Below are 60,948 nucleotides of genomic sequence, written 5' to 3' on the forward strand. Positions count from 1 at the left end.
TTATAACGTGTAGATTCTCCTGTCCATCTCCCACAGCCTGCAGGACATATGTAAAACTTCTGGAAAAGAAGTATGCAAGCAAAGAAAATTTATGAGGTAGCTCAGAGCCATAATGAAAAGCGCGTTGAAAAGTGCTCCTAAGTTTGTGCCAAGGCAGGACGCAAAGATGCCAAGAGGAGGAATTAAAATGCAATGAGTGAAGTTAGTGGACAAGAGAAGTGCAGGGAGATGCAAAGCACTGTGCTGAGATACAAGTGGTGACTTGGAGAATGATACTGTACAGGTATGACCAGTGCAAAGCAGCAAAACCCATCAGTGAAGTGCAGAGCAGCACCGCGTGCTCAGGGAAAGCAGCACTGCTGCCATCAACAGTGAGACAGTGATGAACATGTGGAGATACAGAGACTTCCTCCATCTGATGTGAGAGAAGAGAAACTTGCAGGAAGCCAAGCCAAGTGAAAATCAAATGACAGCATGGTGATTGTGGTAAGGACAAAATAAATGGCATACTGGGTGTTTTGGAAATCCAGCATGCTGGGATTGCAGGTCATGCACAAAATACAGGATTGCTTAATGAAAATCAAAGTAGAAACCTACCCTCATTAAACTGTGGCCAAAGTGTTTTACAAAATATAGCAAACAAAATGGATCCAAATAATTCATAGAACAATGAAAACAGGATCATGGATTCACTAGTTTTTTTAGTCACCTCCCACAGGATGTGATAACTGTACTTGATTACCAAAAAATAAATGCAGAGAGAAAGAAGCAGGAAAAATGAGATGCAGCCACTGCCTTCAGAGGGCAAAGAGGTGAAGGCAGCAGCAGAGAATGGAGTTTTATGCAAGTTCTCCAGGGAACAGCAGGGCTTTCCCATGAAAAGCCTTCTTGACCTGAGGCCAAAGGCTTCAACACAAAGAAGAGACTTCTGCTCCTGATACTACCTTTTTTTCTCTCTTTTCTCCCCTGAAGAAAAAGAGGACTGATGAGTGATCTAAGATTAAAGGTTCAGTGTTGCAATTTTGGGGCATTATGTCAGTTGTGAGAGATCAGACTGCGAATTAGGGGGGAAAAGTAAATTGAGAGGCATTACTAGAAACCCCATTATTAGAAAATCCAGCAATAATCTTTGATAAACCCACGAATATTTGCCAAGCAAAGGCAATTCCCCAGTGCATAGGAAAGCTTAAGAGACAGCAGGCAGTGCTCTGAGCATGATAAAAAATTAAAACCATTACAAGAGAGAGACCTGGGGTAGTATGTCCTGCAGAGCTAAAACGCTACTCCCTGGGGATCTGCAATGCAAGCCAAGCAGCAGTCTAGTTCTGGGGGAGAAAAAGAGGTAAAAGCTGCAACAGATTGTGTCATTTTGCTGCAGGTGTACAGCGTGGGCCAGGAGAGGAGGGCTGGCATGGAGGGCTCCTTGGCAGGGGGAGCTGATGCTGCTGCAGCAGGAGATCATCAGCCTGAAAGGAAAATTGGGCTCGTGTGGAGCTGGATGCTTTGCAAGCCAGTGTGAAGTTTGCAATACTGAAAGGGATTCACAGTCAGGAGAAGGTAAACAGATGAAATTCAGGTTTAGAGCTGCACATTTATCCCTGCAGAGGGAAGATGGGAACAAGCACACATAATAAATGGGGCGAGTTACCGTTTGTAGCTTACGCTTTCTAGGATGTCAAAAGATTATGTCACCCTCCTGAATCCAGGGGAGAAAAATTGATTGCTGTGTTTGGGATGTCTGAGGAGCAAGGAGATTGCTCAGCAAGTATTCAGAGAACTCAGTTTTTAGCTATAATTTCCCCAGAGGCTGAAAAATCTGGTGAGAAGACTCCCTGCTCTGGGAATTGCCGTGCTCAGAGCTGAGTGAGCATGTCCTGAGCAGAGTGGAGCAAGTATGGCACTTCAGTCTGTGGTCCAAGCCAAAAGAATTTCTCATAATATGTATCTTTCTCTAAAAATGCTTCACTACCATTGGATTATCACTATAGGCATCCATATATATATATATATATATATATATATATATATATATATATACACTACCACTGGCTCTTGCCTATATATGCATTGGCTAAAATGCCATGCAAGTATATGCATATGAACCAGTGATAGTTTTAGCCCAACATCTTTGATTTTTTTTTTCCCCCAAAATAAACATGGTACAATGAAGTGTCAGCACAACATGTTAAAGGTGCTCACCAAAATACCTGTCTGGGAGACAGGTGGGATAGAGAAACTGGCATGCTGGGCTATGTTGGGAATTGCTTCTCTGGTTTAACTTGTGCTGCGGCCAACTGCAGAGCTCTGCTGTCCAAGGACATCTGCTGGGCATGAGGTGTTAGTCCTGATAAGGAGCTTGAGAAACTGAAGATGAGTTTGAGAAAAGTGCAGAAACCAGAGGCAATCTGGTGAAAGCTGAGTTTTTCAGGGACCTTTTGTCTCATAGAAAAATGTGACCCTTGTGTTCCATGATAGACAATGTTTGATGAGCCAACATGCAGTGGTGGATAAAATGGCTTGAGTTGCCCTCAGGAGGGATGAAGGCATCCTTAGCAACATGGGTGGGTGCCTTCTGATCCTGGCTTTAGGGCTGTGGCTGGCTTTGGGATCAGGGTACATTTGGTAGGTTTGCCCAGTTGCAGCCCTGAAAGGACAGGCACACACAGGACTGTGACACTGCTATCAGTGAAGGCACTATTGCTGTTGCAAAGCAAGCTAAGCATCAATATGCTTAAGCAGAGAAGAATGCTTGAGCATGGCCTGCTGAGAAAAGGATCAGCCTTAGCTAAACTGACCTTTTAATGGTCAGTTTACAGGTACATACTTTTTATTATCAGCTCAGGCACTGGAATTACTGGCCAGCACTCCTTGGAGATAGCATATCCTATGGATGATGCTGTCTGATACCAGCATCCCAGCCTTCCGCTCCAGGCATAGGGATGGTCACAAAGGGAGTATAGACACAGATGTGTCTATGGCCAAATCCAACCTCTGCCCACCTGTTCCTATGGCTCTACCTGCTTGCTGTCAGCAATATAAACCCTGGACACACCTTGAGCCTTGTCCCAGTTTGCTTCTGCAGCTCTGGGAAGGTGGCTTCTGCAAAGTCTTTGAAATGGGAAAAATCTACCAGAAGCACTAAGCGATGAGGGGTGGAGGGAATATGCCCTGAGAAGGAGAGGACAGCAGCTGCCTTTCACTGCTCTGCTGTGCTGGCTGGAGTGTGTGTAGGACCTGCACCAGGTGAAGAGCAGTTTGTTTGGACTGTCTAGAGGTACCTAGAGGTACCTACCTGTACCCTTAGTTCTCCATTAGTAAATCTTCCCTGAAACATTAAATACGAGTTACTTGCATTTAAATCTCTTCTGTTACTTTTATTTATCCTGGTTTGAGTTGCCAAGCAGCTTATTACATTTTGTCCTAAACCCAGAGCAGCTGTGCAAGTTTCTGAGCGAGGGGATCCCCAGCCCATGCTTCCAGCAGCCCCCTGAGGGATCACAGGCACCAGCTGTAGGTGAGTTTGGATTTTGTGAAATGTCTTTGGCAAACCCACCATCATGTCCTGGTCACCAGTGGACTGGTGTCTGCTGAGCCCGGGCATGTGGCTTGTGGCTGGGATGATCTCCAGTGAGCTGCAGGGTGGTCAAGCCCAGAGCTACATCACTTTGGTGTTGGGGGAATTTTGCCTCTAGCTTCAGTCAGCATTTACAAGTCCTGTTAAACCTGAATAACCACAATCCAGGACTCTTGCTTCAGAAACTCTAGTGAAGTAAATTTGTCTCTGCAGAATACTGCTTATGCATCAGGATTTTTTTTTCCTTTAAGAAATAGATGAAATTATGGATTATAGTTGCCAGTGTTGGTGTCTACTCTTAATTTTTTTGTACTTTCATATGCTTTCCACTGCAGTTACTGAAAACCTTGTGTGAAGGGGGTATTTACACCTATTCATTCCCAGGACTCTGGCAGGAAGGTTTCAGTGCACAAAGTTCCCCACCCCCTCACATGCCGTCAGCCAGCAACTGCCAGGTCACATCTGCATTAAAAGTCACATTTGTTTTAAGTTAAACTTTGAAATCTTTAGTTAAGCTAAAGTTAAACTTTGAAATCTGTTTAATTACACTGGTGTAAACCCGTTTGTGGATGCTCCTCTATGCTTTAATTGAAATCTCCGTTGCATTGGTTTTTCTTTTGGAAAGCTGAATCTGTTTAAGAGCATCCACATGGATTTGCAATTGGTTTCAATAAATAGAATTAAAACCACATTTTGCTTAAATTGCTGCAAGTTTTAATGCAAACAGGGCCTTGGTGAAATTCTAAATCCCCCTAATTCTTCTGGAGCATTTCTCTCCCCTGTGACACTGAATGTTTTCATGTGCACTGCAAACCAGTGTGCAGGTTCTCCAGTATCCAACCTTTCCTGAAACAAGCAACCTACTTTGAGTTTAGCAGCCTCTCCCCTGCCCCTGACTGGCTCTTGCGCTTCCAATCAGGCACAGAGGAAACATTTAAACAGGCAGCCCCTCTGCTTTGCCTCCCTGGCTCTGCTCAGAGCAGGAATCAGCCATGCAACTCAGCCCAGGTAAGGCCACACTTCACATCCCCGTTGCGGCCATCGTACATTTAAAAGGTTTTTCCCCTCGAAGTGCTCCGATTTACTCTTTACCCCCTCACCGCACAAAGAGGGGGAGAGAGTAAACCCCTCCCGTGCCCCGGGAAGGCAAAGTCGTGGTGAGAGCAATTGCACACAGCTGTGGCTTTGCCCTGGTACAGCTGACACCAGCAGCTTTCCCGGCCGAGAGCTGAGGGCTGGAATGGGAGAGGCTGGGGGTGGGATAGGAAAGCTGTCAGGGGCTGTTGGATCAGCCCAGGTCCGTGTCCCACTTCTGCACAAGACTGGTGAGGATATTTTGGGCGTGTGGCAGCCCCCCACTCATCTTCTGGTGCAATTGGATGCTGTTTTCTCCAGGCAGTGGGTAATGCAGCATCAGGGTTGCCACCGATGAACTGATCCATTGCAGAAAATCCAGGCGGGCATGCACCTCCTAAAAACCTCCTCTCTACCTTTTTCAGAGACTGTTAGATTACCCTGATGCTTGAGTGTAATCTTCTGGCTGTTCTCTGTGCCCATGAATTACTCAACATGGCATGCTGGATCCTTAGCTGCAGGACAGTTTTTCCAGTTGTTTGTTTTGAAAGCTCTTAAGAGCAATATACTATCAGCTGAGGTTTCTAATTAACTCTGAATAGCTAGTCTGCTGCCACTCAAGTATAATTCTCATTAGCATCTCAGCTAACAAGCTTCAGTGTTTGCCCTCCTAATTAGCTTCTAGTTAGAAGTCTTTCCCTATCCTAAGATGTGCTGTTGTTAATTGCAGTTCCAATTGCTTTTACAGCAAACTCCCGAGAGACTGCTAAAGCTCTGGTTTATATAGCCTGATAGAGACCAATATCTGGGATACTTACAACTGCAGGTTCTTTTATTCTCCTGTAAGTGTGTGTCTTTATGACATCTTTATGCAGACAGGAGGGGGGATGGAGCTGCAGCTTTTGAAATGAATGAGGAAATACTTTTTTAAGCAGGTGGTAGAACTCGAAATGAGTGCTTAAAGCAAAGTACAACTTTCACAGCTAATGCTGCATAAACGGCTCTCCATTTTTTTTTCTGTGCAGCTGTCCATACAATGGCTAGTTTTCCATGCCCACAGGTTTCTAAGGGTTTATGAGTGCCCCACAAAATGCCCTATTGCTGCTGACTTTAAAATCACGGATAGAGAGTGTGTCAGGTTGGCTATTCCTTCTGGGCTGCGAGCTCAGGATGGTATTTCTGTGGAATGCTCTTAACAGGGTTTAATGTATGCCTGCGAGCTGGATTAACCCCTTAGTCCCCTCAGCTTGGGAGTACTTCCAGCACATGGATGTCAGTGGGCTCACACAGCTGAGCCCACGCAGACCAGGCGAATTGGACTGAGGGGAGCAGGGTCTGGGGGCGGAAGGGCTCCCACTAGAGCAGCACGGAGCATCCAGAGGAGAAAGGTGAGTCTTACCAGTGTCACAAAGTACCTGAAGTTGTCAAGTGCTTGTCCCATGGAAGTAAAACCATTCTGTGCACTTTCAAATCACACATTTAGTTCTCAAAGAGAGGAAAAATACTGCTCAGCTTATGGAGCTTTACTAGTGGACTTTTCACTGCAGACATGCCCAGGGCCCTCCTGTTATCACTTCCTAAACTGAAACCCACCTTTTGCTGAGGGTTCTGAAATGGGTTTAATGTGTCAGATCCTGGGCATCCTACTGCTCTGGGTAGAGTAAGAAAAAGGCTACACTGAAACCAAGTACTGAATTTTATTGTAGGATGCCTGGATCTTTCTGCCTTGGTAACTTCTTGCTTCTCGTTTTCTAAATTGAGGGGTAAAGTCTTGATCATGCCAAGATAAACAAAGTTAGAAGATAAAGATGAGTCTTTTTTATTTTTCTTGGGGCAATGACTATAATCCTGTGATGCTTTATCATGCTGCAGGTAAAGGCTCTGGTTCTAGAGGACCTTTGCACCCAAGCAGAGTCCCCCTAAAGCAACATGTTGGTGTAAGGATGTGCCCCATTAATCCAATTGCAGTATCAGGCTTTTAGAAAGAGAGAAATTCTGGTAATGAATACACTTCTGGGTCATAACCCATTAAAAATTGAATTTAAATATGGCCTACTCACACTAATAGCAATAGATTTAATTAGTCAGAGATCTTTCAAATCTGCTTTAGAAAGATGTGTAAGAGCCAAAGTGGACCTAAGGTAACCAGGCAAGTTCAAAAGGTGGGAATATGTTTACAAAATGTTGCATATATGTCTGGTACTGTTCATGTCAGGTCTAATATTCTGGTCACAAATTACTAATTATCATTTTTTTAGCTGTAAAATATTTATAATTTAGAATACAGTCCATGATGAGAAGCTGATTTTCTTGATTTGATTGCTTATATCTAATTAATGTGTTGGAAAATGGGAGTAATGATGGTGAGCAAATCTCAGTGTTTGAATCTATTTTAGTTACATATCAAAACGGCATATTTAAATGAACTGCTTAACCTCTTCTATCTACAAAACTGGATTCCAAATCACAAATATGTCATTTACTCTGCTGTACTTTAGTTCCAGATGGCAGCATGAAGTGAAGCACGTGATATGATAAAACTTTTTTAGAAGCTTTAAAGTAAAACTTGAGTTTGAGTTTAGGGAAAGAAAAAAAAAATATTTCCAATGAGGGATCTGGAGAGAAAGTGTTAAATACAGCTTAAGACAGGGGACTGATCAAAGGTAGCAGAAAGAAAAATTCAGAACAAAGGGTTCTATTGGTAAAGCAGAGATGCTACCAACATGTTAGTGTGAGCCATCAGACAGCAAGGCAGGTGTTAACTATTTTATCTATTTGTGATAATAAAGTAATTCCTTCTTCGCATAATGTTCACTTTGTGAAGACTTAAGTGCTCTTAGTGTCTGAGGGGGAAACCACGAAAGACCACCAGAGCCTGGGCTGTGACAACTACTGCCTTTGCAAATTGCTGAACAGATAAAGCCACGTATGGAGAGTGTCTCATGATCTCTGTCCTCATGGTCTGCCCTAAGTATTTTTCTCATCAAACCAGTTTGTACAGTGCTGGCTTATTGCCAAATTTATCACATAAAGTATTTTTTTTGATGTGATTATAAGCTAAATTGGTGTCATGATCTTTTTTCTTAAGGCAAGCAATAAATTAAATTGTGGGATAGAAAAATGGTGCTAAAGTACCATTTATGCTGACAGCGTAGAAAGAATAATCTTGAAACAACTCCGAAACATACTGATTGAGTAGGTTCCTCTACCTCAATCAGGTAGAATCTTGACTCCATTTGGTTCAGTAAATGTTCATGAGTTTTTCTGAGTCTGAAAATGGAAAGGATCTTATAACCCTAATTCTTCCTTCTAACAAGGCTGTGATCCAGGCCATTTCTTACAGCAGAACAGCCTTTCTGCATAGATTGTTAGAGAGGGCATCCTCTTAATTATTTATACTACACATACCAGGTGTGCTGATTATGAAATTTCCCTTGAGGCTTCAGAAGGAAATGAAATCCTAATAAATGCATGAGATAGCGGAACAATGCTAGAATCTCCTGGATGAAAATCAGTCATCCGTGTCAGTGATCCTCCTTTACAGTGGTTTTTAGAAAACATTACAGAAGCTAATCTTCTTAGACTTGTCATCCAAACTATCCTGGAGGTGTGAAGAAACTGCCCTTCCAGGGAACTTCAGTGCTTTTGTAGGAAACAAAGAAAAATAAGGCTAGAGGAATACATTTCTTATCTCGAGGAGGCGTGGAGGTGGCAGTGTTGGTATTGATGTTTACTGTGTTTGCAATTAGTATTACAAACAAAAAAAATTAGAAACATGGTCATGAAACCCTCTGGAAAATTCTCTTTATCAAAATGCTGACTGGGGAAATCTGAGAACTCTGTTTTAGAAATATGGGAAATATGAACTGCTCTTGTCTTGGCAAATGGAGCAATTTCGTTCAGAGGAGAGACTGGTATTTGTTTGAAATGCTCGTGATCCAGAGAGTGTGCAGTGAAGTGCAAGGGAAGAAAGGGCCTTTCCCTGCAGAAGTCAATGGAGAAATACCAAAGGTGCTGAACATAGGACCGGAAAAGGAGAAAGATCTTGATGTGAGAGACAACAGGGAAAGCAACACAGAGATGTGAAACAACATAATATTGTTCTATGATTCTATGATTTAATGTAACAGTGAAAAGATGACACTTTTTAAACCAGAGCAATGTGCAATGACCATGACAAACTCAATTCTCTTGTCACTGCACAAACAAAAAAATCTCTTAAGAGGTAGAATAGATAAATATATGAATGATTCTATGAATTTTGTTGTTCAAAGTAACAGCTAAAAGAGTAAGATACTTGCAGAGAACATGCAGCTGGTGAGAAGACTATCATGAGCTCAAGGAAGCGTGTATCTCTTTTATCAAAAGGATTGAGGAGGAAGGACTCTGAAAAGCTGGTGGTGTTCAGAAGAAGAGCAGAATGATGTTAGAAGTAAAAAGACATCTTTCAGAAAGTGGAGTTGATGTCTGAACAGAATAAATAGAAAAGAGCATACAGGCAAGTTAAATAAGGCAAGGTAAACAAGGCAGGTAGAATCAATTCTGAGGGGCAACTTGCTAAACTCGCAGAAACAATGACAAAACCACTTCAAACACAGGAAGGGTAGGAAACCTGTCCATCAGCAGCTTGATAGGCAATTGCAGTGTAATAAGAACACTCAAAGTACACAGGGTTTTTACAGCAAGGCTAAATAAATCTTTGCTTTGCTGTTCATCATAAAGGATCTCAGGGAGCCCTCTCTTCTGGAGGATTTTGGTATCTGAAAGCATCTGAAATTGTGTTTTAAACTGAAGTGCCAGCAGAACAGGTTTAGAACAATTGGGTAAAATGCGTAATACTATTGATAAAAATAGGTGGTAGCCATGGTAGCCACCCAAGAGTCCCAAATGTAGAGTTCTTGAATTAATGGTTTCCTTTGATATGGATTAAATAATTGATGTGACAATTGAAGGTGGCAAATGTAATGAATGTTTAAAGGGCTGTGTACACTGGTAAATTGAGCCTTCCTTGGTCAAATTTATGGAAACTAAAATGAAGACTTGTAAATATGATATGTTGGGTAAATGTCAAAATTAATTTTGTAGAAGGAAGCTGTCATAAATCTGTGTACTTTGAAGCCTAGTAGCCCTTGGGCAGAGATGATTCAGTTGATAAGGTATAGCTGGACTTCCAGGGTCCCTTACCAATAGTCAACAAACTCCCTAAATAGTTCAGAAATAAAAGGGAGTGTCTTCCTGTAGTTTTGAACTGGTTATGGTTCTAATTAGTTAAAGGTAATAAAACAAAGGCTAGAGATTGAGGCATCCTTTTTCCAATTGCAGGAAGTCACCAGGCTGCAAGAATCTCTGTTGGTATCTCTACTGTTAAATTACCTACTAATGCTTTAGGGGAAAAAAAGAGAGTGGACAAACTTATCATAAGAAATTTTCAAGGTAGTTAAAACTAGAACTGACTGTGAATATTCTCCATTTTCTCACCTTATCTAGACATCTGCAAAGTAATGCATAAAGAGAAAAGAACTGTACCTATGCATGCACAGAGATGTAACCATTCGGGAAAATACCTTGGTGCCATTGTGAGTAACTCCTGGAAAATATCAGCTCAATCCTTAGTAGTGATCAAGAAGATAAATAGGATGAAAAAGACTTTAAAGAAAGCTTAAAATAAAAAAGAAGGTTTGAGGTTTGTGTGTAAATCCACAATGTGCCCAAGTGTGATAACTGTATCTTGAATACTGTAGGAATAGAAATAGTACACAGAAAAGCTGCAAGAATGCTCATAGGTACAGAAGGGTTTCTGTGCCAAGAGATTTAAACATAGGCTTGGGAAGGACCCCTGGGGTTGCCATGTCCAGACCTCCACTACTGTTGGCACCACAGCACACAGCTTTTTTCTCAAATGCTGCCAGTGAATTCTCTGGTCTCTGCTTTGAATGCATTAAGCTTTTTCAGCTCTGCCTACATGTCAGTAGACAGCTGTCCTACTCTTGTTACACCACCTATTGTGTCTTCCCCCCCTTGTTCAGCAGTGTCATTCATCCTGAAAACTGAGCTAGATTCTAAAACTATTTTTTTTATTCATTTTTTGGGTCACATCTGAATTACCTGTCATATCCACCTGAAAAGCTGCCCAATTTTCCCTTCCCTGTCTCTTTTATGTTTGTGAAAATCCTTTTTCATATTTGTTTTGACATCAGGGAAGGGAAATTTTTGAGGGTTTTGGCATCTGTGGGACATATGGGAAGAGGTAAGCACGTAAAGTGATGTCTCTGCTGTTTCCCATAGTCCTCATTAGAGGGAGGAAGGTACACAGCAATTTTTTGCTTGTACTGTTCAGAGAGATGAGATAATCATTGGGAGAGAGGAGTTCATGATAAGGTTCTGTTGCAGAATAACTAGGCTGAAAAAAATCCCTCATATAGCTATTAATTAAAGGGGCTCTTTGCTTTTCTTATATTAGTTTTCTTTACAGAATAACTTTATTTGAGAAACCATTCCGTACCAAAGAGCCCCCTTTTTTCCATAGTAAGAGTCAAGTCTGTGCAACAATGACTCAGTCATAACAAGACTACTACCTCATTGTAGCTAGATATAATTTTAATTGAGGATGTCTATTTTAAATGGGCCAAAATCTTTTATGTAATCTAAGAAGGGAAAAAAATAATTCTTCATTTACATTGCTTGATGCGCTTTATTTGCTTGCTTTTAAAGTTCTTCAAATGCATCACACAGCAGTGGTGGATGCCTTCAGTGATCCACTTAACCATTTTACATCTGTACTACTATAATACACACATCCCAGACACGGTTCTCTCACTGGAACTGGGAGGGCTCTGGCCAGTCTCTGACTGTGAGACTAGGAAAATGTCAGAAGAGAAGAGGTGAGGCACTGCCCTGGTCCATGGAAAAGACATTTGCAATTCTGGTGCTGCTTCTTGTTTGAAGCATGCAGGTTTATTAGCACCAGGCCCAGAAAAGGCATCCATTTGGATCAAATCCAATGACATTTGGAATTTGATGCATTTGTTTCAGAGGCTGGACCACTCTCCTGATGAACCTCTTTTTGTCTAGGGACATAGCTTAAATCTGACTAGAAGCTCTTTTTTAGCATTAATTGGGAGTTTCTGCTTCTTAGGGCTATTGAGCTCTGCACCAACATCCAGTCTCTAGCTTTATGTGGAGCATCTTTGGTGACTGATCTAGACAAAAGTGTGAACTGGAGGGGATATTTTTTTCATATTTTGGCTGTATTTTGCAACCACAGAAGTGACTGTTTCATTGCTGAAGCTCTTACTGCTGAAGTGAATGTCTGTCTCACCAAGAATCTTTGCCCAAGAGATGGGGCTCAAGGGTTTGAAGATGTTGTAGGCTGGCATGAAGGCACAGACTAGTGAGTGTTGTAGGAGAGCTATACAGTACCATGAAGGTATGTAGGATTTTCTTATGTGATCTTTGCTTCCTTCATTTTTTTGGGAAAATCACAGTGGTGGGTCTGGGAAAACAAATTATGCCAAATTGAGGGGGGTTAAAGGTAGTAAAATAGATGATTCAGTGCCAGGGGTGAAAAGTCTTGCCTGAGATCTGAAAGAGGAGGAAGGATACAGGACAATAAGAGCTTGCTTGCCACTGAATAAGGGGGGGTGTGTGTGGTAGTACCAGCTATGGGTTTGGATGGCAGCCTATGCTGGAAGAGTGACACAGTTGGTCTCCTCCTGTGGGTGCAAAGTCATTGCTCATATGAGATTCAGAGGAAGGTGATGGTGTGTGCAGTAGGTTTTTCTGCAGTCTGGATTCTCTTTCTTTGTGGTACAGAACATACACTGACAGTACAGCAACTAGTGTGGATATCAGCCATGCTCTGATCTGCACCTTAGTGTTCTGTGGGGGGAAAAAAATAAGCCTGAGCTCAGATGTGCCCTAAGGGGTGTGGATCCATCCTGCAAAATGAAAGCGACCGGTCATTCTCAAACAGGCAGAGGGTACAGCTCATTCAAGCTGAGCATATTTAGAGAGGCCACAAAAGCATAAACCTGACCCTGATTTAGGGCTGGTAAGACTGTGCTCTGTATTGGCATGTGGTATATTTTAATTTTGGATATTTAATTGAATAATGGGATAGTGCAAGCAGGATTGGCCAGCATTGCTCTCCATATACCAAAAGCAATATTAGATTTGTAATACTCCCATACCATTGCAAAACCTGAAAAGAACAGCTGTAGCAAGTCAGCAGAGACACAACTGTGTTGTTTCTTCTGTAGCCATCAGATGCTTGGCTGGAAGGATGACAAGCCATGTTTGTGTCCTTATGTTCAGACTTACCAAACTGCAGGATCCTCTCTTGTTTTTCCTTAGAATAATTAAAAAAAAAAAAAAGAAGAAGAAAAAGAACTCCAAGGAATTTAATCTCTGTGCAACTGTGTACTTGTTCCTAAATAAGTCTCCCAAACACTTTGTGATGCTCTAGATACAGGACATCAAATTCCAGCAGCAGGTGTGTTCAGAGCTGCGGGGGTCCAGTGAGGAGGTTGTGTTCCTTGGCAGAGATTTTTTAATTATCACCTTGTTAAGGTGAGTGGGAAATTCCGTCTAAAAAAATCATCAGCGTGGAATGATGCAGAATTTTACCTCTCGCTTTCTTATTCTGTGGGAGGAGGTTTCTAGGGGCACTTGCTGTTCACTTTTAATGCTGTTGAATAAACTAATGACTGTGTCACTAGGATGAGTGAAATTTAAATCAAAATCTTGTGTCAGACTTTATTTCTGAAAGGGCCTGAAACAAATTCTAGAGCTCTGGCCCACATCTTACTAGATGTCTAAAATGAATTGCAAATATTTCCATTTACTCAGGCTATTCATCTGTCCCTATTTAGGGGGATACATCCTCTGTTTTGTCAAAAAGTGCAACTTTTCTACCTCTTACCTCCTATTTTTATGGTTAAGTATGTTTCAGTGAGATTAAAATGTACTTATTTTCTCAAAAGACCTATTTGCCACTTCCAAAGAGTGCTACCTGCCCCTCTACTTCTTTCAAATGCATATTTAAAGAATTGGAAGAAACAACAAATTTGAAGAAAATGAGGCTCACAGTATTTAAAAACACATGCATAGACTTGCTCTTTAATTACAGCCTTTTTCCTAACAATTAAATGTAGAGCTAGCTGTTACTTTATTGAGTTGGGTTGTGATAAAAACACACTGGCTAACAGCTACTCTAAAAATTCCTTTAAGAAATGCTTTTAGTTAAATTTTTGCAGGTTAAGTCTTTTAGGTCGGGGATGAAGAAGGTGCAGGAAGCTAACTAGGCACACAACTGTTAGTCAAACTATAGAAACATTCTATACTCTTTTGGACTTCAGAGAGTTTTATGATCTGGAAAAGGAGTCAAGAAGCCCAGACTGTTTTTAACCTCAGCTTAAACAAACACTTAAAAATGCAAGGTAAAAGCACTTTGGTGGTGATAAAAGAGATTTTAGTTTGACATTTTAACCCTAAAGTAAGGTTAGGACTTCAAATGCTGGGACCAGATGTACCTCTGGTGATTTCAAGAGGACTTGTTTGCAGGATCTGGTTCCCTCCCCAGTACTTGTCCTGGTATCTGCTCAGACTCCTGGAGACCCTTTTCCCACCCACATCCCCAGCCAGCTCTCACGCCACATCCCACAAGCAGCTCCCACACTCTGCAAGCTCCAAACCTGGCCCGGTGAGTCAAACCTGCCCCTGTTGCTGAGGTCTCAGCTCACAGCCCTGCACTTGCTGCTTAAGATACAAATGATTGGTGTGGTGGTTTTCATATAATAACTCAATGGTTTTAATACTCATCTCAGAAGTGGTCGAACTTGGGTTTGGGTCCTCCTTCTCCCAAGGGATATTCAAATCCACCTGTCCCTTCCCAGGCTGTAGGCAACCTCTCAGCCCATTCTATTGAAGTTGTGCCATGATGCGGAGAAGGATTCGCAGAGCCGGAGAGGAGAAGCAAGTGGGAGCCTGATTGTGGCCTACCTAAAGAGAGGTGGGGAGCAGGTATCTGGCAGCATTCCCAAGGCTGATTACTATGTAATTTGCATTAAAACATCTTTGGATAAAAATCAAAACCAGCCCTGGAGGCAGAGTCCAAACCCAGTGCTTCTATCCACAGGGAGAGGTTGCAACCACCTTGTCCTGGCAGCAGGTGCTATTTTGGTGCCACCCCAAACCACACCTTCTTCCTCCAGCCACGTCTTTAAATGAAAGTTGGAGCAGCTGCTCCCTCATACTGACACCAGAGCCACGTTGAGGAGCATTAGCCGTGTTCACGACCTCCCAGTCCCAAGTGGGCTTCCTGGGCATAAGTGCTAAGAGGTTCAGCTTAGCCAAAATATTTGGATCTCAGCATGGAGGAAGAAAAACTTGAGGTATCCAATTACCTTCTTTTGGTGAAAAAATGGGTTCCTGCAGACTGTCAGGTTGGAGGAGGGGAGAAGTCATGGCTGATTTAGCTCTGTGTTTAGAGTTGGAAGTTGTTTCCTGTTGTGATTCTCTTCAGGTATCCATGTGGCTTTGAGGACCTTGCCCAAAGTGAATTGAGAGTGTGTTTCATTGTGAGATGTGACTGAAGGACGTGCAAGGTTGACTTCAGCTCTGGAGTGTCCAATTCTCTTCTGAAAATTACTGCAGTTTCACAGTCATTTAGAAGCTTTAGAAATTTTTCCCCTTGCTTTTCTCTGGCTTCTTCTTCTGTAAAATAGAGATAACAATACCTTCAGGACCCACCATATTTTAAAAAAGGGTTTGCAATCCTCTGAAGGACAGCGGGCTGAGCACTGAGTATTAACTTCCTAATGAAGAAGTTGGGCAGATGACAGAAAAGTCAGGAAAAATTATGCCTACTGGTGCCCTGGGTGAGGCTGGAATGTCTTTTAAAGAGACACCTTTTGCTGGCCATGGTAAGATGTGCAGATGAGGATGCGTGTCATATTCTTTATGCTTAAAATGAGCAGCTTTCAGCACACGGGAATGAGGTTATTGAAGGCCTGTGGGCTGATTCAAGTTATTTATGATGGGGCTATACAGCATGGGGAATACATTTGTCAGTGCTGTTTGAAAGGCTAGACTTTAAAAACTAAATCAAACCTAGCTCTCTAGACCTTTGCAAGATAACCCTGGCTAACCACAGCTGACTTTCCTCCTTGACTGGTACGAAATGTCTCCTCACTCCCCTCCCCACACAGTGCCTTGTTCTGCCAAACTCTCTCTCCCCAGATGCGAAGTTCTGCTCTGGGTCCGTGATCTGCTGTGAGGAGTCCTGCTTTGACTTTAAGGCTCATGGAGGATCTTCTGTTCCTAGGACAGCAGGTACTGAACTTTTTCTTCCATGCTATAAACCCCTTGAAGATACAAAGGTGCGGGTTTGTGCACTGAGACTGTGCTTTCCTTCTGCTCCGCCTCTGAAAAGTCAGGGAAGGGAATGGAGCCAAGTGGTTCAGGCTGCAATTTCTGAGTGTGGAGAAGGTGCTGTGTTGTCTTCTCTTTGGCCAGAGGAGGCCAAGTCGGTCACTGTTTCAGTCCCTTGTAGGCAGTGATTTTACAGGTTTGTTCCTTGTGGACAGAGGAGTCTGTGCTGTAACATCTCTCTCTGTGGTGATCACTGACACGGGTTTTCATAGGGTTGAACGGGTTGGTTCTTTGTCCTTGAACTCATTTGGTTCCTTCTGATGCACTGGCTCTGAGGGTGCTGTGCCACCGGACCATGTCAGAGATATTAGCCAGTAAGCTGGAGGAGTATATTTTAAAATGTGTTAACTTTTAACATTTTTTTTCCATGATTTTGAGAGTGCAACAATTTTTCGTGTCTCACTGGGGACATGCTTTCTTGCAGCTCAGTATTGGACTTACCGTCTCCTCAAGCTTTTATATGCAAAATTCTCTAATGAGAATTTTGTCCTTCCTTAAAGATGGACAAAATGATTTTTCTTTTTGGTGATCCTTATACAAAATTACAGGACACAGAAGAACAACTTGTGGCATCCAAGCGTGGTTTTGATTTTTAGCAGTCTGGGATTTGTCCTGAGATGGTGCACAGTCTGTAAGGACAGGAAATGCTTTCTGAATTTTTGGAGAGAAAATACAATGCTTTTCCACTTTATGAGGGTTAATGTGCATGTTGAACCCTTTGTCTGGGCTCTGCAGTGAGGCCGTGACCCAATCTTCCTTCAGCAGACCCTTCCTCTCCTCTTCAAAAACTTATATTGAAATAGTTACTGTTAGAAAGCAACCAGGTAAAATAATGTGTGTGTGTATTTATATAAAAGTATAAGAAGTGTGTATGTGTGTATATATATGTGTCTGTGTGTATAAATAAAATAGCAACACAGATGTTGGCTCTCTGTCAAATGTAAATGAAAGCCTTATTCACAAGATTTGCTTACTGTTTTACTGTGGTTTCATACTGAATTGAGCAATTGGGAATGAAAGAGAGTTGATTTTTTTACCATTTCTGAGTGCACTGCAATCATATTACGTTAATAGTCTAAACCAAAGCTAATCTTGCTTTCCCATATACTAGCATGTTGAAAGTAGTGAGAAGCATCTAAATTATCTTAAAAGTGAGAGTGATTCCAGAAACTTTGACTGATAACTCACACCACTTGTAATATTTTAAATGGTTAGATGGGAACTTGCATATGATGCCTGCCTGAAGGAGTTCTTATTTGTAAGATAAAAACAAGGGAGACAGAGTAGCATATAGCACAATAATGAAATGTATACAATACTCCCGAAATATTCCCAATAGCTGTGGTGACCAGTATTTGGAGTTCTCTTTTGCCATTACAGCAGAAGAGCCTTGAAAATGCAAATTTCTGTCAAAGCAAACACTAGTGAGAATATGTCTGATCCTGCCTTTGGGATCTTGATTTTTATTACTGAGTATAGTGTCAGGTTCTGCCATTCCAGGGGGTGTTTTCTGTTGCTTCAAAACAAAAAAGCTTCTTGGACCTATCTTTCAGCTTTCATCTCTGGTTAAATGGCTCCTTTAACCCTGCAAGGCACTGCAGAAAAACTACATTAATTTTTTCATCTGGGGGTCTGCCATGACCCCTCTTTACAGCTTTTACCCAGAGGCTGGAGGAAGCCTGGATGTCAGTTGTGGTTATCTGATAGCTGTGTACAATACCCAGAGAGGTGCTGTGCGGATCAGAGGTCAGGGATGGAGCTACAGATTGGCTGATGAAAGAATTTGGCTATTGTGGAAGCAGGTTAAAGCAGGGATCAACACAAGTTAGAGTGCCTGGCTGTGGTATTCTCCAGATTTCAGGAGATAGAGAAGATCAGAGAGTTCCTTGGGAATATTTCATGTAACATCAAGCAGCTCTTGTCAGACTTGCTCCTTTGTTTTCAGAAAAGGCAGGATGATATTTTGGAAAACACTATTACCATTTTGCTGGGCTGGTTTGTACAGCCAGAAGAAATGCATAAGGGTTTGTCTTGTCCCATTTATTGAGGATATCCAAAGTTCTCATTTCTCAGATGTGTGTTGGGTTGTCCAGTCACTCCAGCTTGTGTGTTCAGTGGTCCTGCCACATCAGCACTTCACTGAAGTTTTCTTTAATGTATTCACAAAAAGTGATAAAACACTGCATAAGAGGCCTCATGGAATGATTAGTTTAATCTTCAATTAGTTCCCGCTGAGACTTGATGAGAAATCATTTGACAAGGTGGGCATGAGCTTTAGTATAATCTGCCTGTCCAGTTACCATGAAGCACAGTGTGCAGAGAGGAAAGAGGCTGCAAATGGAGAAAACCATGATGCCAGCATTGAATATTTTAGACTGCTGCCTGTGATGCATTTTTGGTCTGCTTGAGCGGCTTCAGCCACTGGGATATTGCTGCCAGGCATTAAAGACAGCATGGGGGATATTTTCATCTATATAGCTGGTGAGATGTTGACAAGAAGCAGTCAGACTTGTTTTGCCCTTGGTTGGGAAGGTTTGTGGATCAGGCTGGTGAGCTCCTTAAAATCCACAGCAAAATAGGAGCTAAAACCAGTCAAAGTAGTTTTTACCATAAGGTGATTGAGGTGGGGGAGAAGAGGACTGAATTTTTAAGTCCTTTGGAGTTGACTGATTGCCTCTAATAAACAGTTGCACAAGAGCACCTCCCCTGGGAAACACAACATTGCCTTCTGTTTGCACAAACAGTGGAAAACATTGGCCACTTTTATTAAAAGGAGTGAGACACTGTGCTGTGAAATGGCTTGGTTTTCTGTAAATTGTTTATTCTTGTTTCTTTGCAGTCGGATGGTAGTTCCTTGTTTCGTTGTTTAGGTCTCTGATTCTACAGTCATTAAAGCTGGTTTTTATAACTAAAGAATCTCAGCCTTCTGAGCAATTGAAGACCTGCTTAGAATGTGGGGATTCCGAACTGCTCCTTCTGGCTATGGAGAAATCTGTCAACTGAATGTTAAGGGATGAACAGAATAAGAATTCCCACTGCCAGTCACATCTGCCACAGACTCCCTTCAGACAGCTTGTCTGTACAGGCATCTTCATGCTGGATATCTCCTTCATCTGTGTGGTTTTAGGTTCCATACACTTCAGGTCTGCACTCCCTCCTCAAACATCTGGGTTAGGTTTCTTATTTAAGCTGCATATGCCTCACACCCTGTGGAGTTTGGCTGGAAGTAGGTAGGTTCTGCAGTACTGAAAATCCAGTCTGTTAGCTCCTCAGTTTTGTTACTATTCAGAATAATCTTTGCTGACCTACTGGAGGCAGCTTTTCTGCCAAAAAAGAGTCATTTGAGTGTTTGCTAATCTGCCACAGGCGAACTGAGGCCAGTTAATCCATAATTTAAAGTAATCTTGTTGATTGCATTTGCATGATCGACTCAGCTGAGAAATGGATGGTGGCAGGTACCCTGTCACTCCTTTTGGTAGTATTAGCTTTGCTTACATCCAAATCTGAATCGGGGGAAGTTCAGGTTGTGCATTAGAAAGAGATTCTTCTCTGAGAGGGTGGTCAGTCACTGGAGCAGGCTCCCAGGGAAGTGGTCGCGGCATTAAGCCTGTCAGAGTCCAAAGAGTGTCTGGACAACGCTCTTAGTTACATGGTTTCAGTAATCCTGTGAGCAGCAGGGAGTTGAACTTGAAGATCCTGATGAGTCCTTTCCCACTTGAGATGTTCTATGATTCTATGAGTAACCACACTGCAGTGGCATTTATAAGGAAGCAAATGATGCTGCTTTTCCCTGCGCAGACCTACACTTATTTGAGGCATGTCCTCTGGTTTACAACACTGAATGCCACATTGAATGGAAAGCACCAGGGAGGATTTAAAAATCTCTGGTGGTTTTGGACACCTGGTCTTAGACCTGGAGACGTTTGCATCTGAAAGTGGTTTGTGGGCGTCAATTAGTTCAGAAGAACTTATGAAAGGGGGCAGATTGGCTTCCTCAGGCTTGTCAGAATGCTGCTCCTGAGTGTGGCAGCTAGAAAAGGTTTCTTTGGTCTGTGGGCTGATAGGTTTGCTGGCAGCTTTGCACTGTAGTGAAGAGAGGAAACACATACACACTCCTTGGTTTAGTGATAGCTGACACAACAGGAGATAATACCTGGATCAGAGCAGCACACTAAGGCTGAAATATAAACTGAACCCTGGTGCCCGCAGAGTGCTTGGAGCAGAATTGTGTCTGATAAACAGCAGAGAGACAATGGGAGGGGGAAAACAGCTGGAATAAGCCAGGAGTCAATGACAAACATAACATCAATTGCAGTACAGGCTTATGCTGAAGGCAGTGAAAGATGTTGAATCCCAAGGAAGAAGACTGGTTAGAGAGACACACTTGGATGTGGTAGATGACTCCTCCTGGATGTCCATGGGATGTCCATGGAACAAGATTGTGCATCCTTAAAACAAGAGGGATCACAAGACCCCGAATACCGCAAACCACTGTGTCAAAAGGGGCAATGTTACATGCATATTGCAATAAACATTTCTGTGTTGAGATAGGTCCTCCTGCCTATCACAAGTTGTGAGAGCTAATGGTTAAGTTCCCAATACTGTGTTTGTCTTGGAGCTGCTACTCAGTGTCCTGGTAGCTGTAGAATTTTGATCATCTGTACAAAGGCAGGACCCATCCTTTTGGGGGAAGGATTTGCAAACACAGACCACACAGGACTTCATGAGCCCCATCAGTAGCTCCCTGAAACACTTTGAGCATGGCATTGGAGTAAAGTGCTGTGTGATACTTCTAGTTCAGTTCCTTGGAAGCTGTCTATGCTTCCCTTGTAAAGGCACGAATGCCGTGGGATGGGTGACGTTACTGGCAGCCTGTCCCAGAAATGGCATCTGCCTCTTGTATGGTCTTAACTTCCATTAGCAACCACTTAAGTAGATAAGGTCTTTGGCTATCACAGCATGAGGATGCTGGTGAGTTTGGTTTTGCTGACCTTTTTGGCAGCTCTCAGATCAGGCAGGCTTTTACAAGTATCGTCTGAACTTTATAGGTTGCAATGCTTTTCTTGAATTTCCATTCCTGAGGCTGCCTCGCAGTAATACCCAAAACACCATTTACATTTTAGTATTTAAATCTTTTATGAACTGATATGAAAATCTCCTGTGCCCTAAATATTTTATCTGAAATATATTTTTTAAAATCTTTAAATTATCCTCCAAGGGGCTGGAGAGCTGAGCGAACCCCTGCGGGGGGGAAAGGGCTGCAGCTGAGGGAAGTGTGGGGTTTCCAGGCAGAAGTGCAGGACAGTCGGAGAAGTTCCTGCCTTTCTTGACTTGGCAGACATCTTTGAATTTTAATGCTTTTTATTTTCAAAACCTGTGGTTGATTAAACTGCAGAGCAGCAGGACTTGGTTCCATCACTGTCCCCTGCTGAGATGAGCCTGTGCAAGGTGTTCCCCGGGAGCTGCTGGGCTCACCTGGAGTGTGGCTGTGGGTTCAGGGCAAGGGGCTGGTCCAGCCTCCCCACATCCTTTGCCAGCCTTGGCAGGAAGCCAGGGAGAGACAGTGTGGGGATGCAAACAGCTGCGAGGTGGATGCAGAAGGCTGCCAAACCAGTAGCAAACTCTGAGCAGCGAGGCTGGGCTTCTGGCAGGGAACTGCCAGCAATTTGCGCTGCAGTTTCTCTGAGGTTGCTGGAAAAGGGCCCACACCGCTCTTCTTTCTGGACGAACAGCAAGCTAGAACCCATTTATTCAACACAACTCTAATGCCTGTTACCACAACGCTGCAGAAACTCATTTAGCTCGAGTGCTGCACCAGTGCCAAGCTCCCTGCTCTTGGCTCCCTCTCCTCTGTTGGAATCTGGGGAATGGCTTCTCGCTAATGGATCAATGAATCGATAACCTCCTCCAAGCATTTATTTAAATATCACTACCTTTTATGCTGCTGCTGGGAAGGGATGACACCAGCAGCATTAATTCTTGCTGGGGGAGAAGCGATGCTGTGTACAGCACTGCGCTCAAACCAGCTGCTGTCATCTGGTTTTTCGTGACACGGCTTTTTTCTCCTGCCCTGCTGAGTCATGGGAACGTCACTCAGCACAAGGCACAGGGCAGACTCCTGCACGACAGGGATTATTTTTCTTCTTTTGTGATACAACTCAAATCCAAACTGGATTAACTCATGGTTTATGTCGAAAGTGAACTGCTTGGAACAGGTTCTCTAGAGGAATTTTCTTCTGAAGGAGCAATATTTTCATAGCATTTTAGGAGCAGTTTTTAATGAATTAGACACTTCAGCAAGTAGCTTGCTAAAACGTGCTAAAAACCAAACATGGGCAGGAGGACTTATTGACTAACCCCTGTAAGTAAGCAGGACCAAAATAATTTCTTTCAAGTGGAATTTGGGAAACCATTCATTGGGAACTCAGTGGTTTTCATTGTAATATGGTTTGTTCCTTCCTTGTCAGAAAAGGAGTATGTTTGATACTATGGGTTGTTTTGTATGCTAAGGATCCTCAAACGTTTTCTTAAGAGTAAGGAAATCTCAGAAATTCTCTGTTTGCTATAAATTGAACTGGGAGTATGACACATGTAGGACTGATGTCTTTTGCTTTCAACATTATATAACTAAATTTTTGAGAATATTGCCCGTCTCTCCCTGTATGCTTGAAAATTTAGGAACATGTGTGATTGAAAGTCCATCCAATTTGGCATCCTGCCTGCATATATTGTAAGTGCCAGACGTTTGGGCAGTGATTATTTGTACCTTCTGGACACAAGGGATTTTTTTCCCCTCCTCAATATGCTAAACTAGGGTCTGTAGCATGAGTGTCTGTGTTTCTGCTAAGCTTAAAAAAATACAAAGTAATTTAAAGAAAATTCTTAGTATTGTAAATTTTAATCTAATCACTATCAATATACCAGTCCATACCTGGTTTCTCCAAACAGTGAATTCTTTGGGTTCCCTGCAGTCCATGAGCTCCTTCTTCTAAAACCCCACAAAATTCCAGCTCTCTCCCTTGTCTGCTAATGCTTCCTGATCTGACCACAAAAACTGCTGAAGCCTCATTTCCCAGCTTGTCTGCATTCACCTCACTGTCTCTTGCCATCCTCTCTCCAACTGAATGTCTGTACAAAGCTGGCTTCCATGGTTACTACTAAAATAGGCAAAGGAGATATTTTTGGTCAGAATTTGCCAGTTCAGCAAGATCAAAATGCTTTTGGGAAATGTTCTGATTACAGTGAAATTCAAGCAGGATGTTGTCTTGCAAAATGAAATAAAAAACCCCTCCAGCTTCCTCGAACTCACCTGCACCTTCTTGGACTACCGTCCTGGGCTGCCCAGTGCCCCACTCCACCATCAGGGAAACCAGTCATTCAGACAGCCCTGTGGCAGGGCTTTTGTGTGAAAACATTTGTTTTTCTTGTTCTTTTTGTTCTAAGTGTTGTCATATCAAAATCTTCTCTGCCCCACATCAGCCAGAGTGCCTTCTCCTCAGCCAGCCTCCTCCAGAGCACCCATTTCTGTTGTTGGACTTGTTTGCAGGTATTATTTATTTTAGACATCCATAAAAGCTATTCAACCATGCCATGTCTTTTGCTCAGTAATGTGTTGCTGTCAGTTGTCCCTTCTGGTCTCTCCCGTTTGTTTCCCTTGTGGCATGCCCCAGTTTAGTTGCAGACCCTCTGAGGAAAGAGACTGTCCTTTTTTTATGTATCTCGACACACCTACTGTACTTAGCCTGAATAATTTTTTTTTTCATTCTGTATTTGCAATAGGACCTCCTGCAGTTTGGGTAGCTTTGGCTTTCCTTTACAAATGCTGCTGTATTGTTAAACTTCCCTCCCAGGTCCTAGGACAGCGTGAGCTGTGTCTGTGTACAGTTCTACAACACTGACCTCATGGCTCTGTGTTCACAACAGCCTTATGGTTTCCTGTAGATTCTGAGCCTTTACAAACCCACATGATTCCAGCACCCAAGGAAACTGGCAGACTGAATGGTGCATGGACCTTACCGGAGTTCCTAAGCCCAGCTACAGTGCCTGTGAGGTGCTTCCCTACCTCAAGGTGAGCTTCTCATTTCTAGCACTCTCCTCAGCACAACAGTTTCACTGCCATGTCGGTTTAATGGAGGAGAAAAGAAGGCAACTACTCCTCTATGATCACCTGTCCCTGCCTACTTTCTCTGGCCAAGATTTTCAGAAGTAGTGGAAGAGTGTTTCCTCTCCCATAAAGTATCTCATAGAGTATTTCTTGTCTCATAGAGAATCACAGTATCATAGAGGATCCTGAGTTGGAAGGGATCCACAAGGATCGAGACCAGCTCCTGTCTCTGCACGGGACCACCCCAAGAGTTACACCATGTGTCTGAGAGCATTGTCCAAATGCTTCTTGAACTCTGTCTCACTTGGTGCTGTGACCACTGCCCTGGGGAGCCTGTTCCAGTGCCCAACCAACCTCTGGATGAAGAACCTGTTCCTAATATTCAACATAAACCTCCCCTGACACAACTTCACACCATTCCCTCGTGTCCTGTCATTGGTCACAAGAGTGAAGAGATCAGTGCCTGCTCTTCCACTTCCTTTCATGAGGATGTTAAAGACCTCAGTGAAGTCTCCCCTCAGTCTCCTCTTCTCCAGGCTGAACAGACCAATTATCCTAAGCTGCTCCTCATACGGCTTCCCCTCAAGGCCCTTCACCATCCTTGTTGCCCTCCTTTGGGCACTCTCTAATGGCTTAATATCCTTTGTGTATTTTGGTGACCAAAACTGCCACAATATTCATGATGAGGCCGCCCCAGTGCAGAGCAGAGTGGGACAATCCCCTCCCTGGCCCAGCTGGTAATGCTTTGCCTGATGCCCCCCAGGACAGGGTTGGCCCTCCTGGCTGCCAGGGCACTGCTGTCTCATATTTAACTTCCCATTGGCCAGGACTCTCAGGTCCCTTTCCACAGCTCTGCTCTCCAGCATCTCATTCCCCAGTCTGTCTGTACTGCGTTGCATTTAACCATCTTTGCAAATTGCAGTGGGCAGCAAGCAGAGACACTCAACCCATCATTTTCTGTGAGAAAGTGGGCGTTTTAGCCCAGTGGATAGCAAAATGTGGGGCAGGAGACAGCCTCCCAACACATGCAGCTTTTTTAAACTTAAAACATAGTATTCCAGTGCAATGCAAACTCCAAATGCTTTGTTTTTAGACAAACACATACATACTAGTACACCCTTTTAAGAAGAGTTACTAAGGTGTGTCTGCACTGAAATGACCAGAGGATGAACACGTTCTCTTCAGTCACTATCCAGTTCCAAGATTTGTTGTTGCCCCCATGTTACACTCCTGGTGGGCCAGACTGGAGGATTGCAAGGAGCTGTGACCAGTCTCTGGTTTGGACGATCTTGCTTTCAGCAGCTTGCCCCAAACACAGAAGGGTGAAAGCAGCTTTGTTTGTTTGTTTGTTTGTTTGTTTTGGTTTTTAGTTATATGTATTTAACATTTACAAAATGTTCTGCTGAGATATTTATGCATTTTAGAGTTGGACCTGTGCCTTCAAAGGGTGACACATCTGATGACCCTTCAGAGGGGACCTCCTCCTCCTAGCTCCAAGGTGCTGCCTGAAAGGGTGTTTGCTGCCAGTTAGCCTCAAGACTTTCCTGAACCAAAGCTAATGTGCTTCCATTTCTGAAATCAAAAAAGGCAGTGATCTGTGTGTCAGCAGCCCTATCGACAGCTCCCGTGTGGGTTTCAGACATGGAAGTACATTTAGGAGAAGTTGCAGAAATTTCTTGTATCCTAATGGAATAAATTCTGATTTGCCAAGAAGCATCTGCCTGACTTCTACCACAGTCCTCATCAGCAGGATTGGACATGCTCTTCTGTAACCACAGTGTAATTGCTCACAGTTTGTGGGTTGGGCTCCAGTGATTGACGAGAGCCGTTATTCCCCTGCAAACAGAAGGGAAAACACCATTCCCTAAAACCTGGCTAAAGGAAGTTTTGTTTGGCATGCATTAGCCCATACTTGCAAAGCTGAAGGCTGTATACAGGGTTGGTTAGCACAGATCACCCGAAGTGTAGTCAACAGATGCGTTAGGATTAATGGAGTTGTTTGAACTCTGTGATAACATTTGTAGGAAAAGTTCATTAGATCCACATCTGCAAATTATAAAACCTTCTACCCTGTTTGGGGTTTGTTATCTGTAGAGATCACTGTGAAAGATGGAACAGCTGTGAGAGCTATTATTCAAGTTGATATATAATAATTGCAAGAAAAGGTAGAGTGTTTAGACAGATGATATGAAGAACAGATTTGCAACAGGATCATTAAATTCATGTTCCTTAGCTCTCAGGAGCAGGTGTGAATTGAAAGGAAAGGCACGAGTGAGATCCTCAAGCCCACTGAGATTGGTGTTCATAAGAACATCTTCTGGATTTGTCACGGCAGTGCTCATCAGAGGAGAAACTGGGGTGAGAAGGAGAGTGAAGAAGACAGCTTTCTCCTGCAGAGGAAAGTAATCTACAGAGGTGTACTCAGTAGCTCTGTTATGTATATCATTGGTTTCCAAGACCTTAACATCCTTATTTTATTGATGAGAACAGTTAGAGCTTCAGTTGCTTGCAGGGTATTTGGCTCCAGACTGGTCCTTGGTCTTGAGGAAGTTGGTGCTGGAGGACTGTGCCATCAGCAGAGATATCAGAGTGGAGTTGATGAGGGATATCAGTGCCTTTGGTCCGGCTGAGTTGCAGCTTGTCATGCCAGCAGTTACTCTGGTTTAGTGACCAGCCAGTCGTTGAGGTAGATGACAAATCTTGACTGGCCTCTAGCTTGAGAGGGGCAAGAAGCAGCTGAGTGCTAATTGACCTTCTCCTCCCAATGCCCCCATCTTGGAAAGGGACAACTCTTGCTGCTGCAGGGCTGCTCTTCTCCTAAGGGTTTGCTGGTCCTGTCTTAGCTGTTTGTCCCAACTCAGGGACCAGGACAAGGGCTTAGTGACTCCCAGGAACTGCACACTTTTACAGAACACCATCAGAGAGAGGCGCAGGCCGGAGAGGTGTCTTTTCTGTCCCCTGGCTCTAGTGAAGACTGCAGGGATTATGCTTTCAGCTCTGTATAGGAAAACAGTTACTTTTATCAACCACTTGGCACGTGTGCTTCAGCGAGGTAGAGGAGGCATGCGGGGTCTCCATAATTAATTATTTTCTCAGAGGAGGGGATAAAACCTGAGTCCTTGAAACTTAGATTCCCTTCTGGTGCTGAGAGGAGGGGAATAAGGGAGGTATTATTAGAAAGCATTTCTTTTATTTAACAGATGTTAAATAGCACTATACCACTATATCAATCTGTCAAGTATACTAATAGAAAACAGGGTATAGAAAAGTTGAGATGTGAATTTCACAGGGAAACAACCGCCCCCTTCCTGCAGGATCCTGGATTTGGGTCTGGGGGCCAGTGTGAAGCACAAGGAGCAGCCGCACATATGCCAGGCACATGTGGATGGAGAGGGGAAGGAATAGTTGTGGACTACAACAAAAAGAACTTGTTGCAGCTGGAAAGGTTTTCACCCACCCTGTCCTGGTTGTTGCAGTTGAAGCTGGATTAAAAATATTTTTAAAGCAGGGATCACATGTATCTCTTGGATTTTACAATGTGTGTGTATATCATGCTATGGGTTTCAGTGGTGTTAATCAGCATTTTCAGAATCTTGGTGGATTAAAGTCTGGAGGAGAAAAACAAACCTCTACTGGAAGATTAAAGGTTGAGAAGCAAGCCTGGCTTTGCAGTAGCATGCATTGGTCCCAAGTCAGACCCAGAGCGATGGTATTTTCTTCTCAGACACTGCGTTGGTTCCTTAAACTTGTCCTGGTGATCCCCAGCCACTGGCTATGACTGCAGGCAGCTCAGTTCAGTACGGTTTTATTAACATAGCTGCCTGGAGCCCAAGGTTAAGTGATGAGAATTTCAAAACAAAACAATAAATTAATAAAATGAATGTGTCATCAGCTGATCCTCTTCTGACCACCATCTGTCCCCTGATCATGTGATGTCTCCCAGCTGGCCACCCAAGAGACAAACCGTGCAAGATCATCATCACAACATATGCTGCTATTTACACATTTTTAAAGGTAATAGTTGCTAGGCTGTCATATTAGTAGTTAAAAGCAGTTATTTGGAAGCTAGGGGATTTTTTTTTTATTATTTCTCTCTCTCTCTTTTTTTTTTCCTTAGGAAGGCAGTGACTCAGCAGGTATATTTCTGACAGAGACGTTCAGGGTTGTATCAGTGGAAGTTCCTATGTACAGTTTATGTGATTCCCCCCACCACCCCCTTCCCTTATTCTGTGGTATGCTGTTGTGCCTCTTGTAATAAACAGTAGAATAAATAAAATAGAAAGAAGGCAATGATACTACAAATATCACTGGTGTACCTTTAAGGAACATTATGTGCTCCCTTTGCCATCTCTAGGATGCAAACCAAGCTGTGCATTTTTAAACTATTGTTAAGATCAAGGATGTGGTTATGAGAAGACTTACAATTTATAGGATACTTAAGCATTAAGGATTGAGGCACAGAACATTTCCTGGGGATTAACGACTGACTGGGTGAGCCTCAGGCCATTAACCCCTGCCTGCCATTAATCTTCAGGAAATGCCCTGCAGTGAGGTCGTTATTGCTGTTATATGCTGAAACAGAAAAATAATAAAAAGAAAGGTTTATTTATTTATATTTTACATAACACGATTCAATTGGGACTGTAGGAAATGCACATCTTTTTCTTTATCTGGTTGTACTGCTGGAATTAATGCAGTTCCTGCATCTCCCTCATTTGTGAAAGATTATTGTCAGATTGCAGGAGTGTAAGAGTGGCAGGATTTGGCCCACTGCTTGTATTTAATACAATGAATAAGCGGTTCTTCTCTGGTATAACTGCTGGCAGAATTTAGCCCTATATAAACCCCAGCTCAAAATGCTTGTTTTACAGCAAAGCAATTTATTCGCAGTTCTAAGCATCTCACAGCCTTTTTTTAACTCATTGAATAATCCTTTTAGGTTGCCCATAAAGCAGGTGAAATGCTTCTGCTGCAGTCCTAAGGCAGAACACAGGCTGCATAAATAGCATCTAAATTACTAGGAATACAAAATACACATACAGTAATACATACCTACAAAGGCAAATTCATACTGACAGGACTGCAGTGTGTGCTTATCAGCAGCAAAACATCTCAGGGAAAAAAGTGGCTTTATATTGAAATTTTATATACAATTCTCTCTATATTTAAACACTTAAATACTATTTTGTGCATGGTCTAAAACCCAGATGCAGGCTCCTTTTTAATGAGCCTGCCTGCTTAAACATTTATTAGCTTAGAGATGTATAGTTTTCATAAAGCTGGCTGATTCTTTTTGCAGAATATCTTTGCAAAAAAAAAAAAGCTTTTTTTTTGTGTACATGGCCTCAGTCCTTGCAACCTCCTAGAGAGTCTGTCAAGGCGCAACTTAAAAGCTCGTTCAGGCGACCATGACCCCCTGCTAGCAGATTGTCTGCCTAAAAGGTAAGGGAAAGCTAAAAAAGAAGTAGAAACTTAAAAGTAGCTTCTCAAAGGCTGCATAGATCTTTTTTTTGTTAAACCTAAAGTGTTTAAAAGCTTTAATATTGATGGCCTGTCAACTTTGTCCTGATTCTTTGGCTTTCAGTTAAAAGGTTTTTGTTGTTGTAGCTTATGCAGTTGCTCTGTTGCTATGGAAACGTGACATCAAAATGACGTTTCTCTGTTTAAAAGCTTTTAACTAAATTCCTGCCTGTCAGATGTAGGCCCCATTTTGTGCACTCAAGCTTCAAGCTGTTGCAAAAAGGTTTCATATGTTCTGTTGTCATTCAAATTCTTTATCCACATATGCATGTCTTGCACTACAAAAAACCTAAACTAAAAACTCAATCTATATTAAGTGTCCTCTTTTAAAACCCTTTTAGGTCAGTCAGCAATGGCTGCAGCAGAAATTCCCAGTTACATTGTCTCTTCTCAGACTGAGAAACACAGGAGGGCCAGGAACTGGACTGATGCAGAAATGAGAGGTTTAATGCTGGTTTGGGAAGAATTTTTTGATGAGCTGAAACAAACTAAAAGGAATGCCAAAGTTTATGAGAAAATGGCTAACAAACTCTTTGAAATGACTGGAGAAATTCGCCACGGAGAGGAAATAAAGATAAAAATTACAAATATGACATTCCAGTACAGGTAAGCTTCAGTTCATTCTTTTTATTTTAAGAGATTTTAGCAGGGACGGCGCAGTGATTTTTGCCTTTCAGAAAGAAGTCTCCTAGAGGAAATCTGTCGATAAAAGATTAAAGATTGTTCATATCGCTTTTAAAATTCTCTCTTGCCAATGCTGTTACGTCATTGTTAATTTTTCCCCCCATTTCATGTCAAACTCTGGGACAACTTTGTTTCTTTAAAATTAGCTGGCATTGTTATGATGCAGAGGGATGGAAATGTATTTAGTGGGGAAAAGAGATTTATTTTTTTTTTGCTCTTTGCTGAGGGGACTGATTGTGTTAGCTTGGAAGCCAGTTCCTTGCAGGGAAACTCCTGCAGTTTGAAGTGGCCACTGAGAATCGGAATTGCAAGGCAAAGTTAAAAAAAAACTAGAAGAGAATAATGGTTGGGGGGGGCTGATGCTCCTAGATTTTGGTCTCGTGAGTTGAAGGGTTACACTTCATGGGGCCAAGAATAATTGAATGTCTTATTACTGAGTGACACACATTGCTATAATTATAAGCAGCAGCAGTGAAAGAACTATTATATCTGCAGAGAGAGAATCAATGTGCACCGTCAATACTGCTCCAAAGGAGTCGGGGGGAGGGCGGAGGTGTCTACAAGGGGATGATAAAGAACAGGCAGGCAGGCAGGAGGGGAAGTTGGCTTCAGAAAATGCGAGGCATTTGTGCATTTGTTGTATGCAGGAAGAAAAATAATTAGAACTTAACAGAAATATTTCCATATCTTTTTTCTTTTTTTCTTTTTCTTTTTTTTTTTTTTTTTTTTAAATTCTTATCTCTGTGAGGCACAAACTGCCTCATACTGGAAATCCTGAGTGGTGATTTGAGCTATGTGCTTGTAATGCAAGAAAATCAAATATGTGACTCTTTTATTTAATCTCTCCTCAAAGCTCATATTAATAATAAAAAAGGTTATTACAGCAGGCAACCATGTTAAAACTGCTCGCTTTTCTGTAAGGCACCCTTACTGTATTTAATGCAGAGACTGCTCATCAAATAGAAAACTAGGGAAAATCCTGTAAACCCCTTAACTTTGAATGTCCTTCTACATTTCTATGATCCACAAGCATAATGTTTAACATCATTTGCCATAATATTAAACCTGATGTTTTGTAGCAAATGCTGATGTCTCCAAAATGTTTTACTAACCCTGCTGTAATCCTTACAGTTTTCTTCACTCAGACTGTAGCCGAGAAAGCTGGAAGTAAGCTAAATTTTTGCCCAGCATCACCCCAGCAAGTCGGGAGTTGCTGGCTACCAGGCTTTTGCTTAGTCTGCTAAATCTGCAGTCCTCCCTGCTGAGAAATACATCTCGCGGCACTGAGATTTTACAGGTGTCTAGCAACACCGCACGATATTTAAGTGCCGTAATTGCCAAGTGGAATAGGTTATTTCTGTCAGCCTTTGTTCTAAATTTTCAGTGTTGTCATCAATTAGAGAGTCTCTTTTTTTTTTTTTTCTAATGAATGTTTTTACTTTAAAGTTGTACTGGGGGAAGGGGAGAAATAAGATCACTCACATACATGCACTCTGTGTGTGTGTGTGAGAAACTGCACTTTAAAAAAATACCCTTCTATTTTGGTGAACTTCTAAGATTGCTTCTTTTGCATATTGTCACGCTGCTTTTCTATTTTGCAGTGCATTGCAGCTCCCTGCTTATTGATTGAGATGCTAATTTTGGAGAGTTAGAAAACTGCCTTGCGCTGTCAGAGTGCTGTTTCATTTTGTACTCTTGAATATGAAATGCATCTTCTTATTGTTTGTTCAAAACCTGTGTGCTTTGCATTCAAGGTGAGGTGGTACAGAGAACAGGGACAAACAAAAGCTATGACTTACAATATCTGTTTCTCTGGGTAATTTTTGGTGCTGTGTGAGGATAGGGAACATTGTGATGAAACTGTAAATGATGTGAGTGGCCACTGAGTGCTGGCTTTGCTGTAAGGCAGCTGAGTTTTAGTCCATGTTTTGGTGCCTGCAGGTCAGTTGAGGAAGATGCTTTACCTTACTGTATTTCTGGGCATCATCGCTGTACTGTGGCATAAACTGGAAAAGAAGGTCCCGAGAGTAGGAAAATGCTCTATTTTGAGATAATAATTTGTAATGATTATGTAGGGTTAGTAAGTGTGACATGGGAGAATGTAGCACCAGTAGCAGGAATTAGGGGGGTGCTCTGCACCTGAGTGCTTATTTCTTCCCATCACTTCAGGGTCCTTTACTTTTTTAGGCAGCTGTTTACAGCGCTGCAAAGGTGGAGTGGTCTCTAGTCCACCTTTGACAGCCAGAAGTGAACTGCATTAGAATATTTATGTGCCACAATTTCATAAAGGAACATAAAATGCTGTCCTACAAATTGCTACACATACCTATATGAATGGATACCTATATGTATATTTTTTCTATAAAAGGAAAAGCAGTACTTGAATATTTCTACTAATCTTTTTAACCAAGTTCAGTTTTAAAAGTGTTATCACTGGCATGTCTTATCCTGGGACATCCCTTGAAACAGGTATTATTGGTGCTTTCCAGTTTGAGGATCCCATGGCATTTTAAGAGGCAGTTCAGTAAATACTGTTTTATTTATTCTACTCAGTGAAAGCCTTTCGTTATTGTGCAGAAGGTGTCAAAGTCATACAAACATATGAATAAGCAGAGGAGGAGCCTTTCTTATCCAGTAATTATTGCAGTTGCTGCAGCTAATGCAACTATGTACATGCCTGCGGTGGCAGGAGGCTCAGAATTTGCTCCCAGCCCAAGTATTCACCCTGGTTCTGGGTATGTTTGGATCCTGTGTGGGATTTTGTGCTGTCACATGGTTAGTTCAGGTGTAGTTCAGTGCATGTGAGCATCTATCAGGAAAGCAATTTTAGCGTGAACACATCCCATTCCTCCACATCTGAGGTAAAAACATTATTCAGATGTTAAAATGCCATATAGAAATCTATTTTATCTCATTATCTTCTCCTTGAATTCTTGTGTTTATTGCTGACTGCCCTGTATTTCAGTGAGATGACAAGAGAATGAGAAGTTGCTCAGAAAACACAGTTAGGCTGAGCTGTGGAAAGCTTTCTTTATTAAGAGAAATGGGAAAGTTTGTGAAGACAAGGAAATATAAAGAAGTTTTAGAGGTGCATAAAAATGTACACTACTATTTTTCAGAATGTAAAGCAGATATTTTTTTGCCATAATACAAGAAGTTGTTTATTAGAATTGCAAGGCAAGAAATGTAAAACTAGTTAAAGTGATATAAATTTGTATTGCACTGCATAATAAGCATGTGGAACTCATTACCACTGAAAATCATTGACACCAAGAGAGCAGCAGGTTGTTTTATTATTATTTTTAGTAAAAATTAGATTTATTAAATAAAAATGCAGATGTTGTTTATCTTCCAGTTAGGTAGAGTTATAAAAGACAACATGTTTCAGGATATTACTAGCTGTCGATGGAAAAATAATCATGTGTTTTTATGGGTGACTGTGCCCCCAAAAGCTGTCTGTCAAAATCATTCTTGAAGTATTTAGCACTGACCTTTGTCAGAAGTGAGGCAGCAAGACGATGGGCTGATCTGGCAGCAGTTCCTGTTTTCTTCTGCATGACTGTAGTCCAAGTGCATTTGGAGGAAACTGTTCAGGGAAAAATATACCGTGACCTGAAATAATTCTTACTGGAGTCTCAGTATATTAAGGGACCATTTCATCCACCGTGCAAATTGACTGGATGGAAAATACTGCACAGCCTCATAGGTGGAAGGAAATTTTTTTTTTTTGCAGGTGCATTTGAATAAAATTCTGCTTTTAGGCATTGCTGTAAAATCTGAAATATCTGCTGTGGATAGATCAGCCAAAAGGTTTTTAATGTTTCATTTCAAAGACACCTGTGCAGTGAGCTGCATGAACCTCCCTATTTATCCCTCTTGGAAGGAGGAAGGGCTGAGTCAAGCTTCCTGGATTTCAAAGTTAAGCTTTCTGATGCGTTGGTCATCAAAAGTTTTGCTGAGATTAGCATGGCAGCTCTTGCAGTTTAGCATCACACAGAGTATGTGCCAGATTCTTTTGTTATGTAGCCAGCTTGGGGCTATCAGCTCATATGAACCTGTAATTAGTCCTTCTAAAAGAAAGCCCTGTCCTGCCACCACTAATATGCTGATCTTACTGTGTAACAGTGCACTGTATCTGCTGTTAGAATATTGCCACTGACACAATACCCACTGGCTTACAAAAAGGGAGCAGGGCTTGTACAGTTGCACAGTGACCCACAGTTTTGACTGATTCCTTCTGATGTTTAAAAATAAGAACTGTGTGAATGCAAATTTATTATTTTAAAAAACATCACCCTCCCCAAAGCCTAGAAAACAGGATGCAGCTGTTGCTCTTTGATTTGAATCACAGTCAATTAATGTTAATGATTGGTAAATTTGAATCAGTCTCATGATTTGAATAAGAGTAGTCTAATTTTTTATTTCCATGTGTACATGACAGCAATTAAACATTGTTGCTTGTGTAACCCGTTGCTATACTCTATAACCTTAAGCAACTAGAATATTTGACCTCTGTTACAGAAAAGGATAAAATATAAGTGTAGCCAAATTACTGCAGAAAGCTGAATTTGGATATTTTACAGTCTTTCTCTTTAATTTCAATAATTTATAGCAGATGCACAACTTAACACTGTACTTACATACATCTTTCCCTTCCTCACCATTCATTGGTTCATGAACAGTTGCTATTTATTATTTATTTTGAAAGCTTTTCCTAGAAACCCCAGGAGATGGATCTTGTATCCATTCCTTGAGGCAAGTAGTAATATCAAATACTGCAATAATAATAAAAAAGCAATACTATTTTGAGCAAAGCCTAGAAAAAGAGGCAAGCTATAGATTGCTTGCTTTTTGCTGACTAAATAATGATGATTTAAAAAAGTTCTGTAGAACATAATATGATAATTTTATTTTAGAAAGTGGATTAATAGGCACAGAGAATAAAGCCTGCAGAAAGGTCAATGGCAGCACAAATGACTCAACAGTTGTCTCAGTCCATTCAGCAGAACAATTTGGCAGTAGGATCTCAAAGTCCATTAATTTATTCACTTATCTGGAATAAGACAAGCAACCACCTTTCAAATTACTGGGTTGGCATGCCTTAGACATTTGTCTGCTGGAAATATGACTTTGTTCCCTGATTTTTTGGAGAGAGTTCTCAGTCGCCTCTGGTCTCAGCTGGATTTTAATAGAGCCTCATGAAAGAGCAACAGGTCTAGATAAACCCAGTGTGAAGTTGTTTCTCAGGCTCTGCTGACTTTCCTACTTACCCCTGTTTCTTACCTAATTTTTCTGCCTGCTTTGCTCACTCAGGCAGCGATTTGCCCAATTTCAAAGCGCACATCTTGCTCTCTCATTTCTGGACTATTGCGTTCTAGCCTTCATATTGTACTGTTTCTTTTTAACATCTTCATGTTGCATTATAAGAAACAAACAACCAAACTTGCATCTTTTGGAACCAGCTAAGATTGCTGTGATGAGTTATGGTAATGACTGACAGCAGTAAATTAATTTTAAACTTCAGTTTTGCCAGGGTTATGCTTACCTCAATGCAGGCAAAAGCTCTCAGCTGTCTCACTAGGTTTTCTGAACTCCTGGTACTTGCAAAAAAAAAAAAAAATTAAATCAGTAAACCCTGAAACTTGATATTAATTTTACAAAGTTAGTTATTTGATTTGTTTTTACCAGAAAGCTAAACCATGACCACTATGCCAGTGAATGTTCTCCCTATTTATCTCTACCTGCAGAGTTTCTACTTCTTTTCCAAATGACTGGCACTCCCTTCCCCTTTATCTTCTCGTCTCTCTATCTGTTTCATCCTTTTTACTGTATGTAGGAGCCAGACTCCATACGAGTAGATGATTGCTGCTGGTGGTGCTTTTAAGCTAACACAGTTCTCTTGCCTAACTCCTGGTAGCGATCCCTTTTATTTAGCTCAGAATTATGGTAAGCAGTCAGAAGTAGAAGAGTTAGTATCCACTCAAAGCACTGAGAGCCAGAGAAATACCTGGGTTTATATAGCTGCAACTCTACAGCTCTGTGGGCTGATAATAAACAGCAGCTCTTCCTTCAAAGTCATCATAGTTCTGGAAAAAATAGGGTCTGGGTGCACAGCTGAGCTCAGTCAAAATGAGCTACCCAAGATAATGACCTACTCAGGCAAAATACCTACTCTTGAAACCCCCCTGCCATGGACAGGGTCATGTTCCACTAGACTGTGTTGCTCAAAGCCCCATCCAACCTAGCCTTGGACACTGCCAGGGACGGAGCATCCACAGCTTATGTGTACAATCTGTTTCTCTACCCTTTTAAAGTTTAAGACCATTACCCTTTGTCCTATCATAACAGACCCTGCTAAATAGTCTCTCCCCATCTTTTTTGTAGGCCCCCTTTAGCCACAGTAAGGTCTTCCTGGAGCCTTCTCTTCTCCAGGCTGCAGAACCTCAACTCTCTCAGCCCGTCTCTGTGGCAGAGGTGCTCCAGCTCCTCTGAGCACTTTTGTGGCCCTCCAGATGGGGTTTCACAAGAGCAGAGTAGAGGGGCAGAATCACCTCCCTCAACCTGCTGCCCACGCTGCTCTTGTTGTAGCCCAGGATAATGGTTGGCTTTGTGGGCTACAAGTGCACATTGCCAAGTCATGTCCATCCTTTCATCCACCAGCACCCCTAAGTCCTTCCCTGTAGGGCTACTCTCAATCCCTTCATTCCTCAGCCTGTATTGATACTGGGGGTTGACCCGAAAATCACCACGAGGGTGGCTTGATTTAGTGAAAGCAGATGAAAGTAATAAGGCTGAGGATACTCAGTATCTTTTTTACTTCAGGGTTCACTGCCCAGGTTTCCCTGTCAGATGTGCCTGGGGCAGGGTCAGTAGAAGTATCAGTAGTAGAAAAGGACTGAGTTGGGAATCGTCTCTGAAAGTTTTGTGAAGGTTGAGGGAGTTTCCTGGGGACTGGAGGAAGGCTGTTGAATCTTCAAAAAAGGCAGGAACAGGAATTAAAAGTTCATCTTCTAGGAAGATCATAGAGCAAGCTGCCTTGTAAGCAATTTCCAGTCACTTAAAGGAGAAGGTGGTGGCTGGAAATAGTCAGAATGAATTTACTAGGAGGGAATCACATCTGACTGACCTACTTGCCTCCTGTGATTAAAAGACTAGATCTGTGGATGAGGGTAGAGCAAAGTATGTTGTGTAGCTTGACAGCAGAAACCTTTTTGATGCGATTTGTTTTGTCCAAGCTGGGATGTTATACTCCAAATGGAAGTACTACCAGCTGGGTGGAAAACTGGCTCAGTCTCTGGGCACAAAGAGTAGTTGTTATTGGCTTGTAAACTGCCTGGAGGCTCATGCCAAGTGTAGGACTGCAGGGGTTTTATACTGGGCCAGGTCAAACCATGTCCCGTGACGTCTCAATGCAGCTGGTGGCCTTGGCAGTGCACGGCTGAGCTGTGCTCACGTGTGGCCTTTGGCACCTCACCTGTGGGGATGCTGAGCACGGTGGATGCAGTGCACTCAGCAGCTGGGGATGGTAATGTTTTAAGCAGCAGAGCTTGAATACATTGGGGGGGTTCAACACAGGCAAACGAATGTGCCATGTAGACAGACTTGGCTAGTAGCTTATAGTGGTTTAATTGATGTGTTTTTTCATGTAAATAGACTAAATAATTGAACTAAAAATAATCAATATCAATTGATGGTTGTTGTCAGCCCTCTATTTAGCTATTTTCTATCTGTGCTAAATGGATGTGCATGTATTTGTAGGTTGTGCTAGATATTCTCTGACTATGAAATTGCAGCAGTAGGTTGTGAAACATGTATGAAATTAAAATTTTGCATGCATAGAGGGCATAAAAGTATGGATGGCTGTGAGGCTTTGCTATGCAGGACTATGATGTGCATTGCTAAATAGCTGGAAAAGCTCATCAGACCTTGCAAGGACAAGGAAAAAGAATCCTTAAATGGCTTTAAAATCTAAGCAAATCTTTCTAACTTCTTTTCTCACTAGTGGATTTCCCCTTACTCTAGGCTGAGAGCTGTTTAAAAGGAAGAACTTCAAGTTCTCACTTTTAAGTTTGGCAGCATTTTTATTATGTTTACATGTTATTTAATTCTATCCCTTGCAGGACCAGTGTGGGCAGGATGGATTCTGAGAAGGAAAAACCTGAAAGGCTTCAAGAAAGGGGGCTGGGCCAGGTGTCCAGGGATAGTTTTTATTCTTCTTTTTTTTCTGCAAATGGAAACCTCTTGCTATTTGTGAGAATCAGATTTGGTGCAGCTTTTTGTTAATTTGAATGAAATCTGGTTTATGAAAATGGAGCATTTGTCATTGGTCTTGCCTTTCCTGTTGTGTTCCCTTCCTGCATTTTGAGTAACAAGATCCCAACTGGGAAAGGCAAATTAAAAGAAAGTTTGGGACTCTACCTGGGCACTAGAGCTTCTTTGAGACGTATAATTCATCTATACACCTCAGTTTTATATTTCTCAGTAAAACGAAATAAAACCCAAATAAAATAACAATGGGTACCGAGTGGGATAGCAGTAAAACTTCTGTGAGGACTGAATAATAGATCTCATAGTAAAATGCATGTGAAAAGACAAGGTCACAGTTGACAGTCCATTCACTGTAATGCTTTTGTTTATGCTATTTGTAATGCGTTATTAACTGGGTTTACTCGTGTTTTGTTTTGCCTTTTTTGGTTTTGTAAAGTAATGAAATTCTGTGCTTCTGCCTACACTTATCTTTATTCTGTAACAAATGAACAGACATCTACATCTCATGGTTATTACTGGGATGTTTACTAAGGCAATTCAGAATTTTTAGGAAATATTAGGAAAAGTATATGAATTGTATTTATAGCCACTTGTATTCAATATGGAAGACAAATATTAATTCTTCAAAGAATGGAAGGACAGGGCTGCCCACAGTTTGGTAAAGGCTGTGATGTGTTGCCTACTCTAGTTGACAGGGACTGTTGTCAGATTAGTTAAGCCTGGTGTTCTGTAAGGGAAAGAAAAATTATTCAACCACCAACGTAGTCCTGTTTCCATTAGAAGTTGTAATGTTCTTTATTTGTATTCAATTTAATTTGGGGTTTATGTCTAACTTTTAATCACAGGTCAAACATAGGAAAAGAACCTGAAAAGCTTCATTGGAGATTAAAAAAGTTTGAGCCCTAAATGTGACCAAAACAAATGTTTTGAGATAGGTCTCTGTGAAAAGTACTTTTATAGGAAAACAAGCTTTAATGTTGTGTGCCTTTTCTTGCAGGAAATTAAAATGCATGACTGATAGTGAAACTGTTGCACCTGACTGGCCTTACTACAAAACCATTGATAGGATCTTATCCAAAGTGACAGACCACAGCGATGTGAAAATGCATGAAAATCAACAACCAGGTCCTTCTACATCACAGACAGAGGCTTCTCAGTCTCCATCAGCTAAGTCTACACCGCTGTATTTGCCATATAACCAGTTTACATATGAAGGAAGGGAAGAATGCTTTGAAGATGAACATTCAGAAAGCTCATCAAGCTTACTTTCTTACAAGCTGAGGTAGCATCTATTTTCCGCCCTTTCTTGTATTTTACAGAATGAACCAGATCTGCCCTGTAAAGGGGACACCCTCACACATTTTTCTCTGACAACTCTTGTGTTTCTTCTGTAAATCACGAATGACATCTGTTCTCCAGTATCAGCCATTTTGTTGAATTAGGGAATTTTCTTTATTTATTTATGAGAGACTGAAAGGGAGTAGGAGAACCGAGCAAAAAGTTGTATATTATTGCCAAAATTCAGCATGCATGTCATGGCTCACATCAGGTAGAGTGTATATAATAGGAGTACAAGCATGATCAAGAGAGTCCTGTGGTGCAATCAGAGATATAACATACTGCTTACATGATTTTTGGCTTGCTCTGGTCTTGCTTTTGATATGACTATGAAATTTCTCTGGCTTCAGTTGTTATTGAGATGGTAAAAAGATGCAAACTAAATATTTCTGTGGACGCTGAAAAGCTATTCATGCAGTTTGAAAGTACATTGCAATGTTTTAAATACAATTGAGAACGTCATTTTTTAAAAAAGTAAATGCCAGTTTGAGATGCAAACATGTGTTTCCTTTTTTGATATGACTGGAGTTCTCTGGAAGGCAGAGTTTTAACAAAAGGCAGGGTTGTACTCCTGACACAGATTTTAGACTTTCTGGTCTCATTTTTCATCCAGAGTGGTGTGAAATAAGAGTTGATTACAGTTTTCTGGCAGGAAAAAAGTTGATCCTAGAGATCCTTATCACGAGGCTGTGGGGCTTTAACTGTAACAGTAAAATTACCTGTCAGTCATGCAATTGTGAAGATGTTGAGCTGGAAGAAGAACCAACCTAACAAGTTTGAATTATTGTTTCCAGACCCCCTCTTGGATGTATAAAACTAGGGTAAATTCATTCAATCATTCAAGCAAATAGTCCTTGAATAGCTGATTATTTTTTAAAACTTTTTTTTTGGCAACTGCCTGTTTATTAGGGTGTGTAATTCTTGAACTGTAGCAACCCTTTTGTTCACAAAAAAAGATTTTTTTCATCCTAGTTCACTGCAAGTAGTTAATAGTCCTGGTACACAAACTCACTTGACTTTAGAATTTGCAAACTCCAAAGTCACATTTCAGATGCAATAACTTTATTCCCAGTTAACTGTTTGATTCACAATAACATTAAATAATATGTAATTAGAAGGTTACTTTTCCACAGATGTGGTAGAGTTTATTAACTAGACTATTTAAGAATGCAGGCATACTCTCACAGTCTCTACTATAAAAAAAATTTGTGCAATATAATATTGTGCATATTATTTAACAGCAAGATATGGACACATTCACAAGTTAAAAAAAGTTTTTTTTAAAAAAAGAAAAAGTTGAGCGGCAGATACCACTTGAGAGATCAGTTTTGAAATATTGATAATATTTCAGGTGAGCATCATGATCAGATTAAAAGCTAGAATGCAGTTGTGATAATGGGACATGTATCTGGCAGGAAAAAGAATGTTATTCCAATAGTCAGAGGAGGTTGGAAAACCTTGTCCAGATTGTCCAGAATGAGAGAAGAGTAGGGAACCCTTTCTTGACCAGAAGGAAATACAGGAGTTGCTAATGATATCAGATGGGTCAAAATCACTTAGAGTTGCCATGGTAAGACAAGGAAGTTAATTCTTTTAGACTTACTAATGGAAAATTATGAACTGAAAAGCAATTTTCAGCCTAAGCAATTAGTGTGTCATCCTGTATTTAAAAAACACTTTGAAATAGCCAACAAGAGAGCAAAGAATTACCATATAAAATTTGGGTCTGTCTTGGCTTTTTTTGTAAATGCCATTTCCTCTAAACACACAAAAGGAACTGAAGACAATACTGGGATTTGAAATTAAAAGACTTTTTAGGTCCTCAATTTCCCTCTCTATTTTTGTGCTTAATGGCTGTGTAGAACAATTATTTTGAAAAATATTTTGAAAAATATACACACAAATCTATATGTAAAATGTAGGTGTGGTAAAATATACAGCTGTATATTTTACAAGTTACACTATGGGAATTTTTTTTTTCAGTAATAAAAATCCTAATGTTATGACAACAAGAGGTAGTGAAAAAACCCTTCAAACAGTAGTTCTAAGTCAACTTTTAAACTTCTGAAAACTTTCCTGTAATTCCTTTAAAATCTCCAACACAGCTTTTGAGTGCCAGCTTTGTGTTTTGCACAGTATCCTTGAACATAGCAGGAAGCTACTTGGCTATATAAATTTTAACTTAAAAAAATATTTCAATGTAATGTTTAGCTTTCATGATAGAGAAAATGTCAAGTTTTATTCTTCAATCAGACTAAAAATAGTTGAAACTGGTTTTCTTTGCATTTTGTTTGAGTTTGGGACCTTCTTACAAAACCCAAATTTTGCTAGTTAGTGATAATACAATTAATGTGGGATAAAATTAATTTTAATTTTTCTTTCAATTTGCAAATGAGAAAAACATCTGGAATCCCTATATCTCTTTAATGAGGCGCCTGCTATTTTGTTAGCATTGTTCTAACACTGCTCTTGGGCTTCAACAAAGCTCATATTATACTGCATAAAACATCTGACAATAATAGATTTATTCTATTATGGCCGTATAATATAGTGCCATGTGGTGGAGTCTTGCACTGCAGCTTAAACTTTTAAAATCCAAATTCCTGACACCATTATAAATGATGTTTTATGTAATTGAAAACAGTGTTTTTTCACCCTGTGGACTAATTTTCATTGTTAAAGTAATGGCAGAATATAATTATACAGGCTGTGAATATGGTTCAGACTTCATCTGTTCTTCCATTTCTATTGCACTGAAAATGGGGGTGAAAGAGCTACTTTCATAGATTAAAAGACCATAATAAACCCACCATATCATCTAGTCTGACTTCTTGATAGATACCATTTCAATTTGGTTACTCTGGTGTGGAGCCCAGAAATGTTATGGAGAGAGAGGGTTCTGTGCCATCCTTCCCTTAGCAGGGGAGAACTGCACTCAGGAGCCCCATGGCTCTGCTGTCCTCCACTTCTTTGTTTCTATGATTTGTTTGAGTCTTGGAAATGTTTTACTGGATATCCAGTCTGGGTCTGATAAATTCTGAAGATGGAGAATTCACTCTTCCCTTGCTTCCAGTGATAAGTAAACCCTTGTTTGAACCAGTCCCTTGTTTCTAATGCAAATTTAGTGAATGACACTGTCAGATGTTGCTTCTATTTACCTTTCTTTTCACTATATCGGAGATCCTTTCAGTATTTTTTGCTTTTTGCCTCAGGGTAGTTGTGTACCATGATCACACTGTCTTTGGTATTCTTTAATTTTTAAATGTAGATTAAGTGATTTGGTACAGAAGGTTTACACGTGGAGAAAGAGTAAGAATTGGTAACATAAATTAACCAAGATATGAATTAAAAGAAATGCATTAAAACTTGGTGATCATGCTAATTCTGGAAAAAGCAGTTTTGGCAAAGCCTTTAATATTTCTAAAATTATGCCATGGCTATTTAAATCTGAATGGGCATAATCTACAGAGAAGTTTGAGCTTTAGGCTATGCACATTATGTAGTACATCTTAACTCATTATGCAGACTTGTTATCATAGCAAGGTGCTTTGCCCAGGCTCCAAGCCATTTTTGTGGTTCTTTTCTATGCTTTACTTCAAGGATGAGCCTTGTTAATTCCTGAATGCATTTGGCTGTGTTTGAATGAGCTTAGTTTACCAGAAGATCCAGGTTGCCTGATCCTTGGTCCTTATACTTTGAAGATCTTTGTGCCATTTCCAATATTAATATTGCTTATTGCCAGATCACTTCTAATTATTTTTCCTAAAGATACGGGTTATGGAGGTCTGCTCAGGTTTGTACATAGCTAAAAAAGTGCAAACAAGCAGGAAACAGCTGTTAAGTGTTGAAAGCCATAAATTCCAGAATCTGATTGTACTGGAGACCCATTTGCCATGAGGTAGTAAGAAAGGAAGAAGTAAGAAAGGAAGAATTCTTGTTATGGTTTTGTGGAGGTAATACATTTTGATAGATTACTCTTTGTATTCAACTCCTGCTTGATTAATTATTCACACACATCCCTGAACAAGTCCCATTGGATGAGTGTAAGCAATCAATCAAGGAACTTTTAATTGAACGGTGAATTAAATTGATATTAGGCAGACAACAAATGCATTTGAGACTTGCCTAATATCTTGCCTGATTATATCTGGAGGTTTTGCTTTCTTCCCCCTTGTGTCCAATACACACTGTTCTTTCTGCTCAGTCTCCTACATGAGGTGGAACATTTTCTTTCCCTTGGTTGGCTTCCTTTGAACCTTGCCTCTCTGTTTTAGAACATAGCATGGAAATAGCTTCGTGAGTTTCTACTTGGAACATGATGCCTGTGCCAAAGCTCTTTCCTACTTTGTTCATGTGGCCAGGGGAATGCCAATGCCAACCTTTTGGAGGCTCCCTGACGTAGATACTGGAAGTCCAAGAGTATCAGCAGATTGTATTAGAGGTCCTTGATTTTCTAGGCTCCTCTTTCCTCCAGATCTTGAAATTTACCTTCAGAGTCTAGGCTTGGCAAGGAGGGAGATGCTTCTTTGGCAGGGGCTGTGGATACTGTCACGAGCTCTCCTTCAGGAGCTATTCTGCAAGAGGAGAGGATTGTAAGTGCCAGGTCCTTACTATAAACTTGTGAGTGACCACAGAACCCTCTCACTGACAGTCACTATGGCTGGAAAGAAAAGGAGATCAGGACCACCACCAAAGCCAGGGATTCCTGAAATAAGTATTTCTTTTCAGTGAAGGCTGTCTAATTACCAAGTTGTGTTTGTTAATGGTAAACAAATAGAGAGAGTACTTCAGAGACCTTGATAAGAATCCTTGTTCTTTTAGGGGCACTTCTCTGTGCTGAAAGACGATTTTGATCTAGCACTCATCAGTGGATACTTTCTTAGTTATTAACAGACTGAAGATACTGCTGACACAGTTCCCCAGGTAGCTGCCATCGCCACCAGACATTTTGCTACTCTTTTCTCTCTGGGTCTGTGCAGGACAGTTACTGTCGTGGATGTACGGTATTACATCTTACAGGTTTTGGATGGATCACATTTAACTGAAAAACAGGTAAAATCCTTTGCAGACTCTAGGAAAGTATGATTCAAAGTTTGTTTTTTTTCTCTTGAAAATAAGACTTATTTTAATTTTTTCAATCTAACTCACTCCATCTTTATTTTTCATGGGGTCTTTTGTTGGTCTCAATTGAAATTAAAAACCAAACAGCAGCCACTTTCTTGTGTGCCAAGAAAGCCACGCAATACTCAGTGCATCTCAGTACCATTGACAAGCCTCAGATTTTCTCTCTCATTCTTTATTAAGGACCATTCTTACCAGGGCTTACTTTGACAACACACAAGCCCTCTTGTGGCTCTAGGAGTGAGTTCCTACTTGTTTCCAGACAAGAGGTCTTGCCATAGCTACTTCGTACTACTGTGTTAGGGAAAAGGATGGAGTTTCATCAGGTTTTCAACATTTAAATCCTCTGTGAAGACAAAAGGTGACTTTGGCTAAAATAATATCATCATTTCAGAAAGGTTCTTGCTCTGCATACCAGAACTTGTGCACTCTTTGTGAACGTGAGTTCAGTGATGGGAACCTTGGAATAACAGATTCAGTGTTGTCCTTAGACACTTGCCTGACCTCTTTGAGAACTACATGTGAAATAATTCTGTCCCTTAGAGTTAATGAGGAGAAACAGAATTTGGTGTCAGCCAAGACCTATTCTCACAAAAATGGCTGTGATAATTTTGGTCATCAGCGGCAAGCTTGACTCACAGTTTGAGCAGAGCAGCATATATTTATTTTATGCACATTTTTTGATGCCCCAAATCAAATATGCTATATAGAACCTGCAAAGGTGAGTTTATTTTTCATACCTTCCAAAGTTTTGTTTAGCATAAAGATGATAGCTTCTCCTTTCCCTTAGCATCGCCGTAGCAGTATAATGTTGATGAAGTCCTTTGAGTTGTACAAGTAACTTCAAAGTCTTGGATAGTCTGAAAGCCAGTGGTCTTTTTTCACCCTTTTAGTGTACATTTATGAAGGAAGATTGTTGCTCGTTCTTGCCTGTGCAGAGAGGGGCAGCACATTCAAATGACTAAACAGTACTCAAAACAGTTTCCCTCAAGACCAATTCTAATTTTTTTTTTCCTCTAAGAATTTAATAGCATTTAATTTAATTACTTGTTTCTTTCCATAGACCTCACCCTTTCTGGGTCATTGCACTCTTAAATGTCAAGGGGCTTGTGTCTTTTTCTTATATTTGCGTTAAGTCTTTCAGGTGCTTAGGATTGTTTATTTCTCTTGCTGAGAGATCTGAATGTCATAGTCACTGTTGCACAAAGCCTGTCAAGTAGGATAAGAACATGAATGAAAGTATGATACAAATCTGCCACAGCTGAGTGACCTCCCCTCCACTACCGTTCTTCACATTAATAAAAACACATTCCTCAAGAGTTCAAGTTATCCTTATTCAAGGATGTCTTAAAATCTGCAAGATGTTGACGTGGCATACTAGTCACAACTGTGCCATCTCATTATTGCATTTCATATTGCATAGAAAAGATACTGCATCTGGCAGAACACGACTGAGATGGCTGTTTGTGTCAAGGAACTTCAAGACACATCATCAGATAACTTTGATGTTGGGGACTCCAGTCTGGAGTTACAAAAAGCCTGAATGAAGACATGGACTAGCACTTGAAGTTAGAAGTTATCCACCTCTAACTGGAGGTTTCTCAGATGTGTACTATACTTACACATATTCCTTCTGCTTGCCTTTCTTCCTCCTTCATGTTTTAGCATGACTCTTTCTTAGATTACAGGTTAAGAGCAACAGATCTCTTTGTGTGTTCTCACTTGTATGCAGTGTGGGCTGGTTTTCAATCCATGTGTTGTTCAGTCACCCTAAGTTAGGACAGCCATGTGAACTATACACCTTGAAAGCATTGTCTTTATTGCACGTTTATCTCTCTTCCAAAACAGAAACTCAGAATGATACAGCATAGATGAGATTCTTAAAATATTCCCCAAATTCCACATGGCAGTTCTACATATTTCAGATGTCTAACTTGTCTAACTTCCATAACCTGAGAGAGAGTTATTCTGCCACAGAAATGTCAACGTGACTGGGTACATAGACAGACTTGAATTCAACCATCAGGTGTTTTGCACCCTCAGCTTCCTCAGCTGCTCCTCGTAAGACTTGTGCTCCAGACCCTTCCCCAGCTCTATTGACCTTCTCTGGACATGCTCCAGCACCTTAATGTCTTTCTTGTCATGAGGGGCCAAAAAAATGATCCCAGAATTTGAGGTGCCTCAGCAGTGCCGAGTACAGGGGGACAATCACTGCCCTGGTCTTTCTGGCCACAATATTGCTGATCCAAGCCAGGATGCCATTGGCCTTGGCCACCTGGGCACACTGCCAGCTCATGTTCAGCTGGCTGTCAACCAGCACCCCTAGGTCTTTTTCCACCTTTTCCAACTTTTATGTTGTTTATAATGTTTTGTGATGAAATATAAAAAAAGAGTGGTCAGTGCAACTGCTGTATCTTGGTGCAAGGGTGAATTCCAAGACTAATATCCTGTAGTGGGACCAGCCTTACTGATGCAATGCTTTAAAAAACAAGCTGTAAGTTACCACCACACGTAACTGTGTAGCACTTTTTCTCAACTGGATGGTTATTGCAGCTTTAAAATTGGAGTTTCAATGGCCACATAAGCCAAATGTCTCTCCCAATACAGTGTATAAATTCAGTGTGTAAGAAATGTCAAGATTAAAAAAAGAAAAAAAAGCCTGGTATTCCACAGGGAAAGTTCTTATTAAAAACAATGAGATGTAAAACCTTTTTCTTTTTATAATCTGTAACACCATGCAATAATACTTACGTTTTGGCATGAACTTGAGAGGGAATTTATTGGAGAACGTGGGAGTTTAAAATACAACTAGGTTGTAGCTTGGCCAAGAATGTGCTATAGAATTTTAGGTTCTAACTTTTTTCTTTTTAATATAAATATGAGTTTAATTGTTAACAAATATTCACATTTCAGAGCTGAAGAAAGACCAGTTAAGAAAAGAAAAATGCAAAACTGCAGCTTCCAAAAGAAGAAGCTAAAATTAATGGAAGCTATGTTGGAAGAACAGAAGAAGTTGAGTAGAGCTATGGAAGAAACCTGCAGAGAAGTGCGCAGGATCCTGGATCAGCAAAACATCATTCAAGTTCAAAGCTTACAGTTACAGGAGAGAATGATGAATCTACTGGAGAAAATGATCTCCAAATCTAATGTGTAGTTTCCTTTGTGAATGCCTCTGAGATTACTGTTGCTACTATAGATAACCCTTTATTGCACACCATATGTGTGTCTGTTGCTCTATTCCCAGGTTTTCCATGGAAATTAAAACCCTAGTGTAATCTTAGTTAAGCAAAAGAAGAGATAATGCAGGGCGAGAGCTATCCAGTATGATAAAATTAGTGCAATATATGCCTAAGTTGAATTATTTTTATACAGAAAGGTTAAGGGATGAATAGCTCGGGGAACTGAAGTACTGTTTATGCCTAGGTCAGGTATTGTTTTGCAAACAGTGGTGTTGTATATTGCTTCACATCAAGGACTACAGCTTGATCTGTTTTAGGAGAATGAAACAGTGCATTTCTAAACATGGTAATTGCACCTTGACTTTGCTGATGATTAAACCCTGTTTTGAAACATATGCCTGATTGTATAAGTGACCTATGGTTTTTGTGAAGAGCTAGTTGGGACCATGAGGTACATCCTTTTAAACTCCATGCCTGATATGAATAGTACTCTAAAGTATTAGGGTAAAAATAATCTATTCAAATACATTTTTTGATATAAAAAGAAACCCCCCCAACCACCTTACTATATACTGAATACTAAAATGTATAGAAGATACTTGAAGTTGCTTTTGATATTAAACGTTTAATTTTTTTCATTATTAACTGGAATCTGTTGACTTAAACAACCAGCAATGAAAACTCGCATTTATTCTCTATCACAAAAGAAAAAATATTGTACTGTGTGTATATACATATATAATGTCTATCAAATGAAATAATAAAAAAAGAAGACTCTTACTTATTATTGCTGTGCAGATAGTTTGCTTTGGGACAGCAGAAAATACTGGGAGCAATAACCATGGTCAGAGGTTTACAATTATTAATTGCAGTGTAAAGATCTCCTATGCTGATGCCCAAAATACAGAGATGGAAGTCAAGAAGAACATTCAACTCCTCAACAGCAGTATTTGCTGCTGGCACGGCTCCTGTGTGTGTTTAGATGTTTGAAGGGGGGTCTGTAAGGCAGATCGACGTGGATGCACCACACGAGGGAGCCGAAGGCATAAAGGACTGTGTCTTGGGAGTTAAGATGAAGCACCAGCAGGTGTTTGGCTCTTCAGTGAAACAAGACATATAAATACCCCTAACCTTAAATTCAAAAATTCACTGGCTGAATTTCCTATATACCATTTCTTATTGTGTTCTCCTTGAAAAACATGTTTCTGCTGCATTTACTGTATAGGCAACAGTGAAGATTGGATTCAGGTATAGAAACTATAGAATTAGTACTAGGAACTCAGGCCATTTTCCATTCTTGCTATTCAGTAATGTCCCCTCTTGGAACTTTGCCTTTGAAGGTGTTTGCATTCTCCTATATAATTTAATGTGTTGTTGCCTGTGCTAAGGTAAGCTAAACTATTTTAAATCCAGACACAACAAATTAGTCTCTAATTATACTTGCTGAACAGGATAAAGGTTATGCTCACCAACCAAATTAATAATACATGGAGATATTTCTTAGAAGATCCTGCAGGTATGAAGATTAAGAGTTATTAAATATCTAAATGTGGCCCATTCCTACAGAGTTTAATTAACGATAACGGGATAAGGCAAATGTAGTAGAAAACTGAAATTGCAGAAAATGGTGGCTGCTGAAGTATAAACAAAATAACTTTCCTTTACTCCACCTTTACTACAGTAATTGCATGATTAGAAAAGTGGCAAGTATCTGTTCTGATTCTGCAGAATAGTTTTATACATTTCAAATGTAGATCTGTCAGAGAATCAGGTGAGCTGATGTATCCATGTTGTAGTGCTTCCTGACACTTTAATGTGTTTAGAGTAAGATGTAAAGAAACTCTCCCCTGGCTCCACGGGAATTAATAATATTTACTGATACTATCTACTTGAACCATAGAGCAATTAAATCCAATTAATGAGCAATAACAATGGCAACATATTTGAACCTTGTACCATAGAGTAGGTAGCCCCTCTCCTTGCATGTTATTACAGGTTCAGAGCTTTAGGAACACAGGAATGGAGGAAATCTACTTATTCCTTGCCTGCTAACATAAGGAACCATGTCATATAATCCCTTTGGTAAATGTGTGGACCTGTATCTTAAAATGAGTCAGATGTTTTATCCTCCAAATTATATGCATTACAGATGGGTAAACTGCCATTTAGAAGATTGCTTCTGGGATTATTCCTGATCGATTTATACCAATTTCTTCTTGTATCAGCACTGGTTTTGCCGCTTTATGTGGTGGTCAGTCTTGAGAGCCGGATGTTGTCTCCCATGCAGCCCTTCTTCTGATGGATAACACTCTTTTGTAAGGTAGGATTTTGATGACTGTTCTGTTAATTTTGCTCTGAGTTCATCCATTTTAAAGGTGAATGACCAGAATGATATACAGCATTCTAGATGAGACTCTGAACATTGTCTTACATAACCGCATTAAAGGAATTGGTGTTTTCTGGAAGTTGTGAGATTTTTTTCTATATAAAACATCATTTTCATTAGTTAAATTTAGTAGTTCAGTTTTAAAACCTCATCTCTCAAAAAAGGCTTTATTCCCATCAATGCAGATTATCTGTGTTTTAGCCCTGGTTTTGCCTAGAGAGTGAACATGGCCCTGCTGTAGACAAATATTATTAGTTTCATGTATGATAGAGTTTTTCTAATGCTTTTTGACAACAGGTTGAAAATTCCTTACCTACCCATAGTTCTTTTTGCTGCTGTTTCATTTGTTCCTGTAAAGATGGAACATTTATTTGAACGAAAAGTTGAGTGTTTTTTTCTGGGGATTTTTTTATTTAAGGTAGACACATCTTCCTCATCTCTATGGGACAGTTAGCTGCAGGTATAGATATTTGAATGTTTGAGATATTCAGACTAATTATAACTTGAAAGACCTGCCTAGAATTAAAATGCCTGGTAGAATTCCTGGTTTTGCAAAACAGAGACACTGCCTCTGTGTCTGTATGAGTAGGGAGTTGAGTGTAATAAATGTTCAAGGGGAGCACGTCAAGGGTTATTCAAGTTTATCGTGACATTAAAGGAACTTCCTCATGGCTTCTAGAAGTGTGATCAACAAATAAACTGTAGCATAGGAAAATGAATTTCTTATTTTCAGGGCAGTAATGGGGTCAAGTCAGTATGACACTGCTTTCACTAAATGCAGTGCCTCTATTACACACACAGATGGTGCAAATGGAAAAATTAAATAGCAGAGGAAATATACTGCCTCGAGGCAGGTGACTTTTGTAAGTGATGCAAAAATAGAAGGAAAAGGAGCCTGAAGAGGCAAATGAGGAACATGCAAGCAAGTAAGGAGAAGCACATTGTGGAAAAAGATGGGAAAATACATGTTGGGCAAAGGGGCAATGTAAATGCCTCCAAACAAAACTAGTAATGATGGGTGAGAAGGAACACAACATTTTAAAAGACAAGAAAGTGAAAATAAAGAAAAAGCATAATGTTCAAGGAGAAAAGTCAGAGGATGAAAAGCTAACACTAGTGAAATTCTGTATATTTTGAACAGAGAGCTCCTACAGATAACTTAGAGAAGTTATAAATGGTGTACAGCGAGAAATTACATTTTTTCCCACCAGAGAAAAATAAGTCTCTGGACCAATATTTGGAAGCAAAAATATTTTTCACAAACTAGAGAGATTAAGTAATTTGCAGGAGGATCCCATTATAATTAAACAGCATTTTCTCATTTGGTTTTAACAATTTTTTGGTTAAAATAGTTTGTAACTGTTTTTTTTTTTTTTACTTCTTGACCTCAAATTGGAGAAGCATTTTAAGATTTCAATTTATTTCAGGCCTTGCCAAGTTTAACAGTTACCCACCAAACCACGCAATATATTTATGGACAGGAATGTCTTTTATAATTTTCTCCATAAACTGGTGTCTCTTTTGCAAAGTACAAAACCAGCAGAAAAAAATGTATACAGGATTTAAAAATTATATTTCCAGACTTAGTCTGCCCAATTTGGTGTAGGCAAATAGCTTACAACTCTGTAACCCAAAGTTGACAGCCTGGTTCTGTGAACAGTCCCATGTTCTAAAGACAATGGGACTACTCAAATGAATAAATATATTGAACTCTGTACATATATGTTTGCGAGATCAGCTCCTATGCTGATAATGTAATGTGAAAGGCAAATTTGAAAAAGAAATTTAGGAACATTTGGTGGTGTTATGTCAGCAAGTAAATACTAACCATCTGGTCTCTAGATTGCTAATCTATTTCCCCTGATTTTATGGGTAGCATACTTCCTGTGTGTGCAAGCTTGAGACTACATCATTAAACTTTTGTGTTGATCTTTTTTAGTGTTTTAACAGAAACATTTAAAATACTTTGCCATTTTGGATGTGAAATTTTCTTCCCATACATAATTTTTCTGGTTGGAAATTTTTCATTCTACTGCAGCTTACTTTAAGGTGTTTTATTGAAACATATTTCTAATAAGGATGAATAATTTCAGGTATGTTCTTTAAAAAACAGACCAATAATCTGCAGTGAATGACATCATTATCTAGGACCAAGTAATTACTACCTATAGGATCTCAGTTTCATCCTAGTAAAAAGTGATGTCATAGAATCATATAGTACCAGGTTGGAAGGGACCCTGGTCCAACCTTTCTTGGCAAAAGCACAGTCTGATTGTTCTCATTGTGAAAAAATGTCCTCTTTTGTCCAATCCCAGGACAAAATTTCCATCATCTTTGTAGCCAACTTTTAAATACTGGAACATGGCAATAAGGTCTCCCCTAAGCCTTCTTTTCCTAAGGCTGTACAAAACCAGTTCTCTCAGCCTTTCCTGTTATGGCAGGCTTCCCAGTTCTCTGATCATCTTTGGGGCCCTTCTCTGAACCCTCTCCAGCCTGTCCACATCTTTTTTGCATAGTAGGGACCAAGACTGAACACTGTATTCCAGGTGTAGCCTGATGTGCTGAGTGGGATAATGCCATCTTGATCTCTGCTGGTGATGGCCTTGTTGGTGAAGCCCAGCATCCTGTTGGCTTTCTCTGCTGCAGCAGCATCACCCTGTTCACTTATATTGAGCTTGTTGTCCACCAGGACCTGCAGGTGCCTTGCCACAGACCTACTTCCCAGCCAGAATGATCCCAGTCTGTGCTGCACTTCTGGTTTGTGTTTTCCAGGTACAAAACATTATACTTGTCCTTGTTGAACTTAATAAGGTTCTTGTTAGCTCACTCTTTCAGCCTACCCAAGTCTTCCTGCAGACTGGCTCTCCCTTCCAAAATTTCCACTTCCCCACTCGGTTTGGTGTTATAAGCAAACTTTATCAGGGTACACTTGATCCCATCATCCAGATATTTTATAAAGATATTGAACAGCCTTGGACCCAATATAGATCTCTGGGGGACCCCACTTGTGACAGGTGATCAGTTTGAAAAAGAGCTATTTACAACCATCCTCTGGGTGTGGCTGGTCAGCCAGTTCCCCGCCCGCTGCATGGACCATTTGTCTAGACACTAAGACATCAATTTCTTTAGGAGAGGGCTCTGGAAATCCATACTGAAAGCCTTGGAGAAATCCAGGTAGACAATGTCCACTGCTCACCCCACATCAACCAAGCAGGAGGTCGTAGGAGGAGATCAGGTTTGTCAAGCACAATTTGCCCTTGGTGAATCCCTGCTGGCTTTTCCCAATCATGTGCTTCATTTGACTTGTGATAGCCCTCGGGAGGATTTCTTCCACAACTTTCCCAGGGACTGAAGTAAAATTGATGGGCCTATAATTTCCTGGATCTTCCTTTAAGCCCTTCTTGTAGATAGGGTGACATTAGCTTTTTTCCAGTCTTCTGGGATGTCCTGATCTTCACAGTTTCTCCAAGATTATGGAGAATGTCCTTGCAATGACATCAGCCAGCTCTCTGAAAACCCTTGGGTGCATAATGTCGGTACCCATCAATTTGTAACAGTTCCCAGACCAGCTCTTCTTTCACTGATGGTGGGTCTGTGCTTACATAAACCTGGATTTTTGTTCCCTGGACCTGTGGCCCAAAAGTGCTGGTGAAGAATGTGTTGAGAATTTCTGCCTTTTCAGCACTGTGGGTGACTAATTCACCTCTCCTGCTTAACAGTGGGACAATATTTCCTTGTCCTTCTGGTTGTTGTTTATGTTCCCATTGTGGTTTTTGACATCTCCAGCCAATTTCAATTTGAGCTGAGGTTTTGCTTTTCTAACTGCATCTGCACACCCTGGCAATGCCCTGTTTTTTCCCTCTCTGATACTCTTCTCTTTGGTTTTGAGCAGACTCAGAAGCTCACATTTAAGCCAAGGGGGTCTCTTTCTCCACCTACTTCCCGTACCTTTAAAGGGCATGAACTGGTTTTGTGCTTCCAGGCGAGTGTTCTTGAAAAACTGCCAGCACTCACAAGCTCCTTCATCTTCCATGGAAGCTTCCCAGGAAATCCCTCCCAACTGAGCTTTGAGCAAGCTGAAATTTCTGACTATATGTTGTTATTTTAGGGGTAAGTTCTGGATTGCTATGCATTCCAAGAAAAAAAAATGAATTGGTGCATACTATTAAAAGTATAAAATTTCCTACATACTTAAATGTTGAGAAGTACTTATCACAGCTTGATGAAGGCTTGTTTCACTGAGGGAAGCTATAGAAATATCAATTTTCTATGAACTGCAAAGTAAACATATTTAGAAAATTAATTAAAACTACTTAAAAAACTCTCCATGATCCTCATTCTTCCCCCTACAGGTTTTACTATAATTTATCTTTAATTCAATATAATCAGATTAAATGCAATCTCCTTTATGAATGTATAAAACTTTGCCCACATGAACTTATGTGGTGTTAACTATAATGCTTACATTTTCTTGAAACTTATATGAATAAGGTTTTATATCCTTCCTTTTCATTTAGCTTATCTTGAAACTTCACTAGATGAAGATGAAATAACCACTATTAAATCTTCCACAGAAGTAACTGTCCATATAGGGTCTAAATCTTCATCTCATCTATTCAAAGGTTTAAGCCTCTTTAGAGCTGGTTCACATTGGTTAACATTCAGTAAAAAATGAGACTGAATTTCACCACAGTAGAAATGGCGTAACACAGATAACACCAGAAATTATGCACTTGTTTTGTGTCTCCTTGCTGCCAAGTTCTGGTGATTTGGTTTATGCATTCTCATGAGAATAAGCCATGGCCTCATTTCAGAAAGGTGGTTAAAAAGGGTACAATATACACTGAAGGACTTTATTCTTAAGCAGACTTTGCTGTTGTAAGATTGCCTATGTGTGTTCATTCGTGCAATGAACAACTCCATACTTGTGGTTTGCTTACAGAAGGGTACCAGCATCTTCATTTGACAGCCCTGTGCTGAAACATGAGGAACAGCATGGTGCCTAGTGAAAGTTTAAATTGCCTGAACACTGGTGCAGTGTTCCTCAGCAGTACAAGAAAATTCCTCTCTGACAGTTCTTATAGGCAGCCATCTGTCTCCAGCTATTGCTGTGCCTCTGAATCTTTTAGCTGGAGACACAGCAAAGTCTTATGATCTTTCTTGCCCACTCCAAATCAAAAGGAAATGTATTTGATGTGTAAGGTATGTAGTTCAAGTTCACTATTAAGAAAAAATATGTCATAAAAAAAAGCATAGGCTAATTTTCTATTTCAGATGAAATTAGGATGTTTTGGTGGAGCACTGAGAAATTATTCTGCTTTATATAAGTACATCTTAATGAGTTTCATATGAGTTTTAATTTATGAATTTATACTAATAATCATGATGATTTTTACCTAGAATGAGCAAGTATCTTCTAATCTTAAAAGCCATTCAGAATCTAGTTATGAGGTGGAAGAAGATGAAGTCAGCCTGAGCTAAATCAGATTTGAGAGCCAGGGCAGAATCCTGTCATTCTGTGTTATTAGGCATGGGCACTGTTTGTACAAAAAACACCTTTGCCAAGGTGGACCCAAGTGTCACTGTGGTCATGCCATGCCTTGTCAGCTGAACTACAGGAGAAGAGATTAGCACAAGCAGAGCACTGCTTCCGGCAAATAAACTAAAGACAGACCGAACTTGGTCCAGAAGGACTTTCTGTCTTTGAAGTTTGGAGATGAAAAGTTTGGATGAGAAAATGGGAAAATGTTTGGACTTGACTTTGTCACATCCTGAGTGGAGCAAGGTAAAATGTGTTCTCTGATTCCTGGGTTAACTACTGATTGTAGAGGATCCCTCCTCATCTCTTTAATGCTGCACAGTCTGTCCTGGACACAGAGTCTCTTACCAGGGGAATTATGTTAAATAGGAATATACAAAGTCGATTTCTCTATTACTCATGTCACCCTTCAGTGCCTCGGAATCTCATTTTCACTCAGCTTCTTTTCATGAAATCATATGTGAACATGGAGAACTCTCAGCATGTTTTTCCCTGAGGTTTATGGATGTGAGTGACATTTTTAGTGTAACATTTGTCATCATGGCCAGTATTCGCGAACGAAGATTTGGGAAAGGTCTTTTACCGTTCGAGCCTGCGCAGTGGATTTTTTAGGTGAGACACAGTGTGCGCTGAACTGAGCCCACCCTTTAATCCTGAGGTTCATCTGCCGGGGACGAGCGAAGCTTGGACGGTGGCAGCGAGGTCCTCAGGACGTAGGTTTGTTTAGAGTGACCTTCTCTTGGATGGATGGCCTTACAGGGCTGACGAGCTCCATCTGCCCGGAGGGGTTCCCTGACTGGGAATCGAACCCGGGCCACGGCGGTGAGAACGCTGCATCCTGACCACTAGACCACCAGGGGTCCTCAGTGTAACATTTGTACCTCATCACTTAAACGTGTTTAGCCATAAACTTAACAAGCAGAGTCCTGATATGTCACCTTTGTATGGTGTGTGGACCTGAGAGGCACACTGGAAATGGCTTCAAAGAGGAAAGAGAGAGACGGGAATAGGGCACTGAAAGATATCATCCATGATCCTAATTTAGCTTGCTGTTTAGATGGCAACGACAGAGCTTGCTTGCTCTATGAAAAACTGTTGCAGACTAAGATGATAATGACTTTTTTGGCATGGTACTTGAAGCTACAAAGGATACCTACCTGAGATATCCCTCTTCCTTACAGCACCAAAAATACAAAGTGCTTCTTCAGAATATGTAAATACAGCTGTAAGATGATACACATTTTTAAGCCCAGTGGGACAGAAGACACTCTACTTAAATGAGACCAATGGGACAGGAGACACAGCTTCAATGGAGCCACAAAGCCATGGCAGGTTAATTAGTCTTGCAATTCTGAATTAGAAAATTAAAGCTCTAAGGCTTAAAACCCAACCAACCAAACAAAACCGACAACCCCTTTAAAGAAAAAAAACAAAGAAATACACTACAATTTTTTTCATTTTGGTGTATGTGTTTTACCAATATTAGAAGGTGTCCATGGTACAATATGAAATTAAAAATTTATACTCATTCAGGCTCAACAAAGCATTTCTCAGGAACTGAGAAATTTTGGGTATAAACTATTTGCCCACAAGAAATGGTAGAGTAGAGGTTTCTGTGCTTCCACTGACACCAGTAAAGCCAAACTCAATTCTTGGGTTTCCAGTTCTGAGCAGAAGTGTATTAGGTATGGTTGTGTCCTTGAAGTAGATGTTTTAGCAGATGTTCTGGTTCTATATATTAGGGTTGCTCATCAGCACTGAAGGTTTAACATGACACCAGCTTTGACCACATGTAGTCACAGTTAAGGGAGGAAAAACTGATATCAATGAGCAGTAATTTGTGTTTTCAGTTTTTGCCTACAACAAAATGCTCAATTTGGTTTCTGGTAGTGAATTTGGGAAAATAAATATAGCACATTCTATTGTAGGGAAATAAATTTTCTTAGGGTATTGAATAATTATATTTATATGGCTAGGCACAGTCAGGAGCATGGCCTAGCTGTGCCTCTTTTCACACAGAAAAAAATGTTCCAGACAGTTTGCCATCTAAACCTTCGATTTTGTAAATGGCGTATTTAAGTGCACACAAGAATCTTCCAACACAAAAACTATTTAACTATCTTTTAATGTTTAATTAATTAACATAGTAGGTAAGGACACAATTACAAAGCCAAGTAGATGCACAAGATACACAGATCAATCCTTTTAAGTCTAAATGGGATTTGAGAGGATATGTCCTCTATTGGCCAGTCAAGATTTAACAAGATCAGTATCTATCCCCCTTTAGTTCTACTGCTTCACAGTTCCATGTGAAGGTTTTTTGGTGTGCTAGGGTGGGAAACACCATCACCCAAACCAAAATGCATTTATATAAAAATATTTTCTTCCTTCTCCCTCTGCCAAGAGTGTCTCTCACTAGGTATAAAACTATGCCTAAAATAAGGAAAAGGTATTTCTAGATATTAGATTAACTAGTAAGCCAAGGTAGATACTGATGGCTATGTGATCAGCCGCAGTCCTCAGTGTGGAAAACATGATCTTTGCTGACCCTTTGAACTGGACAGTTAACAGAAGGAGGACGAGCTCTTGGAATTTAAGAAATAAGTTTTATAATTAGGATTTTGCTCCCAACTACGTATTAACTGACTAACACAAGCTAACTACAACGTATATGACACCTAATCTTCCCTGCTGTTTGGAACAAAATTAAGAGAGGAAAGTTGGAATCATGCTTGTATACTGAACAAGCATTTAATACTGACAATCATATATAATTTCACGATTTTAAACAGGTTGAAAACATTATATGATAAAATTGACATTTATGTGAGGATTCTTCGGTATGTCTAAAAAACTTTTTGGAGCAATCAACACTTTCATGCCTTTAACCAATGTAATTAAACACTGGTAATTAAAACCACAGACTTTGCATCAGATACTGGACTAAGTTTATCTTGTGACTTCTCATCTGGTGTTTGTGACAGCAATAATCACACTTCAGTACAGGATGCATTGCAAACCTCTCCAAATGAAACCCAAGAAGCTGTTCCGTGACAGCCACGCTTGGTGTGATTGAGATGTCTGCACACCCAACATTAAGCTACTTAGGCTTATAAGCCAAAGCTTTTCCAGCCCCAAAGCCACAAATCCTTATCACTTTGTTTCACACTCTTTCTTCCTTTATTGTCTCCAACAGTAAGTTACAGCTGAGACCTTGTGTGGATTTTTGAGGGGCCATTAATCACCTTGTTCCAGATTCTAACCTAAAGTCTTAATCACCATTTCCAAAAGCGTGGAACTAAAGCACTGAATTCCTTCATGATGAGTTGGATTTTTCTGACTGCAAGTAGAGTGTGTGAACACACTTGTTGCCATGTCAGTCTTCAGTGCTCACTTCTTCCTTGCTGAGTAATACTCACATAGGAAATTCTGCTGTACTACAAAATAGCCTTCTGTGGTCAGATTGATTACATACTCCTGTGCTATTACAAAAACACAAGAAATTCTGTTGGCTATCACAAGTAGAAAAGGTTCAGTGTATTTGGAAGGGGCAATCTGACACTGCCATGCAGTAATTAGTTTACAGTTAGTAGGTGCTGATGCCACTTTTTAGCATCCCTCCTCTTTGAAATAAAATAAAGCATAATTTCTTTGTATTAACTCCATTAAGACTCCGTGGGAGACTTGTAGATACCTCTATTGGAACAGTTACAACTTCACTTTATTACTTGTCATTTTCAAATAGATTTTCTTCTGTTACAGCCGTTTACAAGGTCAGACTGTTTGACATACCTGGTTGATCAATCTTTTGTTCTGTTGGCAAGGAGATAGTGCAAATCAGTGCTAGATCTGTGGGGGTTACACAGGCAACAGAAATACTGACAAAAGACATATAGTCTTGACAACCTCATATGGAAGCTGGAAGTAATTGGGCTATTAAGAGATGGCAACCCCAAACACCCTTGATTTGTGGAATGCAATTCCTTCCCTGTGACCTCTCCCCACTCAAAGGGATAAAGAACTATCGCTTCTTTGGGCAAATTTAAGTCTCTAGAGTATTTCTTAAAATTACTGTACCTCACCTGAAAGAATCAATTGTGAGGTTTAAAATCACTCAATTTTCTTCCTTACATTTTGAATTTTTAGCCTTGCTAAAGAATTATGAATTACTTTTATAGGACACAGTATGTCTGAGGAAGTTTGGAAGTCTGTTACACTGATTTGCCACAATGTCTTTTGTGAAGATAAGAAAAAGACATAATGTTGGTTTTATTCAGTTATTTTTCCCTTCAGAAGATTTTCCCATAAAACTGCATGAGAGAGATAACAAAACTGGGATCTAAGTCAACTGAGAGGCCTCATGTTGGTAGAAGTCTCCCTGGGATTGACTGACAAATGAAAAAACAGCAGAACGAGAAGGTGAAGGTTGGAGTAAAGGAGCAGGATCCTCTGTTTTTCCAAAGAGCTTTTTCTTTTGCTCTGTGTTTTTGTTTTTCCTGAAAATTCTGGTGTACTGTAACCATTTCAGCTTGGGAAGGAGTTATTAAGAAACAATTTCCTAGACTGGATAAAAATGAGACAAATTACTGAAGTTAAATCATATTAAAATTTAGAAGTTATCTTATGGACATAACAGCAACAGTGAATTCTGGGATACACATCCTGCTCTGGAGACTGGAAAAAAACCAAAACAAAAAACCCAGAAAAAGGTAAGCATTCTTCTGCACCTCG

The 60,948-nt window shown here is 40.5% G+C and overlaps 1 protein-coding gene across 1 annotated transcript; it reads left to right on the top strand.

Moving 5' to 3' along the window:
* The first annotated feature begins 15,949 nt into the window (after positions 1-15,949).
* MSANTD1 (Myb/SANT DNA binding domain containing 1) lies at positions 15,950-49,066 on the top strand. Its single transcript, XM_039385976.1, is given in 6 exon segments — positions 15,950-16,032; positions 16,034-16,110; positions 16,113-16,214; positions 30,044-30,308; positions 39,652-39,936; positions 48,027-49,066. Coding segments are annotated over 6 exon segments (1,053 nt in total). The 3' UTR covers positions 48,268-49,066.
* The last annotated feature ends 11,882 nt before the right edge of the window (positions 49,067-60,948 follow it).

Source organism: Pipra filicauda, unplaced genomic scaffold, assembly GCF_003945595.2.
Source record: "Pipra filicauda isolate LSUMZ 115617 unplaced genomic scaffold, ASM394559v2 scaffold459_size522612_pilon, whole genome shotgun sequence".
In the NCBI taxonomy this organism is placed as follows: Eukaryota; Metazoa; Chordata; class Aves; order Passeriformes; family Pipridae; genus Pipra; species Pipra filicauda.